The 72089-nt window shown below is 38.0% G+C and overlaps 1 protein-coding gene and 1 pseudogene across 4 annotated transcripts; both read left to right on the forward strand.

The window, feature by feature from the left end:
* The first annotated feature begins 1651 nt into the window (after nt 1-1651).
* LOC103121394 (F-box-like/WD repeat-containing protein TBL1XR1) lies at nt 1652-2649 on the forward strand (annotated as a pseudogene).
* A 5282-nt stretch (nt 2650-7931) lies between these two features.
* Nucleotides 7932-35697, forward strand: STEAP4 (STEAP4 metalloreductase). 4 transcript variants are annotated; one of them, XM_060196270.1, is made up of 6 exons: nt 7932-8120; nt 14651-14716; nt 25207-25671; nt 26553-27080; nt 29159-29323; nt 31396-33262. In XM_060196270.1, the coding sequence occupies exons 3-6, from the start codon at nt 25222-25224 to the stop codon at nt 31615-31617; spliced, it is 1365 nt and encodes a 454-aa protein (XP_060052253.1). In that variant the 5' UTR covers nt 7932-8120; nt 14651-14716; nt 25207-25221; the 3' UTR covers nt 31618-33262. The 4 variants fall into 4 exon arrangements, with proteins under 4 accessions (XP_060052253.1, XP_060052254.1, XP_060052255.1 ...); XM_060196272.1 differs by lacking the exon at nt 14651-14716 and adding an exon at nt 35679-35697 and having other exon boundaries at nt 7933-8120; nt 31396-31661; XM_007531918.3 differs by lacking the exon at nt 14651-14716 and having other exon boundaries at nt 7933-8120; nt 31396-31661; nt 32324-33262.
* The last annotated feature ends 36392 nt before the right edge of the window (nt 35698-72089 follow it).

Raw genomic sequence — 72089 nt, forward strand, 5'->3', positions numbered from 1 at the left:
GTTCAAATTGAGGTAAGAGGCCTTGGAAATAGACTTAACTAGGTGGAGGAGAGAACATCAACACTAGAAGACACATCCACCGCACTCTGTGAATTTAAAACTCTTGGAGAGGAAAGGTTTAAGAAAAATGAAGCACTTCTCAACAAAATAACAGACTCCATCACAAAGACAAACATCAGAGTGATTAGGATAACTGAGGAAGAAGAAAAGAGAGAGACAGAGTTCCAGTGGCACAATCAGTCAGTGCATGGTACTTCTTCTTCTAGCATTTGCCAGTGCATGGTACTTCTTCTTCTAGCGTTTGCCAGTGCATGGTACTTACACAGAAGAAAAGAGAGAGGAGTATAGAACATATTCAAAGAGATTTTAACAGAGAATTTTCCATACCTGAACAGTGTTCAAAATATAGAAATGCTATACAGAAGCTCTTCAATTTAATGTAGTCCCATTGAATTGTCTTTGTTTTAGTCTTCCTTGCAATTGGATTTGTATCATCAAAGATGTCCTTGAGGTTTAAGTGGAAAAGTGTTGATTGTTTCTGGTCTAACATCCAAGTCTTTGATCCAAAAATCTATAAATGCAAGAATGTAGGTAGGGGCCAGGCGGTGGTGCACCTGGTTAAGCGTACACATTACCTTGTGAAAGACCCAGGTTCAAGCCCCTCGTCTCCACCTTCAGGGCTGCAGGTATCTCCCTGTCTCTTTCCCTCTCTATCTTCCCCTTCCCTCTCAATCTCTTACTGTCTTTATCCTATCAATAAAGATAATAAAAAAGAAAAAAAAGAAATGCAAGAATGGGAATGCACACGTAAATTTCTGAATCCAAAATGACACACATTGAGACTCATTCTGTAAAACTATCCAAAACCAGGAACAAGAAAAAAGTACTGCACACTTCCAGGGAAAGGAAGAAAGTCATATACAAAAGCATAACTATCAGGCTTTCATCAAATTTCTCATCACAAACACTAGAGGCAAGAAAAGAGTAGAATGGCATATTTCAAGTATTAAAAGATAAGAATTGCCAGCCATGAATTCTGTATCCTGATAAATGATCCTTCAAGTATGAGAGGTAAGGATCCTTTCAAACATTCAGAAACTGAAGGGATTTGCCACTACCAACCCTCCCTTGCAAAAATTTCTGAGAGAAGTCCAACTTGAAGAGGAAAAAGAGCCCTGACTTTTCATGTGATGATCAGTACTAGAATAGAACCAAGAACACAGCAACTGGGAAAACTAAACACAGGACGGGGGAGATCAAAATACAGTAACACAGTCCATTGTTGGTGAGCCAAGGCCTACTTGAAAAAACACTCTTGTAGATATATCTATAAAAGAAGCATAAACAGGTGACTCTGTGTGCCCCTCCCTGTCCACAGGGGTAAGAGTCGCTGCACACCCTGGAGGGGTTATTTTGGGGGTGGTTGGAGGCAGTGGTGGTGGCAGCAAGGAGAGGAGTGTCCTTGTGTTTCCATTGCCAGTTGGGGGAGCCATGTTGGCCGCCTCCACATCCAGCATCAACAGTAGCAACATGTGATTGGCAGTCCTGGATATTGAGTTGCACATTCTCACATCAATGCACTGCCAGTGGGTTATATCCTGTGTTGTGACCTCATGGTTTAAGTGGGAATAAAGGATGAGTATAAGCAGTGATGAGGTCACTTGCTAGCACCTTGGGACAGCATAAAGGTCCAATCTTTGCTTTAAAATGGAACAAGAAAGGAAATTTCATCTTAAGTGCTGGAGTAGATAAGACTAAGATAAGCAGCAGTTTTCCTTTCACTCAGTACTAGCACTGGATGTTGACTGGCAAAGCAACAACACCTTTGCTTCTTGTATTACAGATATGTGCACTCATGTCTGTAAATTAGGACAAGACAGACCTATTAAAAGATTCCAGAAGGACATGAATGAAGTAAATGCTATCAAATGGGATCCTACTGGCAACTTTGAAAATATGGAGTATGAAACAAACAATTGTGTCCATGATTTGGAAGCACAGAATAAAAGAAATTTATACTATCAAGTGGAATCCAACAGGGCCAGAGACAAATAAATCCAAACTTCAACCTTATGTTAGCAAGTGCTCCTTTGATTCTGTTAGATTATGTTAGATTATAGGATGTAGACTGAGGGATTTGCATCCATACTTTGACAAAACACCAAGAGCCTGTGTACGGTGTGGCTTTCAGTCCTAATGGTCAATATAGTCAGCGACTGCCACCTCTCCAGATTCAAAGGAGGTCTCGAAACTTTACATCAGGCTCAACCTGATGCTGTTGACTGGTTACGGAAGAAGGGCAAATGCTAGAAGAAGAAGAATCTGGCAAGTGGTTCTTTTGACAAATTTGTACACATCTAGAACACACAGACAGGTGCTCTAGTTCACAGCTATAGTGGAACAGGTGGAATTTTTGAAGTTTGCTGGAATGCAGCAGGAGACAAAGTTGGAGCCAGTGCATCAGATGGTTCAGTTTGTTTATTAGACCTTCGGAAATAGCGTTACTAATTGGAAACCATGGATCAACTATGAATGTGTACATAGCCAAAATGACTGTCCCTGACCCACGTACTGCTCCAGTCCCACTTGACCCATGTCCAGTCCACTACAGCCAAACCTAAATAAAATATATACTCACAGTGTATATAAACAAAAATGCACCCTGAAGAAGACAGAATTTTCGTCACAGCTTGTAAACTCTGTTTACCAAGTCCTGGAATCTAATATGTCATGCCCCTAAAATAGTATTTAGAAGTTTTGGATATGAAGAACAGAAGGGAGGAAATATGCATTATCAAAACAGCCCATACATAAGCCAGTTTTTTGATACTAATGACAGCCTTGTTTCTCCCCTTTGAATCAGCAGACACGAATGGATTATTTTTCTCCCTTCGTATGTACAGCAAGAATGGACTTAAAAAAAAAAAACTTGCAGCAGTAGGTTGTTCTTGCTTTTAAACTTTGTATTTGGTTTAGTTTACTGAGGATGCATGGAGTAAGGGAGTGAATCAGTTTCTTGTTTATATTTTTCACCTTTTAAACAAAAAAATTCTTTAAAATATTTTAATGGGGGGCCGGGTGGTAGTGCAGCCAGTTAAGCACACATGGCACAAAGTGCAAGGTCCAGCATAGGACTCCCGGTTAGAGTCCCTATGTTAGATTCCCTCAGCTCCTCACCTGCAGGGAGGGGTCACTTCACATGTGGTGAAGCAGGTCTGCAGGTGTCTATCTTTCTCTCTGTCCCCCCCATCTCTCTCAATTCCTCTCTGTCCTATCCAACAGCAATGACAGCAATGACAACAATAATAATAACAACAATGATAAACAACAAGGGCAACAAAAGGGGAAAAACAGCCTCCAGGAGCAGTCAATTCATACTGTAGGCACTGGGACTCAGTGATAACCCTGGAGAAAAAAAACATATATATATATATATATATATATATATTCTTTTGAAGAGATAGTTGTTTGTTACATTTTATGGCTCCAGAGCATATATTCAGTTGGTGCATGTTGTAGAAGAAGGAATTGGAAGTTAAATGAGAATATATGACTTTGGTCATGTCAATCTGTAGGACACATCAGTAAAAGGGTATTATTCTCTTTTTTTAAGTTTTTTTTCCTTCTTTCTTTTTTCTTCCTCGTGATGTGGCTTCAATGCAATAGTTTTTTGAGGGGACATATTTCTGCCAATTAAAGACTAGAAGAGCACAAAAAATTTAATACCATAGAGAAGCATAAAAAATTTCTGATGTTTTGTACCCATAAATAAATTATGGTTAAAATGTGCACTATGTAAAAAGGAGCAAAGTAGTTTGGGGGGGTTTTGTTGTTTATATGCTGTTGTTGTTGTTGTTGTTGTTTGCTTTGTTTTTATGATATTAAAATGTTTCTGGATAAGGAAAAAAAAGAAGAACAAGCAAAATAATACAATAAAAAGTGGGCCCAAACCGTTTTCTAAAGAAGAGATATACATGACCCACAGACACATGAAGAAATGTTCCACTACATTTATTATTAGAGAAATGCAAATCAAAACTATGCTGAAATACCGTCTCACACCTGAGAGAAAGGCTTACATGAACAAACTAAGAAAGAACAGATGTTGGAAATGTTGTGGAGAAAAGGCAACTCTTTCACTGCTAGTATGAATGCAGACTGGTACAGGCCCTTTAGAAGACTGTATGGATAGTCCCTAAGCAACTAAAAATGCAATTACCTTATGACCCAGCAATACCACTATTAGGTATTTACCCAGTTGACACTTAAGCAGTAATTTGAAGGGATTTATGTACCTCTGTGTTCATAGCTCATTATTTACAATAGCCATAGAGTGGAAACAGCTTAGGTGCCCATCAACAGATGACTAGCTAAAGAAAGTATGAGATATATCATGGAATACTACTCTGCAATCAAAAAAGATGATATCTTGTCTTTTGAGACAAAAGGAATGGAATTAGAGGTGATTATTTTAGCATTACCCACCCTAAGATCCCTATCCTCATCTGCTCCATTCCTACTTTTTGGTTCCTGTTCATTAATCATATTGTCCTGTTTTATAACTTATTGCCTTTCATCTACCAAGTTGCAGATGATACTATGATCCCATCCTGACTTCTCTGGGCAGACCAATGCATCCTGGAACATCACCTCCACCCCCCCAGAATATTACCCCACTGGGGAAAGATAGAAACAGGCTACAGGTACAGATCAACCTGCCAATGCCCATGTCCATCAGAGAAGCAATTACAGAAGCCAGATCTCCTACCTTCTGCACCCCAAAAAGAATTTTGGTCCATAGTTTCAGAGAAATGATAGGGTGAATATTACCAGAGAACTCCAATCTCCAATTCCATCAAGACTCAGAGAGAAAAGAGGGAAAAGAAAGGACATTTGGAAGGAATAAAAGCTGTAGGTGTGAGTTAGAAAGGAAGAGAAGGGGAGCTGGGCAGTAGTGCAGCGGGTTAAGCACAGGTGGCACAAAGCACAAGAATCAGCATAAGGATCCCAGTTCAACCCCCCTGGATCCCCACCTGCAGAGGAGTCACTTCACAGGTGGTGAAGCAGGTCTGCAGGTGTGTGTCTTTCTCTCCCCTTCTCTGTCTTCCCCTCCTCTCTCTATTTCTCTCTGCCCTATACAACAGCAACAGCATCAATAATAACTACAACAATAAAACAAGAAGAGCAGCAAAAGGGAATAAATAAATATTTAAAAAAGAAAGAAAGAGAAGGCAGGACCATAAAAATGGGCAAAATATATACAAATACAGATAGATTGTTATTAAAATAATAATTAACCCATATCTGAAATTTTGGGAGAACTAGCGTGGCTCCCAATGGAGGGAATGGGAATATAGAACTCTGGTGATGAAAATGATGCAAAATTTTAACCCTGTTATCTTATAATTTTGTAAATCAATAAGTCACTAATAAAAGAAAAAAAGAGAGAAAGAAAGGCAGAAGGAAATAAATGGGGAAGTAATAACTGCTTCTTTGATTAGCTAAAGGGTAATTGACTAAGACTAGGACAAGTGATTTGCCTCTTTGTTTAGGAAAATGTCAAAATACTGAAACAGAATAAATTCTTCTCAGCCTCTAGGACCTTCCTGCTATCAGTTTAAAATAATCCTAATCCCTAAATAATGATAACAATTCTTTCACAGGTTCTTTCTTGAACATTCACTTCCTATTTCAAAGTAACCAAAGTTACACCTATTTGAAGAGACTCTCGACATACTGAGAAAAACTTACGTGACTTTTAGGGAAGATCAATGCACATAAACAACCAGGGATCCTATAAGTCACTCATTTGTTTATGGGGCAGCTTTATCCATGAAATAACATCCACAGGATTGCCTACAGGGAATGTACTGGCAAAATTATCTGGGGCTCTTTACAACTGTGTTTTCATAATAGCAGTTTGCTTAATTTTCCATTGGAAACTGGCAAACCAGCATTCTAGTTTTAAGTATCAGGTTCAATGTGCTAACAGTCAAGTCTTTAAAGTCAGATGATCAACTAGGAAGAAGTCTCAAAAAAAAACAACCTATATTAGTACTCATGAGCCCTATCAGAAATCTTTCTCTTACATGCCAGTCTTAAATCCAGGAAGACTATAAAATCATTGAATACTTAAATTCTCCCCTGAACAAAGAATACTATCAAATACTTGTGTTGTACCAGGGTCGGAGATATAAAGAAATCCACAAGGAACCAAAGGTAATGTAAAAGCAGAGAGCCTTTATTATATTCTAGCCGGCTAGGGCCGAGTTATCGAGGGGCTGACACCACAGCCCTCTGGTAATTGACTATGTACCCAAGTCAAATCAAAGTTTATATACATTTCAGACTACGTGAGAAGGTTCAGCTACACAAAATGCTTACATGACAGTTACCTATAGCCCGCAGGTGTCAGGAAGGGGAGGGGGTCTTTTTTGTCCTTGGGGTTATCTCTTTTCCTAACTCTAAGCTCCCAGACTATTTTCTCAGAGCCTGCCCTTGTATTTATCTCTGGCCTTGCAGACTCCCAGGTCTGTCTTGTAATTGCTTACTTAACCCTTGGGTTGCCCAAGTCTAGGTTCATTTGTCTGTTTATATACCATTTTACTTTTTCATTACTTTTTGTTCAGTTCCTACACTTGCCTTGCAAAATAAAATAATTGGCAGCATGCTTATTAATAAGTGAATATACTGAGTACCTATTCCATGCAAAACATTAAGCTAGGTATGGTGGGAAATTCCTGGCTGAAAAAGGTGTCAACTCTCAGAATCTGCAGTCCAAGAAAAAAGAAATATACACAATAATAACTCTCTTTAGAAGAAATGTCCTATGAGGACAGAAAATATGAATTACAATTGGTAGCCCAAAAAAGACTTCTTGGAAGACATAGGATCTGAGCTGACTCTACCAGAATTTTGGGGAAGAGTTGCAAGCCATGCCAGAGAATGGTCTCATGGCGCAAAATGCAAAGACCGGCTTAAGGATACAGGTTCAAGCTCTGGGCTCCTCACCTGCAGGGAAGTTGCCTCACAAGCATGAAGCAGGTCTGCAAGTGTCTGTCTTTCTCTCACCCTCTCTGTCTTCCCCTCCTCTCTCAATTTCTCTCTGTCCTATCCAACAACAAAGACAGCAATAACAACAACAATAATAACAGTCACCAAGTCCCAGTGATAACCCTGGAAGTAAATAAATAAATGAATGTTTTTTTAAAAAGTACTAACTTTTTAAAAAAAGAACATAACTCCCATGTGACTCACCATCTGTACTTCGGCTTCGTGCCATGGAATTTAAGACCGGATGACTGGATGAGAGTCAGATCGGGAGGAAACACTTAGCTATTTCCTAAACCACCATGAGTATAGTTCTTCCTATAAAGAAAGGGGTATTAATCCGCTTGTGTGTGTTGTTTGTGTGTATAATTGCATTGTATCCAATATTGTATAGAAATATATAAAATGATGGTCTCAGCATCATTCTTTTACATTTGACTTATTTCATCTTAACGATTAAGTCTACCTAAATTAAAATCTCCAAATTCAAGACTATTCAAACTATATGGGGCATAATAGCCCAAGGCTTCCTGACAGAAAGGATAACTACAAGAAAAAATGCTCAGAAGACTACACCAGGAGCTTTTATTTTTTTCCAGCTACTTAAAGAGCTTCTTCAACTCCCCACCCCCCTATACACACAAACACACAGAGCCCCACCCACCCACAGGTTCACAGGCCCTTTCAAAACTCCTCCATAATCCCTCCAATCCTGAATCCTCCTGGGATGGATCACAGATACCTAGGGACTCCTTTGGGGGGGGGAGGGGGTGGACCCTTAAAAAACCCTCAAGCCAGAAACCAACAGCATCTGCACAGGAAATTCTGGTTCTTTCAGCAGCGCAGGATTCCCAGCTTGAACTCTTCCTGGAATCATTTTCACCACTGCTCTTACGAAATCCAACTGGCCCTCCCTCCCCTCTCTGCCTACTTATACAATCGAAAGCCACGGGAGGCTGCACTGAGCTGGAGCACCGCCAAGCGTCGCTCTCCCAGCCGGGCCCCGCCAGAGCCCAAACTGCATCAAGCAAAACCTGACCTTAGCCGCCTTGGAAGCAGCTCTCTTGCAGGTGGGTGAGTTGCTAGTTTGAACCTTTCCCCATACATCTGGCCCCTTCCTTTATCTGCTTCAACCCTCTCCTAGAACCCTACTCTCCAAGCAATAGAACAAAAAGAAAGAAGAAGAAGAAGGAAAAAAAAAAAAGATATACACAAACTCCTGCCACGCCCCCACTTCTCACTCTGGGAAATGCCACATGAGTATATCCAGATCAGTTAGGTAGGTAATTCAGTGGGCCTCTAGCTTCCTGGAATTTTATCTTTTATAGCCTTCCCAGTGTGCAGAGAAGCTTCAGAAGGTAGCATTTTTTTGGATTCCTCTGAGTACTGCTTCTGGAAATGAGTAATCTTGCCTGGTGCTCATGAGCATGGATCCTAAGGAGTGGTTTATATGTAGGCTCATTCTCACATCTAAAGCTGCTTCAGGGCGTCAAGACTAAACTGAAATCTGTATTGAGGTCTGCAACCACTCCCATTCTTGATCTTGATATCCTTGTGCAGTTTAGATGCTGCTTTTCAGGGAGTTGTCTGAAATATAATTAGTGTGAAGAGTAAAGGTCTTGGTTCCTTGTTTGTCCACAGACAGCCAAAAGGTTGGATTTTGTTTTGTTTTGTCTCTCTTGATGGAATTTGCAGTTTCTTTAAAAAATGACTGGTGTAATGGAAAGTGTGATGAATAAGGGAAGAGGTTAGAAATTTTACTCCTAATTTAGACTAGAAACTTAAAAGCCTCTGCCTCAGTATCTACACATGTAAAAGGAAAGATCACTGGACCAAATGATCCATAAAATCCAACTCTAACAAGGGAAAAAGCCATGGCTTAGTTTCACAGGTTTGAAATATGAAAATCTCATTAATGCTAGAAATGTAACAACATAATTTTTGACGTAATCACATAATCAAGCAGGCTTAATTTTTGTAAGGAAACCACCCAGCTGTGACAAATCTCTTCCTACATGAGTATCTTAGATTCCTGCCTACCACATATATCATTCAGATAATACTCTCAGCCCTCAGAACCATTCTTCGGCCTTCCTATCTGAGAATGTCTTACTGCCTATAAATGGCAGTCTTATAAATGTCACTCACAAAAAAATAATTTTTTTCTGATACAGTCGGTGTAATTTTGTAAAATGGCACATTTATTTGAAGCAGTAACTTTTTAGAGATATGGTCTTTTGTAAGGCCCTGGATTTTTTTAAATGCTGTGATTTAACATGGTATGAAATCCTACCTGCATGGCAAACACTCTTAGCCCAGAAAACAAGATAAAACACTTCCTATTTATCAGGTGTCAAGGTTGTGAAGTAAATAGTACATGTATAGAGATTGGGTCATAGCACTTTCTCCATTTGGTAATGTTTAGGCTTCTGCTGAAGTTCACATAGCAACTTGAGGTTAAAAAAAAAATCCAACATGTACAAGGTCAAGTCCTAAACTTAAGAATTATTTCCATTTCAGACTTCTAACTTCCATAAGCTTGCTAAACATTATCAAAAATAACCAAATAAATGTCTGTAAATTTAAAGCTATGGGCCTTAAGCCTCTGTAACAATTTTAAGGAAAATAATTCAGTTGTCATAGGATTTCAGAACTGAGATGTCCTGAGCATGTCTACTGCATCCCCATCTCTGCCTGAGGACCACCCTGTTATCGCTCTATCATTGTTAATGTCATTTATTGACACCGAGGTTAGCTGTTTATTGATGCCAGCATGAAGAATCCACCACTCCTTGATGGCCACTTCTTCCTTTTTTTTTTCTTTCCATTTTGTTTGATAGGATAGAGAGAAATTTAGAGGTAAGAGGGAAATATTAACACCTGAAGAGCTGCTTCACCTCTCTGAAGCACCCTCTGCCCTAACAAGTGAGGTCTTGAATCTGGGTCCTTGTGCATGGTGTTTAACCAGGTGCACCATTGCCCAGCCCTTCATTGATGTCATTATTAAAGAAGTGTGAATTCTCCTTTTATTTTTTAATTAATTAATTAATTTTTCTTTTTTCTTTATTTTATTTCTAAAAAGGAAACACTGACAAAACCACAGGATAAGAGGGGTACAGCTCCACACAATTCCCACCAACAGAACTCCATATCCCATCCCCTCCCTTGATAGCTTTCCTGTTCTTTCACCTTCTGGGAGTATGGGCCCAGGGTCATTATGGGGTGCAGAAGGTGGAAGGTCTGGCTTCTGTAATTGCTTCCCCGATGAACATGAGCGTTGACGGGTCAATCCGTACTCCCAGCCTCTCTCTCTCTTTTCCTAGTGGGGTGGGGTTCTGGGGATGTGGAGCTCCAGGACATATTGGTGGGGTTGTCTGTCCAGGGAAGTCTGGTTGGCATCATGCTAGCACCTGGAACCTGGTGGCTGAAAAGGGAGTTACCATACAAAGCCAAACAAATTGTTGACTAATCATGAACCTAAAGGCTGGAATAGTGCAGATGAAGAGTTGGGAGGTCCTCCATGGTAGTAGGCATATTTTAGTTATATTCCAAAGGGTCTGTGGCTATACTAGTTTTTCTTTTTTTCTTTCCCCTGAGCCTGAAATCTGATATTCAGATGGATCCAAGTTATTGTCTGGGGAGAATTGTCCTTTTAAATTATACTAAGTAACTAATGTCACCCTCAGAAACACAGCCTGTGTTTTATATCTTCACCAACTAGTTCTCTTTATAAATCACTTGGATCATCTGACCACTGCTATATAGAAACCATTTCTTGGGCTTGGGGAGACAGTATAATGGTTATGCAAAAACCTTTCAAGCCTGAGGGTTTAAAGTCCCAGGTTCAATCCCCAGACTTACCATGTATCAGAACTGAGCAGTGTTTTGATCCTCTCTCTCTTTCTCAGTATCTTTCCATCTATATCTACTCTTTCTCATTAAAATAAAACATATATATATATTTTTTTCCTTGAGAGCTTGTTTGAAGGTTCTAGCAGGGGAGCGCAGCTACTCCTATACCCTCTACCAAAGACTGGTCCGCCTCTATTCAGGGAAGGTTGTCCTCTTCGACCAAGCAGGCAGCTTGGGAGGGACGCACATGGAGCAGTGTGGGAGGAAGGGGACACCTGTCTAGGCAGCCAGATCAACCAAATCAACCCTGGTGATCAGTAGTGTGACAGATGTTGCAGCCAGATCGCCCTCACATGCAAATATATACATACATACATATATATATATTTCCTTTGAAACTCTGGTAAAGCACAAAGTTTACCATATGCAAAGGCCCCTAGCAACCACATGGAAGCATGTTCATGAGGATGGGAGAGAATCATAAGCAGTGTAGCACTGTTGTGGTGTCTCTTCTTTATGTCTGCCTCTCACCCTCAATCTAAAACTTAAATAAATATAAAATAATCCACCAGGAGTGGTGGGACCATGCATTCACAGATCCATGAGGCTAACCCTGGACATAAAAAAGAAATGCCTTTTTAAAATCCTAAAAAGAGTGGTTGCCACTGGCAACACACACACACACACACACACACACACACACACACACACACACACACTTGTTCTTCAAACTTAAATAACTCACTAGGATACCTTACAGCTAGTTTCTTCTGGTTCTTCCTCTGAACAAAAATCATTTGTTAAGCATCTTCATCTATATCTCCATCCTAGCATCATTCCTGCTGTAAGAATCCACAATACATAGTGGATAATGAAATTTTCTGGTTAGGATTTTTTTTATTATAGTTAATCCTGAAATAATAAAATAATAATAATAAGATCTGCAAAGCAAGCTTTCTGAAGTCACTTGTTTGACTCTATCTTTTTATACATCCAAGTGGAACGGGTCATTAATTAATAGTGAAGACCTCCTGAGCAGTTCCATGTGATGTGGTAAATCTGCTCAAGATGCTTTTGAATGGCTTTTTGGTCATTTCCAAAAATTACTTGAATTAGCACTTGTTCTTTTAGTGGGAAGAAATGAATCCTGGAAGGACTAAAACAAAGCAAATAACTAAAGGATAATTAATGCTTAAAATAAAGTATGATAAGAAAACTTGGCCTATATACATAAACAATTTGTTCTTCCAAAATCATTAAGGAAAAGAGAACAAAGGATGTTTGCACTGTTTGAAGATAATCTTCCAGAAATAAATCACTGCGAAAAGAATGCAGTTCTATTAACAGATGCATTTTCTGTTTAATTAACTAGGCAGGACATTGACATACTAACCTTTGTTCTAGAGGTTATTCATCCATGTGTAGAAATACCTCACTATATTATACTTTGATAGTCACATACTTCAGAAAAGTTATTTTGAGTGTTATGTTTCTTTTGAATGTAGATTTTATGAACAGTCTGAATGCCAGGATAAAGTAAAGTTTACTATTCACTATCTTAAAAGAAAACAAAATGTGTGTAAGGTAATTTCCAAAGGTCAAGAACTATAGCTCTGTATAAAAAGAAAAGGAAGAGTTCTAGTGCTACCTTTAAGGGAATTGCTAGAACACAAACTCGGTGTTACTTTTGCTCAACTCCAGATAGTGAAGGGAAAAAATGGCATTAAGAACAGAGCATGGTCCTGAGCACTAATTTACTGGGTGGGGCATTCAGCCCAAGTTAGAGTCCTGTAACCACATGGGGACCAGGAAAAGGAGCTTTGGCACAGTGGTTTTAGTCTCTCTCTCCGTCTCCCTCTCCCTCTCCCTCTCCCTCTCCCTCTCCCTCTCCCTCTCCCTCTCCCTCTCCCTCTGTGTGTGTGTGTGTGTGTGTGTGTGTGTGTGTATGTGTGTGTGTGTGCGTGTCTTTCTTTATCTGCATTTGAATGAAAAAAGGTGGAGAAGTGAGATCACACATGTGAAACACCTAAGCTCTTCAGAGAGAAAGGAAGGGAAGGGAAGGGAAGGGAAGGGAAGGGAAGGGAAGGGAAGGGAAGGGAAGGGAAGGGAAGGGAAGGGAAGGGAAGGGAAGGGAAGGGAAGGGTAGGGAAGGGAAGGGAAAGGTAGGAAAGGGAAGGAAGAGAAAGGAAAGGAAGGGAAGGGAAAGGTAGGGAAGGGAAGGGAAGGGAAGGGAAGGGAAGGGAAGGGAAGGGAAGGGAAGGGAAGGGAAGGGAAGGGAAGGGAAGGGAAGGGAAGGGAAGGGAAAGGTAGGGAAGGGAAGGGAAGGGAAGGGAAGGGAAGGGAAGGGAAGGGAAGGGAAGGGGTGGGAAAGGTAGGGAAGGGAAAGGAAGGGAAGGGAAGGGAAGGGAAGGGAAGGGAAGGGAAGGGAAGGGAAGGGAAGGGAAGGGAAGGGAAGGGAAAGGTAGGGAAGGGAAGGGAAGGGAAGGGAAGGGAAGGGAAGGGAAGGGAAGGGAAGGGAAGGGAAAGGTAGGGAAGGGAAAGGTAGGGAAGGGAAAGGTAGGGAAGGGAAGGGAAGGGAAGGGTAGGAAAGGGAAAGGTAGGGAAGGGAAGGATGGGAAGGGAAAGGAAGGGAAGGGAAGGGAAGGGAAGGATGGGAAGGGAAAGGAAGGGAAGGGAAGGGAAGGGAAGGGAAGGGAAGGGAAGGGAAGGGAAGAGATGGGATGGGGAAGGTAGGGAAGGGAAGGGAAGGGAAGGGAAGGGAAGGGAAGGGAAGGGAAGGGAAGGGAAGGGAAGGGAAGGGAAGGGAAGGGAAGGGATGGGATGGGATGGGATGGGGAAGGTAGGGAAGGGAAGGGAAGGGAAGGGAAGGGAAGGGAAGGGAAGGGAAGGGAAGGGAAGGGAAGGGAAAGGTAGGGAAGGGAAGGGAAGGGAAGGGAAGGGAAGGGAAGGGAAGGGAAGGGAAGGGAAGGATGGGAAGGGAAAGGTAGGGAAGGGAAGGGAAGGGAAGGGAAGGGAAGGGAAGGGAAGGGAAGGGAAGGGAAGGGAAGGGAAAGGTAGGGAAGTGAAGTGAAGTGAAGGGAAGGGAAGGGAAGGGAAGGGAAGGGAAGGGAAGGGAAGGGAAGGGAAGGGAAGGGAAGGGAAGGGAAGGGAAAGTTAGGGAAGGGAAGGGAAGGGAAGGGAAGGGAAGGGAAGGGAAGGGAAGGGAAGGGAAGGGAAGGGAAGGGAAGGGAAGGAAAAGATAGGGAAGGGAAGGGAAGGGAAGGGAAGGGAAGGGAAGGGAAGGGAAGGGAAGGGAAGGGAAGGGAAGGGAAGGGAAGGGAAGGGAAGGGAAGGGAAGGGAAAGGAAAGGAAAGGTAGGGAAGGGAAGGGAAGGGAAGGGAAGGGAAGGGAAGGGAAGGGAAGGGAAGGGAAGGGAAGGGAAGGGAAGGGAAGGGAAGGGAAGGGAAAGGGAAGGGAAAGGGAGAGCATAGGAAGAAAGGGAAGATAAGGGGAAGGAAGAATTGTCCAGGAAAGTAGCTCAATGGTAAAAGATCTAGTTCTCCTGTATAAGTGATGCTTTGATATTTCTCAATAGATAAATCTTTCTTTAAAAAATATAGGAACAGAGGAAGTAGTTGTGCCCAGGTATTCAGTGGTGATGGCATCTGTATTTGAGAGTATGGATCTGTCACTGTGATCACATTAAATAGTGACAACGGAAGGGAGCAATTTTTCACAGACTGGTGAACTTTCTTGTTCTACTTCACAGGGAGATCAGTGTCCCTTCTCTGGACTTGGATGCACCCTGAGCATTCATCTGTTAGTTTGTCTCAAGGTAATTTTGTGGCAGTTTGACCATGCAGTCTCGTCTGCCCCAATAATGGAACCTCTTGAGGTCAAGAACAGTCTTAATTTCTCACGTCATCCCTCATGCACACTTCTTGACAGACTGTTTTAATGAATCTGTCAAAAACATAAAATCCTGTCAAGGCAGTGTAGATGAAACTGATTTTTACCTTTGATGGGGACAGTTATGGTCTCAGTATGAGTTTAGGTCGTCTTTATGCTGTAATTAGTTAAGAAAGTCAAAGTGTACTAGTTAAGATTTCAACTACTTGCCACTTGAAAAATGCTTTGTGCAGTATTTTTAAAGTAAATTGAATATTATTATAACCATTACTTAAAAGGAGAAAGAAATTACAGGGGCATTGGCATTTCTTCCCATTAACATTAATTTTAATAACCCTATTATGTTGCTATATGGGATAAATTTTATAATAAATTTGTAACTACAATACTTTGGAGTCTAATTCATTTGGAAGGATAATTAATTTTAAAGGGTGACAATGTGATTAAGGTATTTTACAGAGATCATGAAGGCTTGAATATTGAATTTTTAAAGATTTTAATTAGTCTGATTTAAGTAAAACATTTTAGCCCTTCATTAATACCTGAAGGCATAGCATAAGCTATGAAACTCTGTGAACATTTCCTAACTACTCTTACTTAAAGTCATTCTTACAAAAAAAGGAAAATAAATCTTGCTTTTAATCATTACTTCTCCAGTAAATAAATATTACAATGGTCTTTTGATCTTATCCAATTGGTCTGACATAAATGCTGTGAAGAAAGGGAGGAGGTTAAAGAGAAAACAATTACTAGGTTGGTAAGTGGTTTGGCACAATTAATAATGATGGTATACCAGTTAGCTATAGTTTTCCTAGACTGAGATCCCAAATTGTATTTTTATTTTTTTTCTCTCTAAGGGGGAGTGGGAGTAATCATGTTTGTAGCACTTTGCTCATTTCCATCATGTTAAAACTAAAATTGATGCTGATTTTACAGAATAAATTTATAAAACTACTGTGGAGAAGAAAATGTAAAAGAATCTCTCAGGATGCCTGAAAGAAAAGTTTAGGTTTTGTGGATTCCTCTTATTTTTTATTCTGAGAAGTTCACAGAAAATACAAATTAAAATAAATTCCATGACATAGAGATTCAAGCTTAGTTACACATACTACTAAGAGTCTTAGTCATGCTTTAGCTCACCCAATTTTACATATTTATACAAAGTAAAAATACAAAAAATAGAGAGAGAGAAAGTTTGGTAGTAACTATTAAAACAATTACAAAGACATGTCATCATCACTAAAAACAGTGCTGAATAGTAGAAGAATGCTAGTAATTGTCCACAGTAAACCTAGGCAAAGAAAGGCACATGACAGAGTTTTGTTTAGAGGGAGAAGAAAGACAGTGCCGGTACAGATGATTTCTCCCCGGCACTAAACTAGATTTTATAAAAAGCAAATACCTTTCCAAACTATTACACTAGACATTATTAGTTCTGAAACTTCATATACATTAGAATTTTGTGGAAAGGCTTCATAAAATACAGATGACCGGATTCTTAGAGAGTCTGGATTGATTTGTCTAGGGTAGAACGTGGACATCTTTAAAAACTCCTCCAAATGATTCTATGATAGAGCCAAGAGTGAGAACCACTGCCTACTAGCTTTCAGTTAATAACCTGTACTGTGGGTCAATTCCCTGGTCACACACTAAAATAAGTGGGAGTAGGAGGTGTGGGATGGCTGTGTAGCTATACACTTCTCTGGTAACATGTCTTAAATTTTTGAATCAAATATTGTGAGGTAGAACTCAAACATTTATATTTTCAAAGAATCAAACTAAAAAAAATAATACATCATGTCTAATGGACACTCAAAGCTAAGAAATGGTATTAGGAAAGGAGAAGGCATCTTTTTTTTGGGGGGGGGGAGAGGATGGTCTGGAGGGGAAGGACAGAGGGATGCAAAGGGTGTCTATTGCTAGATCACAGATATTATAGAAATATTTTACCTGCTTCTTTTCCTCCCTTAAATGGCCATCAGCTAGGTCTAGGATACCAGAATTCCTATTTTCATGAAAATCAAAGGCAAGAAGGAATATACAGTCCCCACAAGGGTAAGAGGCAAAGGATAGCAAACTTGAGAGTTAGTAGTAGACTGTAACTCTCAAGGAAACCATGAAGAATTGTCTTTCCATAAGCTATAAAGTAATAGTTTGATCATATCCAGCTACAAATCTACCATAGTATTCCTTAACAACTCTCACATAGTGCCATACAGTATCGAACCAGATTTTAAATTCTTCTAGCAGTATTCACTTACACACACACACACACACACACACACACACACACACACACACACACACACACGGGGGGGGGGAGGGAGAAGGAGAGGGAGAGAGAGAGGAGAGAAGTAGTAGTATTAAGGCACATAAATTTAGTGATCTAACTAGGTATCTTCTAGCAAGTTAGAATACAAACAGCACCTTTATACTTTATAAAATGTGACAGGATTTTTCATTTTAATTTCATGCCTGTAAACAAGGTTTTTTCTTATTAGTCTTGTTTTATTATTCTCTCTGAATTTCAACTTGGAAGTCCTAAATGACAACATATTTGTAATGAAGTGAAGCTCATCAATCAAGTGTTTCTTTTCATCATACAGCATAGGGGCATGAGGAAGTTTTGTAACTATGCCAGCCTTTTTGTGATTCGTGGCATTTGTTTTAATATATCCGAGGGACAACTGGAAAACAAAAACACTAAAAAAAAATTAAATCATTATACTAACATGAGTGCCTGTCTAATTTACTCACTGAGCTCTTTCTGTATTAGTGAAATTAAGGCTCCGTGGGGGGAAACAAGCATGTTCACACTAAAGTACATATTCTTTCACTGATAACTATATTATAGTGTTGCAAAATCAGCAGACCTGGATTTAGAAAGAACACTGAGGCCATAGAAGTGACTCAATGGTAGGCCAGGAAGCTCCACGTTCAATACCTAGCACTGCATATGTTAGCTTGAGATACTAATTTTCTAAATAAATAACTCTTTTAAAAAAAGAGGCAGCCAAAGCCAGGTGGTAGCAAAGCAGGTTACATGCAGGTGGCGCAAACCTCAAGGACCGGTGTAGGATCCCGGTTCAAGCCACCAGCCCCCCACCTGCAGGTGAGGTGCTTCACAGGTGGTGAAGCAGGTCTACAGGTGTTTATCTTTCTCTCCCTCTCTGTCTTGCCTACCTCTCTCCATTTCTCTCTGTCCTATCCAACAACGATGACATCCATAACAACAACAATAGTAACTACAACAGTAAAACAACAAAGGCAACAAAAGGGAATAAATAAATAAGAGGCAAGGAACAAGGCAGTAAAAATATGAAGAGCCCTAAAAATGTATCATGTCCATAATCAATGAATTTTTCTACTAATTATTTTTTGGATAGTTCAACATTTAGCCTTTTTGCAATATTGCATTTAATGGTATATTTCTTATTTTTCCTACCTAGAATTAGCTGTGTTAATAGCAATCATAGTCTACAGAAATCCGTCACTGAAAGCTTTGAATATAAATATAGAAACAACTGCAAGTTATGTACGGAACTGATTATCTTAATTGTTTTGTGAGAAAATGTTGTGCAATTCTTAGCAACCCAACTTACTGGTTATTTATTTTCATATTACAATTCAGTGATATAAAGGAACAAGCTTCATTTTTACTTGTTTTTAAGTAAGATTTTTAATACTTTATTTTTATTTTATTAGACAGAGACAGAGAAATTGAGAAGGAAAGTGGAAATGGTGTGGGAGAAAGAGAAGACACCTGCAGCACTACTTCACTACTTGTGAAGCTTCCCCCTTCAGATGGGGGCGAAGGGACAGGGGGTGGTGGATGAAAGGCAGCTTAAACATGAGTGCTTGTGCATGGCAATGTATCCAGCTCAGTCAGGTTTGCCACTTTCCAGCCTGAAAACAGAAAGTCTAACTTGTACGTTTAACCATGTCATAAGAAAAATAACTAAATGTAACCTTGCATTAATGTTCTGTGGTGATGAATACTTTCACATGAATTACTAAGTTTGTGCTACAACTAAAATGATTTGGTTAGTAGATTTTTGTGAACACTACTGAAGTACCAAGAAATCAGTGTAATTCGGATCTATATTTTCTACTTTAATTTTACTTTATGAGATAAATCATTTATTTTTAGTCTAAACTATTTGGTGAAATTGAAAAATACTTTTACCTACTTTCAGACTTAGTTCACTGCTGTATCTGTCAAGAAAAATGAAGATTATTTCATGACTCTGTTCCTAAGAATTTCATTATGTAGATTCACTGTTCACTGTCAAGGAAGATTAGTTCATTGGATTAAATCTCAGGGTTCATGACAACAAGATCTGAATTACTTTACCTTGACTGTTTACATTGTAAAGCCTTAGCAAACTTCTTACTAACCTCTAGTTCACAAATAATTCAGCATCAGGACGAGGATCTAAATTATTACTATCAGAAAAACAACCCTTATCTATTGAACAGTGTTTGTCCTTTCATCAACTGGTGAAGAGGCCTCCCTCCCTCTTTCTCTCCTCTCTGAAATAAAAATAATGGAAGAATCAGAAATGAAAAGAACTGTTCAGACATGCAGTGATTTTGTTAGACAGTATTATTTAGAACTGAGTAAGTCACCATTTTGGAGTGGGAAGGTAGGTCACTTTTTATAGCAAGGAAGCCAAGACTGTGGAGACCATGTTACAAATGAATGGTGGAAGCCACATACAGTGAATCAGCCAAGAGACCTTATGATTGATATGTACCTGATTTAACACTGCCTACTGATGCCAGGATCTATGACTCTATACAGTAATGTCCACCTTCATGTGAGTGAACCACAAGAATTGAGTCAGATTGTGCAAATATGAATTGGTCAATCCCATACTATGGGAGTAGGCTAAAGAAATAAAACATAAAAAGATGGAGGAGATATCCTTTCACCTGTCTTTGGTTCCTCATATTCCATCAGGAACATTCCGCCCACTTTCTTTGTGTGTGAGATTAGAGGGAGTACTGTTTATTCTTTTTGTTCTATATTTCCTCACTTCTCTAAAAGTACTTATGTTTTGGAGGAATGGGTGATAGGAATGAGAGAAAAAAGTAAGAATGTTTTGCCTTGTCTAGCTTAATGTTACTGGAAATATGAAATTTGAGATAATTAAAGCTCCTTTCCTGGAGATTACCTACCCACATTTTTTCTTTCTCTTTGCATGAATGACCTTTTAACTGCAGTTGTCTCTTGCTGAAGCACACTATGTTGGGGGTTGGGGGAGGGAGGAAACAAGCTAAATAACATATTGTCCCTCCCCATGCCTTTGAGATGTCTATATTTAGAAATATAAGGGGTAAAGATGGAAGAGAAAGCCTAGTGTAGTTGTTGAAAATACCAATTGTTGTAAATTTTAACTGTGCTTCTTATTGCTCACTCTTAATGAATTTGTTTCCCTGCTTTAATAAAATCAATCTTGCTCTCACTTTTAACCAATGTAGAGTCAGTTGACCAAACTGTGTTCCTGCTTTGCAGAATAATCTACAAAAAAGGTGAAATCAGTATTATTTTAATTTCTTCTTATTATTTGGTATTTCTGCTTAACAACTTCTTTATTTACTTATTGGATAATGCCTTTCTGGGAGATGTTTCCATAGGAGTTAAGCCCAGTCCTGGAATTTCAAAATCAGAAATACCTGTTGTGTTTTTTGCTGAATGTTTGTAAAGAGCTTCAGGAAGGAAAAGAAAACATTGTATGATGTGTCAGCTATTTTCTAAAGATTTACTTCCTTATTTTTATTATAGAGACAGAGAAAAAGAAACTAGAGTACTACTCAATTCTAGAGTATGGTGGAAAACTCTGCTCTAGTCTGCTGTGCTACCACTGTGCTACCCCAGCCCTTGTCATGCTTTAACTATTTTAATTCATTTTTACCTTAATACTTCCTGTTTGTCACTTTTCTTGTGTTTTTTTTTTCAGTCTTTTTCTCCTATACCTAAGTAAGAGATATAGTAAATCAAGTTTTTGAGCTGGAAATCATACTACCTCCATAAATCCATGTTTAAACAGATGAGCTATTTTGAGTTACAAATAATTTGAAAGGAGAGCAACTTCCTTCTTTAAATGGTATTTACTGTAAAATACATTCTCAACTTGATCTCTCCTGTGGTTTACAGTATTCATACATTCCATTTTATGAGCTACTATTATTAGAATATTTTCCAAGAGTTTAGAATTAAATTATCCTGATCTGGGGGGATTCATGTATTTCTTCATCATTCCAGCTATGGTGACATTAGGTCTTATTATTTTTTTTCTATTTTAAAAAATCAAAATATTGTACCTTGGAGTTATATCACTGTTTTAGAGCATATAATTTGCAAAGAGGGTCCAAATTCAACCCATTGTACCACTGTAAGCCAGAACTGAGCAATTCTGTGGTCTCTCTGTCTCTCTCTCTCTCACACACACAATAAATAAGCCAATCAAAATAGTATATTATCAACAATTATTTTACCAGCAGAACCTGTGATATAGCTTCTATGCAAATAGTTTATCATGGGAGTAATTCCAGAGAACAGGAATGAGAGGCAGGAGATATAAGCCAGAGAACATGACAAGGCAAGGCAAAATCTACTCATTAAGTCTGCCACTACTACTAATGAGGGATTAGTAGTAGTCCATAGGAACTTTGTGAGGAGTTTTATAAAATGTGTCAGAATTATCCGGAAGATAAAATGGGAAGCACTTATCTTTAGAGTTCTGTCCTCCATTGTCTTATGTTATCCCCATGGATCCTGTATGTCTAAAAGCTAGGCAGGCACACTTCTCAGAGAAACTCAGGACAAGAATCAAGAATTACAAGATGAGGGGCTGGGTGGCTCACCTGGTTGAGTGCACATGTTACAGTGCACAAGGACCCAGGTTCAAGCCCTTGATCCCCACCTGCAAGGGGGGGAGCTTTACAAGTGCTGAAGCAGTGCTACAAGTGTCTATCTATCTCCTTCCCTGTTTATCTCCCCCACCCCTCTCTTCTGACTGTCTCTAACCAATAAGTAAATAAAGATAATACAAGAAATTTTAAGAAAAAAAGAATTACAGTGGTGTGGGAGGTGGTGCACTAGATAAAGCATTGGATTCTCAAACATGAGGTCCTGAGTTCCATCCCCAGCAGCACATGTACCAGAATGATATCTAGTTCTTTCTTTCTCCTCCTATACCTTTCAATAATAAATAAATGAAATATTTTTTAAATTAAAAAAATAATTACAAGATGTGGGACTTAACAGTGAGCCTCTGTTTAGCAGTAAAAGCTAAACACAATTTAGTTACTACCCAGGTATAAGAAATAGAACCAGGAGGGTATAAAGTAGTACTCAACTTAAAACCATCACTTTTATTATCACTAGAACTTCTATAACTTGATAGGGAGTAACTAACTGCTCAGTGGAATAACTATATTTCTTTCTATTAATTCAACCAGTGATGATTTAATAGCTTCTTTCTAATTCTTTATCTTCAATTTACACAAGGAATCCTCTGAGTGTTTATGAATGAAAATAAATTTTAATGGCCAGGGTAATAACCCAAGTATGTTGTATTAGATTGATAAATTGCATTTAAGAGTAAAATATTAAAATCAGAATTACAAATGAGAGAAGTTCACATTTTAAAATCATATTTTAAAGGTCTTTCATATAGGATTTTATTTATAAGAATTAAATGTGAAAATCAAAATTTTATTAGTTAGAAAATGCCATTTCCCAAAATTTGCACAATTACCATATAGTTACATGATATGTAATAAGATGAGTTTTAACTTGTTTTTTTTTCCATTTAGTTAAGATGAATAATCTTTTACTATATTAAAAAGTACTTTATAATTCTTTGAAAAAATCTGTCAACTCATATCCTTTGATCAATTTTTTTAATTTTTCTGGTATATTGATTACTGTTTGACTTTGCATGTGTTATTTTTTATGTAATCATGTCAATACTTCAACTTTTTAATGGTTTAAGAGATTTAAGAGCCTTTTCTCCTATAAGGCAATAATAGCTTTCTCCTTGGTGTCTTCTAGTCCTAGTATAATTCACTTAAATTATTTTAGAGCTACTTAGTATATCTAAAGTTTACCTCTAGAAAGAATATAATCTACAAGTAAACTTTTTTTCTTCTATTTTACTATTCAGTTGGCCCAATTCTCTTTGACTTGAACTGTCAAGTTTAGCATATGTGTTAGTTTTGTTCTATATTGGTTTTTACTATATTCCATTGGGCTTTTTCTATTCCTGTGACAGTGCATTTAATCTCATTCTAGTTTCATATTATTGCTAGTATTTAATAAAAACAAATCCCTTCTTCATAGCTGCTCTTTTCAGGAATAACAGGTAAATTAGAAAAAGCTGACATCTTTGTTAAGTTGCATTACCATCCAGGAACATATCCATGCTTATAAATCTTCTTGTTTCTGGCATTAAAAAATGCCTTTATATGAACCTAGTACATATCTTAAGTTTATTCCCAAATATACTCTCTACTTTAATGCAGCTTTATGTGGAGGCCTTTCCTCTATTAAAACTTCAGACTGAATTTTTTAAAGACTTCTTTTTTAATTTTCTTTATCTATTTGATAGAGATAGCCAGAAATCTAGAGGGAATGGGCTGATAAAGAGGGAGAGACAGAGAATCACCTGCAACACTGCTTCACCACTCACAAAGCTTTCCCCCTGCATGTGGGGACCAGGGGCTCAAACCTGGGTCCTTGCTTATGTAACATGTGCACTCAACCTGGTGTGCTACCACCTGACCCCCTCAGGCTGAATTTGTTTAACATATGAAGAACATTGATATCAGATGTTGAATTATTCTTATATCTATGGGTCATTCTTAGTTGACTTTCTTGAGATTTCCTTGACTGCAGTTTGATCATCTTTAATCCCCCTTAAATTTTGTTATTTAGTCTTGCTTTTTTTTCTCTGCTTTTTTGAAATATTTGTCACTGAAGCTCCACTAATCCAAGCTGACTTTTTCAGAGAGGAAGAGGAAGTGAGTAACAGAGGGAAAGATACCAAAAGTTTCCCTATTACAATAGGGACCAGCCATGAACTTGGGTCATGTGCATGACAAAGCAAAGCCACTATCTATGTACTCTAACAGGCCTACATTATGAATTTCTATACATCTAATCTCTTTCTGTAATCTACCTGTGTTAGCTAGAATTTCCAAATAATAACCAGTGATAAATGTATCTAGTTCCTGGCTATGCTGAGAACCCTTCTAGTAATTTCTTATTGAAGAAAGACCCTAGATTTCAGGTTGAGAGAGATAATTTGTGTGTTAAGTGGACAACTATCTGCTCTTGTTTATTATGAATCAAGAATAATTCTCAAAATCTAAGATACATTTAAAGTCCATAAATGTGAGCATACGTTTCTCTTAATATCTTATAATATGGTAAGTTATATTAATAAGTTTTCTAATATTATGTTTATAGAGTTAAATTTTACAATCCTAGGATAATACAAGTATGTACTTTTGACAAGTATGTACTTTTTTTTTTACTTTAAACATATTGTAGTATTCTATTTGCTATTTTTTTAATATTTTATATTTTGCATTACTAAACATAAATGAACTTATCTCTGCATTCCTCTTTGGTACATTACTTATTGTAATTTGCTCTTGAGAACTTGAGGGACAATCTTTTTATTATTATTATTTATTTTCTCTTTTGTTTCCCTTGTTGTTGTTGTTGTCCTTACGCCGGTCCTTGCAATTTGCGCCACGTGCGCTTAACCTGCAGTGCTACCGCCCGACACCTGAGACAATAATTTTTTATGAATGCAATATCATTGCACTATAAATTAAGTTTAAAATATCCTCTAATAATATCTTGGCTTTTCACTTTATATTCTTTTATAATGCAAGTTTTTCACCAGTAATTTTGTTGAATAAGACACATATGAGAACATAAGTAACATTTATTCATCTGTGTATTTATTGTTGCCCATCAGAAGTTTTTGCCTGCACAATTTCACCTGTCCCTCCGGTATCTTTTTATCCCTTTCATTTTCAGACATAAACAGTGAGCAAGAGGCAGGGGTGAGGGGGGTGGGGGGGCAGAAGGAAAGAAAGAAAGAGAGAGGAGAGAAATCACAGCACCACTCCACCATCCAAGAAGTTCCCTGTGGTACATGTGGAACCTAAGTTTGAACTCAGGTCCCTAGTTGTAGTAAAGTGTGTGCTCTTAACAGGTAAGCTATCTCCTGATCCTGTGTATGACAACTTTTATTCCTTCCAATTTTTCTGGGAAACAGAAAGATTAGAACAACATCAGTCAATTACACTGTTTCCCAAATGCAATTCTAATTAATTCTCGCATTAATTAGATGATTCTAAATGATTCATCTGGGTTCTTGTGCTATCTTTCAGAAGGAAATTTCAGTTATGGAGAAAATGGATGCATTTCCTCTTACAGTGAAATCATCAGAAAAGCAAGAGACCTTGTGTATTTTTGGAACTGGAGATTTTGGAAGATCACTGGGAATCAAAATGCTCCAGTGTGGTTATTCTATTATTTTTGGAAGTCGAAAACCCCAGATGTCCAATCTGCTACCCAAAGGTGCAGAGGTCTTGAACTATTCAGAAGCAGCCCAGAAGTCTGATGTTATAATCTTAGCAATCCACAGGGAGCATTATGCTTTTCTCACAGAACTAACTGAGGTTCTCAGTGAGAAAATATTGGTCGATGTCAGCAACAACCTCAAAATCAATCAGTATCCAGAATCCAACGCAGAGTATCTTGCTCAGTTGGTTCCTGGAGCCCACGTGGTTAAAGGATTGAATACAGTCTCAGCCTGGGCTCTCCAGTCAGGAGCCCTGGATGCAAGTCGGCAGGTAAACTCAAACAATCTGCACTCAGGTTTAAAAAGTACATATTTTCATGTACACACTCTCAATGATTTCACGATAAAATACCCACTAAATATTTAATTCTGTTAGTGTATGCCATGAGACATGTGTGGACTTAATTAGGCAGTCATCAGTTGTGCTTTGTTTTCTAGTCTGTACCCTCAACTTTCATTTGATGTAACTAAATGCTGTTAGTCTCTGGAGGCCTTTTGTCAGTCCTAGGAACTAAAACAGTATATAAATATTGAAAAAAAAATTGATTAATTAAGGGTCCATCCAGGTGGTGGTGCGCCTCATTAAGTGAACACATTCTAGTGTACAAGATCTCAGGTTCAAGCCCCTGGTCCCCAACTGTAGTGGGGAAGCTTCACACGAGTGGTGAAGCAAGGATGCAGGTGTCTGTCTGTCTCTCTCCATATCCCCCCTTCTCTCTCAATTTATCTCTGTCTCTATCAAGTAAAGTAAAATAAAAAATAAATTTAAAAAAAACCAGCAATAAAAAATATTTCCCCTTTCCCATTATCTTATATAAAACTGGTTCCATCTATCCACTGAAATTAGAAACAATCAATAAAGTGGTGTAACACCCATGAATGCAGAGGAAGATCAAACTATCTGCACTGTCTTCTATTTATCTATGAAGTCTTCTATCAATGTGATGTGCCCAAAATCTTGCTCAAGTTAAATCACTGGCACCTACCTATATCATACATGTGTGAGTGTGAAACACCATCTTATTAAATAATTAATAAAAAATTAAAATTATTTAAAAAAATACTTCACTCTTACTGTTTTACTTGGTGCAGATGTAGACTTTCAAAATACCTGTTAAATAAAAAACACAAAATGAATTATTTTTATTATAGGTGTTTATCTGTGGAAATCACAGCAAAGCCAAGCAGAGAGTGATGGATATTGTTCGCACACTTGGACTTAGTCCATTGGATCAAGGATCACTCATGGCAGCGAATGAAATTGAAAACTACCCATTGCAACTATTTCCAATGTGGAAGCTCCCCTTCTGTTTGTCTACTGTTCTGTTTACCATCTTCTTTTTCTACTGTGTCATAAGAGAAGTAGTCTACACTTACGTTTATAAAAAAGAAGATGCCTCATTTCGAATGGCTATCTCCATTCCAAATCGTGTCTTTCCACTAATCGCTCTTACTCTACTTGCTTTAGTTTATCTCCCTGGTGTGCTTGCAGCTATCCTGCAGTTGTACCGAGGTACAAAATACCATCGATTCCCAGACTGGCTTGACCACTGGATGCTTTGCAGAAAACAAATTGGCTTAGTAGCACTGGGATTTGCCTTCCTTCATGTCTTCTATACACTTGTGATTCCTATTCGTTATTCTGTACAGTGGAAGTGGAGAAACATTACTGCTACTCAGGTAAATATGTACTCATTTATATATGTATAATATAGAAAATATATATATTTTCTTGTGTTCCTTGTGGCTCTTGAGCCCTGCCTATTCATGTATTCCTTAAGTCACTATTTCATATAGTAAATATGGAAAATTTTTCTTCAAAACATTTCTTTCTTAAATTAATTGGAATGTAAAGCTGTCTTTTCTAATGAGTACAATTGAGATCTCATATATCTATTCAAGTTAGATTCCTAGGTTGAGTTGGATTATGATGATTAACAGGAATCACTAGTATACTGACAAACTGATGGATTTGGGGGCTTAGGACACCTTATGTTAGCAACTTGAATTGCTTTGAGTGGCATTCATAAAACAATGTATTTTCAACATGCTGTTCTTAGGCATGCTACTTTTTGGAAGTCAGGACCAATCATCTTATAAGTAAGGGGGCTGCTCAACATATGACAGCATATGTAACAGCAATGGTCTCATAAATTATTATTTCCTCCAATAAAATTATTTTTACAATATGAATATATTCATAAAAGCTATGTGAATAAATTCATAAAAGAGTGCTTACCATTCCATTGCTTTTGGTTTTGTCCTAGATAACCCAAAATATAATTCTAGGTGAATGTCAAATATTATACTTTTTTTTTCACCACTACAGCTTCACCAATATGGATCACTTTGGGATTTTTTTTTCCCACCAGAGCACTGATCAGCTCTAGTTTATGGTGGTGTTGAGGATGGCACATGGGAGTTCAGAATCAGGTATGCAAGTCACTTGCATAACTATTACACTATCAGCCCAAAGTGGGCCAATTTTTTTCAGATAGAAAGAAACAGAGGAGTCAGGCAGTAGCATAGCGGGTTAGGCTCAGGTGGCACAAAGTACAAAGACCCGAGTAAGGATCCCGGTTTGAGCCCCAGGCTCCCCACCTGCAGGGGAATCTCTTCATAAGCAGTGAAGCAGGTCTGCAGGTGTCTATCTTTCTCTCCCCCTCTCAGTCTTCCCCTCCTCTCTCCATTTCTTTCTGTCCTATCCAACAACATCAATAACTACAACAATAAAACAACAAGGGCAACAAGAGGGAATAAATAAATATTTTTAAAAAGGAAAGAGAGAAAGAAAGAAAGAAAGAAAAAAGAAAAGAAAAGAAAAGAAAAGAAAAGAAAAGAAAAGAAAAGAAAAGAAAAGAAAAGAGAGAAAGAAAGGGAAAGAGAAGGGGAAAGCTCCCCCCCCCCAGTGCAATGTAGTCTGGGATTTGAACTTAGGTTGTAAGCAAAGCAAAAATAGGCAGTTTCTCGGGTGAGCTCTCTTACTGACTCTCAAATACTATTTTTTTCATAGTCAAAAAATTCTGAGAGTCAATTCATAGAGACAACAGTTCTAAAGGAAATACTACCTATTAGTTTTGGGGGAAATGGTTTGGATCAATCTTACTACAGTCTCAAATGTAGCTGTCAACTTATTACTGGTGCCTCTGTAGGTTTCTCTTCATTATTTCAGTACTGGAAGTTGGAAAGTTCTTGAGTAAAGAGTCATAATAAAACCCTTATTTCTCTCAGTTATGGTGCAGTATACTTGATAGTGTATTACAGTATAAGAAACATGCACAATCCCAAACCTTCTGTGTGTGAATAATCAGCATATAAAAAAGAAAAAGAGAATCCTGATATAATCATTTAAGAATATCAAGTTTTGGGAGTCCGGCTGTAGTGCAGCGGGTTAAGCGCAGGTGGCGCAAAGCACAAGGACCGGCATAAGGATCCCGGTTCGAACCCCGGCTCCCCACCTGCAGGGGAGTCGCTTCACAGGCGGTGAAGCAGGTCTGCAGGTGTCTGTCTTTCTCTCCCCCTCTCTGTCTTCCCCTCCTCTCTCCGTTTCTCTCTGTCCTATCCAACAACGACGACAACAACAATAATAACTACAACAATAAAACAACAAGGGCAACAAAAGGGAATAAATAAATAAATAATACTTCTTTAAAATGTCTTACAACGGCAAGTGAGCAAGGAAGAGATGTTTTCTTTTTAAAAGTCTGGATATTTTATGAAAATGAAAGTAAGTTTCAATTGCTGATGATTTTCCTTAGGTATCACTCAGAAAAGATAATCCACTTAATACCACCTCTGCCTGGCTTAGTGATTCATATTTGGCTTTGGGGATCCTTGGATTTTTCCTGTTTGTACTCTTGGGGATCACTTCCTTGCCATCAGTCAGCAACATGGTCAATTGGAGAGAGTTCCGATTTGTCCAGGTAAGAACTTCAAGATTTAATCCGCTTTAAATTGCAAGATGAGTATGACATCCCAAATATTCTCATTTTCCTCTTATATATAAGTTTTCATTCTGCTCCTTCACTCCCACAGCAATATCATAGAAATTTAGCAAATAAAACAAACTAAAATTAGGAAATATTTTAAGGTCAAGTAAAAAAAAAAAAAGCGGGAGTCAGGCGGTAGCGCAGCGGGTTAAGCACACGTGATGCAAAGCACAAGGATCAGTCTAAGGATCCAGTTCAAGCCCCCAGCTCCCCACCTGCAGGGGAGTCACTTCACAAGCGGTGAAGCAGATCTGCAGGTGTCTTTCTCGCCCCCTCTGTCTTCCCCTCCTCTCTCCATTTCTCTCTGTCCTATCCAACAACGATGACATCAATATCAACAACAAAAAGAACTACAACAATAAAACAAGGGAAACAAAAGGGAATAAATAAATATTTTTAAAAAAACATATTTCACAGTGATTTGATTTCTTAGTGGTGCATCTCATTCCAACATTCCTGACTGCTACCAGAGCTGTAAGTAAGACTAACAGAGTAAAAAGTATAAACAATGATTAAACCCTTTATATGAAGACATACTGGATGCAAGGTGAAGAAAATTCAATGATAATATGTCTACTATTGAAAATCAAACTACATATATGGATATATTGTTAAATAAAAACACATAATAAATAAAACTTAAGGGATATGAGATGGCTTTCCCCGTAGCGAGGACATTTTACCATGCCCAAGGACATTCTTTTGAGCCTCCAGCCCTACAAGTGAGTGTCATGTACAGGGAGAAGTGTCACAAGCAGTGTATTTTTCCTCTCTCTCCTATCTGTTCTATGATTTAAAAGGGGGGAGGGGAATCCACTGCTAATCGTGAAAGTGTGCAGGCACAAAGCTATATAGCAAAAAATACGTTTAAAGTTTTCAAAGCAAGATATGCTAGACTATCATTCTGATTCACTGCTGATGTGTAAAGGGGAAATTAAATTTTATTCCACATATCAACTGCCAGAAACCTCATTAAGAGCAGTTATTCACTAACTGTTCTTACACACCAGTGGTTCTCAGACAGAGTATGGTACCAGGACCAGAGTGTTTAGCATCACCTGGAATTTGTTACTGATGTGTCTAAGCCCCATGCTGAATTAGTAATTCAGAAACTCAGAGGCAGTGGACCAGAAATATAGCAAGGGTTTTTAGAAGCTTTCCAGATGATTCTAATATCTGTTTATTCTGAACCAGTATAGTGGAATAGACCATTAGTAACTGAAACTGGATAGAGCTATTTGAACCTCAGAAGTCTTGCAGTTTCTCTGAGACCAAATACTGTCAACATTTTCTCATGTTAACACCTTTGTTCAAGGCATAGAGACAGAAATAAATGTTAAGCTTTTTAGGTAAAAATAGCAAATAAAGAAAAGTAGCATTTGCTGATTGTTCTTTATTGTGATAAAAATGAGCTAACATCTGCTTTTAGTCTGAAACAAATGCTAATGTGCTGCTTCTGGAGGACATACTGTTTTGTTTTATTTTGTTTTGTTTTTGTGACCTCCAGAAAAGGTAATCAAGGAATGTTTCCATTGGGGAAGAAGAAATATATTTTTTTCCAATGCAGTCAAGGAGCTGAGGAGATAGCATAAGACTTATATCTGAGGCACCAAAGCTCCCAGATTTAATCCCCAGTGTCACCATAAGTAAGAGCTAAGCAGTGCTTTGGTAAAACATAAATAAATAAACAAATAAATACTATTGTAGCCAAGTTTCTTGTGATAAGCTTTCTTATCCAACCAGGTTAAGATGAAACCATCTTGTAGTGCAAGCATAATTTTTAAATAAAATTATTATCATCCTGAAGGGGGTACGGAGAGGACTAATGTTTTCTTCTGTACAAAGCAGATTACTATAAATATTAAAGGTTATCAAGGTTTGTGTGGCTATTGATAAATAGCCTTCATTGACTTAGAATGCTTCACTTTAAAATGCTTAAAATGTATATAGTGATAATGTATTTTATTTTATTTTTGTTTTATTCTGTTCTGTTTTGTTTTTCACAGTCCAAGTTGGGCTATTTAGCACTGATCTTGTGTACAGCCCATACCCTGGTATTCGGTGGGAAGAAAATCTTCAACCCTAAGAGTCTTAGATGGTATCTTCCTCCGACCTACGTGATTGCGCTTATCATTCCTTGCACGGTACTGGTGATCAAGTTCATCTTGATGCTGCCATGTATAAACAAAACCCTCACAAGAATCCGCCAAGGATGGGAAAGAGACTAAAAATTCTCAAATCCATCTTTGAGTGAGAAAAACAAGTGTTTAAGGTAATTCTCAATTTACCCAGATTTGCACATATAGAGGGGAAAATGATGGATATAGCTAAAGCATTCTTCCACAGTGGTGTGAAGTTTGTGAACAAAGAACAAAATGTTGCCTTTACTTTGAGAAATTAACTGATTGGAAATGACACCAATTTGACTCATGCTAACAATGACTCAGTACAAGTTCCCGCCTGTTCTTTTCCAGAGGTTAACCAAGCTGAGGTCAAGATTAGCTTTGTGGTTTCACACTAAGAAATTTCTTTGCTGTGGACAACATGTATGTCCTAATGTCTTACAAAATCCAAAGGAAATGCCTGCAACTTCCTTCAGATACTGAAAGAGAAAACACTGAGATGATGGCCAGCTGATAATGGCTTTATTCAGTATGTGTGAGGAGGATCTAGCTAAATAAAGAGAATGTGTTTTTTTTTATTGTTTGATTTCTTTGGAAGTGAAGGTGATCTTAAGTACACCCATAGTGAATACTATAGTTAAATTTGCTCCTTTATCTTGTTTTTTACCAATATAACTATTTGTTGGGAATTATTTTATACCAAATAAAAATAGCACAGTTGATTTGAGGTAACCATATGTTGGATTGTCTAGGTGATTAGACATCAAATGTGATAGACTGGGTGATTGTCATCTGATCTTTCTTTCACCAGGAATAAGCAGTATAGGAAAGATAGAGTAAAGGTGGAGGAATATCCACTTGTATTTTCTCAATATACAATAATCCAGGAAGACCTGATGGAAGCACCTGCACAAAATGTTCCGTATTTGTTACCCACATTGGAGCCCAGTCCTCAACACATTGGAGGAAACCTTGATGCTATAGTGTCTTTCTCTGTCTCGTACTGTCAAAAAAAGCCCCAGAGCAGTGAATTCCCAGCACCATCAAAAGCAATAACAATAAAAAAAGTTCCAGTAAGCCAGAATTTCTGTATAGCAAGCTAAAGAAATTTTGTAGAGTTGTTTCTGGTACTATTTAGATACTGTGGTGTGATGCTTAAATTGTATATTGCAGACATAATCATCTGTGTGATAAGTTACTAGTTTAACAAGGTATCTTCCATAAATCATGATTTACTTTAATTTTAAACAGTTAAATAAATAAAGTTAAATGGATAATTAAACTATAAGTTTAATGCATACATGAGAACCAGTTATGGAAAGTCTTAGGGCAGAGACTGGGAGCGTTAATTTTTATAGAAAGTTGGTTCTTCTCAGCGCCTTGCTGGAATACAGGAATGCAAGATATCTTGGTTCTCACTTGTATTTTATGCTGACAGTGCCATTTTAAAGACAACCTTTAAGAGGGGCCACGGACGCTGACGCGCCCAGTTATGCGTGGTGAAGCAGGTCAGCAAGAACAGATAGAACTAGGTGCTGGGGTGAATTATATTCCTTCAACAATTCCTGTTCTACATAAAATGAAATTTAAGAATATTAGACTAGATTTCTTCACTTGCTGATATGATACTTTTATTCCAAGAAAAAAACATGCTAAGCTTTTAGATTAGTTTATTTTTGTATATTCCCCCCATGTTAAGGGTTTACTGCTTTAAAAAATATATTCATTAAATGATTTTTTTTAAATCCTTTCTAATTTTTGTATTATTCTTGTTTTGGTTCATCAGCATTCCAAACAAAATGATATAGAGGATTTCAATCACATTATTCAAGTATTTGAAACAAATTTAAAAAATAATAGTAACAAACTCCTTTCATCAATAAAAGAAGGAAGAAAGCACATGTGTTTAAAAGAACATTTATGGCAAGAGAAAAATACATAAAATAACATTAATAAGCTTATAGTTTCAAATATATATATTATTGCACTCAAACAAGTGACACATTCCAAACTCCTATGTGTTTTAGTTTTAACCTAAGAGAGGAGAAAGTAGCAATTTACTACCCCACGTTAGACTTCCAACAACAGTAGAGAAATGGGCTTTCTTTCTGCCAAGCCATGTTAATACATGCTCCAGGACTGGCCTAATGATTTACCTGTAGACTAGTTTCAGGTCAGATTTTGACTTATTGGTGTATGATCAGATTGTTAAACAGTCTATGACCAGATATTAAACATCTCTTGTCCATGACAGTCCTTGGGGCCAGGACCTAGCTTATGTTATATTGTACTTCATCACACATGAGTCCTAGGTTCAAGCCACACAGCACCATGTGAGAGTTGAGCAAATGATGGAGCAATGCTGTAGTGTCTCTAGTTTCTGTGTCTCTCCCTCATTCTCTCTTTCCCTATCCCACTTTGTCTCTTTCAGAAACTAAAGAACAGAAACTTGACATGGAAAGCTTATTCATTCATATTTTGCCTAGTAAGATGCAGAGCTAGAACTTGAACCCAGGCAGTCTGGCTATTGCCTCCAGGGTCTTTTTCTTCGTTCATTCAGTATCATGGACCATACCTGATGACTGAACCACTGGCAAATATTTGTTGCACATTAAAAAAAATTAATACTTTAAACGTCTCTGATTGATTGGTCCAAGACATTCTACATTTCATAATTGTTCATTTCACTACACCCTGTAAGGTTATACTGACATGTGGTCTACGGTTTCAGCACTGAGATCAATAGCAGTTTAATCTTCCCACTCTAATCTTGTTACAAGATGTACTGATTTCCAAATGAAGCTTTGTCTATGTGGAAGTAGATAAAATTCTTATAGGAGAATTGAGAGGGCTGGCCCAAAAGAATAGAGCTTTTCTTAAAGAGCTAAAGAGAATTGTTTTCTTTCTCTGTGTTGTTTCTTTAGTTCTTTGTATACTGAGTGAACTTACTTATTCTTGAGATTCAATGACTCATTACAGAGAACCTTAATGAGAAGAAAAAAAAAAATCTGTCCTGTTAACATAGTTGCCAGTTTCTCAGCTTTGTAAATAGAAGTGGTGTTGGGTTGGAATTCACAACATATCAGAAACTCAAAATTTGATGATCTAGAATTAAATATTCCATATTTTTAGAATCAACAACTTCTTTATTTTTATCTTTTTTGTTTTATTCTTTTGTTTTTAAAGTGGTACCAGTTAATGTAGAACTCACTCATGTGTTATGTTAGGACAACATTTTTCTTTTTCTTTTTTTTAGGATGAGAGAAAGACAAGTTCCATTATCTCTGGAGTTTAATGCTCCTGTGAAGTGCTGGAGACAAAACCCAGAGCCTCATTCAAAGCAGGACTCTATGCTGAGCCATTTCCCTAGCCAAAAAGTCAACAACTTTTTAGGGAACACCACATTGTATAAGTTTCTTTTTATTAATCATTTTTGCATGTAAAAAAATCAAATTCCATTTAGTTAGTCTAACAGAATCTGCTAAAACAGAAATCTTTTGCTACAAGAGATTCTCATAATCTCAGTATCTGGTCAGTCAGTCCAACCAACTTAATTCCTCTTATGGAAAAAGTGTTGACTATCACCAACAGGAAATCTCTTCCATTCCTAATCACTCTGGTTAATTATAAAATGCTATTACGTAATCAATAATGTCCTTATTTTTTACCCACTGTTCTTAGTGCCATTTTAAAAAAAGTACCTCTCCAACCAGTTCTTACTACATTTCTAATTGTTCACAGATCAGTGTGTGTGTGTGTGTGTGTGTATGTGTGTGCATGTATGTGTGTGCATAACACAAAATCAAATTACTTTTTTTAAAAAACATCAAACTTTTCAGTTCAGTTTTCTGAGCCTAGCATAATGCAAAGCATATTTTGAGTAACACTCAAAGACAGGCTTAAGACAATTAGCTTGAGTTCTTCAAGAAACTAATCAGAGTCAAGAATTTTCATTCAAATGGTTTGTTGTTGAAATGAAATTATTTGGTACTAGGAATAAAATAGGAATGATATGCAGGTTTTCAAGGTACTTGCCCCTCAAGTGGAAAGAAATAGTCAGTAGGCACCCAATTCCTGTGTGTATATGTGTGGTGGGGTATTGTTTAAGCTTCGTATATGCACAATTCTACCTCTCCAGGCCAATGTTATTTTGTTTTTGTTTTCAGAGACACACTTAGAGAGATGAAGAAGAGGCACAGCACAGAGCTTCCTTCATTGTAGTAGCTCTATCATGTAGTATAAATGCTCCAGCTTAGACTTCCCACATGACAAAGCAGGTGGCCCACCAGGTGAAATAAGTAAATAAATAATAAAATTAAATAAATAAATAAAAATGAATAAGCAGAGTTCATGAGGAGTTGTGGTGTGTGTATGGGGGGAGGCCTTCAACATACAAAAAGACAATCTACCTCATTTATGAAAGGATGCATGGAAACTGAACCTGCATGGAGATGCCATTGCTCATAGATCAAATAGGCAGGTAAGTTTGCACTCATACTCTTCGAGTGAGCTGTGGGAAGATGCACTCTCAAACTTTGCTCTCGGGTATGCAAACTGTAGACAATGCTTTGGAGAAAAAGTAGGCCTTATCTTTCAAAGTTTTTTAAAAAAGGAGTGATTCCTTCCTCCCCCCCCCCCAGGAGCTCTACTCTTAAAAACTGTATCCTCTATATATGCCTGCAAGCATTGAAAATGAAAAAATAGGTATTTTTATTCATTTTTCTTGTTTTTCATGCAAAACACGCTGCAAAACATAATATGGACAACAACTCATGCATTCATATTTGGAACTGGTGAACCATGATGCTTTTGAAAACATGGCTCCAGGAAGTCCGGCAGTAGTGCAGCGGCTTAAGTGCACGTGGCACAAAGTGCAAGGACTAGTGTGAGGATCCGGGTTTGAGACCCCAGCTTCCCACCTGTAGAGGAGTTGACTCACTTCACAGGCGGTGAAGCAGGTCTGCAGGTGTCTATCTTTCTCTCCCCCCTCTCTCTTTCACTCCTCTCTCCATTTCTCTGTCCTATCCAACAACAACTACATCAATAACAATAATAATAACAACAATAAAAACAAGGGCAACAAAAAGGAAATAAATATTTAAAGAAGAAAAGGAAAACACAGCCCCAAAGAGACGAGACAGGGCTGCCTGATATGGCCCTAGGGGAACAAGGTGATCTGAAATTGATAAACTGGTTTAGACAAAAGATAACTCAAGACTGTAGGAATCTTTACTTTTTCTTTTTCTTTTTTTTTTTTTTCAAGAAACAGCTAATGTGTTTACACTAAATTTGAAAAAAAAAAAAAAAAAAGGACAACACATCCCACCTCATTCCACATACCTTTTACTTTAAATCACTGAGAAACTACAAGGTTTGTTTGTTAAGAAATAGACAAGACAAAAGTTTCCCCCTTCTTTTTGCATAATTATCTCCTGAAACAAAGTTACACAGAGGTATCTTGGAGCAGTGCTTTTACCTCTGAACTACATGAGACTTTTGATTTAAATACATTTTATTTGCTTTATTTTAATGACAGAGAGGGAGGGAAGTAGGGAGGAAGGGAAGAGAGGGAGAGAAAGAGAGAGAGATAATAGAGCATGGCTCATCTCTGGCTGATGGTGGTGTAGAAAATTGAAGTTGGTGGAATGTCAACCCTCCTGCTTCATTACTCTGGTGAGACTTTTCCTATCTCATAGAACTCCTTAATTCCATTTCAGGTGGTACACTTCCTAACAAGGCCTCCAAACTTAGATATAGACCAGGGCCCATGAGATAGGGCTTACGTACACATGTATCCATAAGTTAGGGGGAAATATACACCTTAAAGCAATAGTGCACAGTAGTTTGCAGTGAGCCAATAAATGAAGCAAGCAAATAGACCTCAAAAAGACACCATAAAATACCTAATCAAATAGTTTCTACTTAGACCTAGATACCCTCCTCACCTATTTCCTATTTCATGTCCTTCAATCACTCCAAAGATAACCTTGTCAGACTACAAAAGTTGAATAAGGGTAAGAGACTGTTGGGAGTCCGGCGGTAGCGCAGCAGGTTAAGTGCACGTGGCACAAAGTGCAAGGACTGGAGCAAGGATCCCGGTTCGAGCCCCCGGATCCCCATCTGTAGGGGAGTCGCTTCACAGGTGGTGAAGCAGGTCTACAGGTGTCTGTCTTTCTCTCCCCCTGTCTGTCTTCCCCTCCTGTCTCCATTTCTCTCTGTCCTATCCAACAATGATGACATCAACAATAATAATAATAACTACAACAACAATAAAAAACAACAAGGGCAACAAAAAGGAAAATAAATAAATAAATAAATAAATAAGAGACTGTCATACATTAATGATAACTCTTTGGTCACTACAGGCTACGCCATCATCTGGGGCCTTAGTCAGGGAGTATTGGGATTTCCACACAGACATGATGGGCCTAGACCTCTAGTAGATCCCTCTTTCCACAGTCACTGGTCGTTTCCATCAGGAACAACATAATAGACCCCTTTGTGGGCGCCTATAGGACCTTGCCCTCAATGTGGATCAATAATGGTAGGGAATGTTCCATTTTCCAAAGGGAGACTGGGCAAAGTACTCTACCACTCAAGGAAGATGGATCCTGAAATTAGTACAACTTGGAATGTTCCTAGCCATGGTCACACAATTCGAGCTCAGACTTAAAGGGATTCAGATGTTACATAGGCTCTTGTGCTAAATATGAGCCCCAGATCAAATCGATGGGGTTTACGGTCAACAATATTTACATACTTTTTTTTATATTTGGGAGCTACTCTCTACCCTGATCCAGCTTTTTCTAATCTAATCCTTTTTCCAACTATGACACCATCCCCCCAGACAATACCTTAGCTGTCAGACTCAGACATTAACTAGTAAAGCCACAAGCCGCTTGGAATATACCAAAATATACCTAATAGCTTTTTCCAAAACAGAGACCCCCAAATCTTCATCTGCAATATTCTTGTCTTTAGGTTCACGATTAGTCAACAATTTGTTTTGCTTTCTATCTTAACTCTTTTTCAGCCACCAGTTTCCAGTTGCTAACATGATGCCAAACTGACTTCCCTGCACAGAGCACCCCACCATGTGTCTTGGAGCCCCGGCTCCCCAGAGCTCTTCCCCCGCTAGGGAGAGAGACAGGCTGCTGGGAATGTGATCCACCTGCCAAAGCTGCTGCATCTCCAATCATTATTATGTGTCCCTGTTGATTAAGTTTTGCTTTTTTAAGGGGTGGTTGGATGTGTAGTCACATAATATTAGGATAACTTCAAATAATATACTAAATTTCTTTTTCTACTTTTTTTGTTATTTAGTATGTAATAAAATGTAAGATTACAATGTATAGTTCCACATCACACACCACCAAAGTTCTGTATCCCCTCCCTCCCACCCCACGGTGATAACCACCATAGTTCTCACAAGTCTTAGAAACAGTTTGCTTGCTTCTGGTATTTGCCTGTTTGTTGATTTTTGTCAAGTTCATGTAAATCAGATCTCTAGATTCCACATGAGTGAAACCATCTGGTAGTTCTCTTTAATCTCTTTATTTATTACAGTAAGCCTAATAACCTCCACTTCCATCTACTTTGTCCCACAGAACACAACATTATCTTCTTTATTTCAGCACAGTATTCCATGAATTATATATTCCATAACTTCATTAGTCAGTCATCTGTTGATGGGTATTTAGGCTGCTTCCATTTTTTTTAATTTTGTGAATAATGCAGCTGTGAAAAGACTTAGATAAATGCCTAAGTATGTTATTGCTGAATCATAAAGTAACTGCATTTTTACTTTTTAAGGACTGTCCATATAGTCTTCATAAGGGGCTGCTCCGGTTTTCATCCCCATCATCAATAGTGTATTAGAGGTCCTTGTTCTCCACAACCTCTCCAAAACCTGTTATTTCCAAGTTTGTTGATGGAAGCCATTTTCTCTGGTGTTAGAAGGAATCTCAGTGTAATTTTAATTTGCATTTCTCTAATCATAAGAGAAGTGGAGTATTTCTTAATATATCTGAAATCACGTGTATCTCTTCTTTAGAAAACGGTTTAATTCTTTGGCCCACTTTTTTTTTCTGAAATTTCTATTTCTTTTTTTTTATTTATTTTTTATTTTTTATTTAAGAAAGGATAAATTAACAAAAAACCATAGGGTAAGAGGGGTACAACTCCACACAGTTCCCACCACCCAATCTCCATATCCCATCCCCTCCCCTGATAGCTTTCCCATTCTCTAGCCCTCTGGGAGCATGGACCAAGGGTCGTTGTGGGTTGCAGAAGGTGGAAGGTCTGGCTCATAATTGCTTTCCCGTTGAACATGGACATTGACTGGTCGGTCCATACTCCCAGTCTGCCTCTCTCTTTCCCTAGTAGGGTGGGTCTCTGGGGAAGTGGAGCTCCAGGACACATTGGTGGGGTCTTCAGTCCAGGGAAGCCTGGCAGGCATCCTGATGGCATCTGGAACCTGATGACTGAAAAGAGAGTTAACATACAAAGCCAAACAAATTGTTGAGCAATCATGGACCCAAAGCTTGGAATAGTGGAGAGGAAGTGTTGAGGGGGGTACTCACTGCAAACTCTAGTGTACTTCTGCTTTCAGGTATATATTTTGCACTAGTTTATGGATACGTGTGAACATATGCTCTCTCTCACAGAACCTGGTCTATATCTAGCTTTTGGGACTTTGTTAGAAAGTGAACCACCTGGGATGGAATTAGAGAATACTATGAAAGGAAAGGTCTCACCCAAGTAATGAAGCTGAAGGGTTGTCATTCCACACGTGAAGTCTCTGGACACAGTCTGAGCTGAAGCATGTTGAGGTGACAATCATTGCGTTGATTAGGTTGCGATCGGCAGATGCAATATTATTTGATATGGATTGGGAGAGGCATGTGGGAAAGTGGGCCCTACCCTAAGGCTCCAGGACTGGGGGAAGTAGAGGCTCTATAGTGGAGATGTGAGGTTCCTGCTGTCTTAGGGTTCAAAAAGAAAATGGATAATTAATGTTATCATCACATTATTTGGTAATTGGGTTAACTTTGAAAAGTCCTTTTGTTATGGTTTGCTGTATAGTACCCAGTATCTTGTATATAGCTGTGCCACTGATTGCTTCTGATCTACTTGGTCTAGGCTTTTGAGAGAGTGCATATCAAATACACACCCTATATATATTAAAAAGACTCAGTCTGTGTTTTAAAAACTTCAAGACATACAATTAATTTTCCCCCTCATATTAATTAACTAGTGATTTATATGACTACACTTTACTAGGAGTGTACATAACACCATTCCAAGCACCAAAAAACTGTGTCCCATCCCACCCACCCACACCCCACTGGTCCAAGAAGCTGCATGTCCACCCTGCCCCTCACCACAGGGTTTTCACTATGGTGCCCTACTTTCAATTTAGTCAGATTCTGCTTAGTTTCCCCTTCAGTTCTTCTTTCTCAACTTCTGTTGATGAGTGGGATCATCCCATACTCATCTTTATCTTTCTGACTTAGCTCACTTAACATAATTCCTTCTAGCTCTGTCCAAGATGGGTTAGAGAAGGTGGGTTCATTGTTCTTAATAGCTTCATAGTATTCCATTGTGTATATATACCACAGCTTTCTCAGCCACTCATCTGTTGTTGGGCACCTGGGTTGCTTCCAGGTTTTAGCTATTATAAATTGTGCTGCTATGAACATAGGAGTGCACACCTCTTTTTGGTTGGGTGTATGGAGTCCTTGGGGTATAACCCCAGGAGAGTAATTACTGGATCATATGGAAGGGCCATGTCTAGCCTTCTGAGAGTTTTCCAGACTGCTCTCCACAGAGGCTGGACCAATTTACATTCCCATCAGCATTGCATGTCCACACAGTGTCTCCAGCATTTCTTGCTGCTGTCCTTTTTGATGTATGCCATTCTTACAGGAGTGAGGTGGTATCTTAGTGTTGTCTTAATTTGCATTTCTCTGACAATCAGTGAACTGGAGCAGTTTTTCACATGTTTGTTAGCCTTTTGGGTCTCCTCTGAGGTGAATGTTTTGTTCATATCTTCTGCCCATTTTTGGATGGGGTCATTTGCTTTTTTGATGCTAAGTTTGCTGAGCTCTTTATATATTTTGGTGATTAGTTTCTTGTCTGATGTATGGCATGTGAAGATCTCCCATTCTGTGAGGGGTCTCTTTGTGTGATAGTTTCTTTGGCTATGCAGAAGCTTTTCAATTGATGTAGCACCATTGGTTTGTTTCTGCTTCAGTCTTCCTTGCAATTGGGTTTGATTCATCAAAGATGTCCTTGAAGTGTAGGTGGGAAACTGTTTTACCAATGTTTTCCTCTAAATATTTGATTGTTTCTGGTCTAACATCCAGGTTTTTGATCCATTTGGAGTTGATTTTTGTTTCTGGTGAGATAAAGTGGTTCAATTTCATTCTTCTGCATGTTACAACCCAGGTTCCCCAGAACCATTTATTGAAGAGAGCCTCCTTCTTCCATTTAATCATTTGGGCTCCCTTATCAAAGATTAGAAGTCCATAGGTGTGAGGATTTATTTCTGGGCTTTCAATTCTGTTCCACTGGTTTGTGTGCCTATTTTTTTTCTAATACCAGGCTGTTTTGATGATGATGGCTTTATAGTATAGTTTGAGATCTGGATTGTTATGCCTCCATTTCTGTTTCTTTTCCTCAAGATGTTTTTGGAAATTCTAGGTGTTTACAGGTTCCAGATAAATGATTGTAGTGTTTGTTCTATTCTCTTAAAGAAGCTTGGTGGAACTTTGATGGGTATTGCATTAAATTTGTATATGGCTCTGGGGAGAATATTTATTTTGATGATATTTATTCTTCCAATCCATGAGCATGGGATGTCTTTCCATTTCTTGGTATCAGTTTCTATTTCCTTGAGTAGTGACTTATAGTTTTCACTATACAAGTCTTTCACTTCTTTGGTCAAATTTGTTCCTAGGTATTTTATTGATTTTGCTGAAAAAGTAAATGGGAGTGATTTCTGGATGTCTTCTTCTTCAGATTTAGTGTTTGCATAAAGAAATGCCACTGATTTTTATACAATGATTTTGTAGCCTGACACCTTCATATATTGCCTAATATTTTCCAGTAGTTTTCTGCTGGATTCTTTTGGTTTTTCCATGTATACTATCATCTGCATATAGTGAGAGCTTGACTTCTTCCCTTCCAATCTCTATTCCTTTGATTTCTTTCTCTTGCCTGATTGCTATGGCAAGAACTTCCAATACTATGTTGAAGAGTAATGGTGACAGTGGACAGCCCTGTCTAGTCCCCGATCTGAGGGGGAATGCTTTCAGCTTCTGTCCATTGAGTATGATGTTGGCTGTAGGTTTACTATATATGGATTCCACTATCTTGAGGAATTTCCCATCTATTCCCATTTTTTGTAGAGTTTTGAGCATGAATGGGTGTTGGATTTTGTCAAAGGCTTTCTCTGCATTTATTGAGATAATCATGTGGCTTTTGGCTTTGCTTTTATTGATGTGGTGAATGACATTGATTGACTTACAGATGGTGAACCGGCCTTTTATTCCTGGGATGAATCCCATTTGGTCGTGATGAACAATCTTTTTGATATGCTGCTGTATCTGGTTGGCCAACATCTTGTTTAATATTTTGGCAGCTATGTTCATCAGAGATATTGGTCTGTAGTTTTCCTTTTTTGTTCTGTCCCTATCTGCTTTTGGTATCAGGGTGATGTTGGCTTCATAGAAGGTAGAAGGGAGTATTCCTGTTTCTTCAATCTTATGGAAAAGCTTAATAAGTATGGGTACTAACTGTTTCCTGAAAGTTTTGTAGAATTCATTTGTGAAGCCATCTGGTCCAGGACTTTTGTTGTTGGGGAGATTCTTAATAACGGTTTCAATTTCTTTGCTTGTGATTGATGCATTTAGGTTTTGTAGTTCTTCTTGGTTCAGTTTTGGAAGGGAATATGTTTCTTAGGAATTGTTCCATTTCTTCCAGATTCTCTAGTGGTGGCGCGCCCACTTCATAATTGGGTTATTTTTGCTTCTTTTGTAGATATGTACCTATTCTGTGTAGATATTTGGTAACAATCACTTGTTTGGACTGTGATGTCCAAGTATCTTGTCCCATTTACTGGGCTGCCAGGTTATCCTTATATAATTTGCTTTGATCTGTAGACGCTTTTAAATTTCATGTAATCCTATTTATTTACTCTTGTTTTAATTTCCTATGCCCATGGGGATGAGTTTCCAAATATATCTTCTATATGAAGGTCCTGAAAAGTTTCACTAACATTTCTTTTATAAAGTTTAGAGTTTCTGGTCTAATATACAGATTTTTAATCTATTTTGAATTGACTTTAGAATTAAAGAATAAGAAAGCTATCAGTGGACGGGATGGTATATGGAGGTCTGGTCATGGGAATTGTGAGAACCTGTATCCCTCTTATCCTATGGTTTTGTCAATGTCTCCTTTTTATAAATAAAAAATTTTTTAAAAAATATGTTATTGGGTGGTGACCTAGTTTCACTTGTCTACATGTAGCTGTCCAATTTGCCCAGAACCAACTATTGAAGAGATCTTTTTTTACCCCCACTGAGTGGTTTTGATTCCTTCGTTATAAATTGCATTTATTGCATATATATGGGCTCCTTTCTGAACTTTCAGTTCTACCCCAGTGATCCAAGTGTCCATTTTTACTCCATGCTGTTTGGATTACTATTGTTTTGTATAATAAACTGAATTTGGGGAATATGATACCTGTATATTTTTCCTCTTTCTTAGAAGTGCTTAGGCAATTTGTGGCAATTGACTCCATACAATTTTTTGGACAAGTTGTTCAATTTACTTGAAAAATGCCATTGGAATTTTGATAAGGATTGAAATTGTAGATTGCTTTTGGTAGAATGGTCATTTTTTATCATTTATTTATAAAATGGAGACATTAACCAAACCATAGTATAAGAGGGGTACAACTCCACACAATTCCCACCACCAGATCTCCATATCCATCCCCTCCCCTAATAGCTTTCCTATTCTTTATACCAAGGTCATTGTGGGGTGCAGAAGGTTGAAGGTCTGACTTCTGTAATTGCTTCTCCTCTGAACATGGGCATTGACATGTTGATCCATACTCCCAGCCTGCCTTTCTCTTTCCATAGTAGGGTGGGGCTCTGGGGAAGTGGAGCTCCAGGGAACATTGGTGGGGTTGTCTGTCCAGGGAAGTCTGGTAGCATCCTGCTAGCATCTGGAACCTGGTGGCTGAAAAAAAGAGCCACAAATAAAGCCAAACAAATTATTGAACAATCATGGACCTAAAGGCTGGAATAATGCACATGAAGAGTTCGGGGGTTATCCATTTTATAGATAGCTAGTAGGCATATTTTAGTTATATTCCAAAGGGACTGTGGCTATACAAGCTGTTTTTTTTTTTCCATGAGCCTGAAATCTGATATGCAGGTGGATCCAAGTTATTGTCTGGAGAGATGGTGTCATTGTTGGAAAAGGGACAGAAAGCTGGATCAGGGAAGAGAGTAGCTCCCTAATATGGGAAAGGGGTATAAATATTGTTGACTGTAAACCCCATCGATTTTATTTGGTCTGGGGCCCATATTCAGCTTTGGAGCCTATGTGACCTCTGCATCCCTGTAGATCTCAGCTCACATTCTGTGGTCATGAGTAGGAACATTCCAAGCTGCCCCAATATCAGATCCCATCTTCCTCAGGTATAGCATAGAGTATGTTGTCCATCCTTCCTTTGGAGAATGGAACATTCTCTACTGTTGTTGATCCAAGTTAAGGGCAAGGTTCTATGGGGGGCCCACAAAGGGGTCTATTTTGTTGTTCCTGATAGAGATGACCAGTAACAATGCAGAGAGGGATTTATTTGAGGTCTAGGCCCATCATGTCTGTGTGGGAATCTCAGGACTCCCTAACTAGGGCCCAAGATGATGGGGTGGCCTGATAATGACTAAAGAGTCATCCTTAAAGTATGCCAGTCTCTTGCCCTTATTCAGCTTTTGCAGTCCTTGCTTTGCGAAGGTTAGCTTTGGAGTGAGACAACTAATAAGAAGTAGGTGAGGAGTGTATCTAAGTCTAATTAGATACTATTTCTTTAGGAACTTTATACTGACTCACTGCAGACTACTTTGTACTTTTGCTTTCAGGTATATATTTTGCCCTAATTTATGGATACATGTGAACATACAGTCTATCTTATGGGACATGGTCTATATCTAGCATTTGGGACTTTGTTAGGAAGTGAACCACCAGGAATGGAATTAGAGAATACCATGAAAGGAAAGGTCTCACCAGGAGTAATGAAGCTTAAGGGTTGAGATTCCACACCTGAAGTCTCTGGACACAGTCTGAAGTGAAGCATGCAGGGTGGTACTTGTTGCGTTAATTAGTTTGGGATCAGGAGATGCAATATTATTTGGTATGAACTGAGAGAAGCATGCAGGAAAGTGAGCCCTACCATAGAGGTTCCAGGACTGGGGGAAATATAGGCTCTATAGTGTAAATGTGAGGTTCCTGCTGTCTTAGAGTTCAAGAAGACAATAGATAGTTATTGTTATCACATAATTTGGTAAGTGGGTGTACTTTGACAAATCCCTTTGCTAGGATATGCTGTATCATACCCAACATCACCATAAATTATGTCCTTTGACATTATTTGTATATAGCTGTGCCACCTGTTGCTTCTGTTCTCCCTGGTCTAGGCTTTTGAGAGATTTAACATATCAAAGACTCAGCCTATGTATTAAAAAGACTCAGTCTGTGCTTTAAAAAGTTTGAGACATACAGTCAATTTTCCCCCCTCTCATATTAATTATAGTGATTTACATGACTACAAATTAATAGGTGTGTATATAAACACCATTACCACCACAAAAGACTGTCTCTCATCCCACCCACCCCCTACTGCCCTGGGAAGCCAAATATCCACCCTCACCCTTACTGCAGGGTTTTTACTTTGGTGCCCTACTCTAGATTTAGTCGAATCCTTCTTTTAGTTTCACTTTCTGTTCTTTTTTTCTCAACTTCTGTTGATGAGTGGGATCATCCCATACTCATCTTTATCTTTCTGACTTAGCTCACTTAACATAATTCCTTCTCGCTCTGTCCAAGATGGGTCAGAGAAGGTGGGTTCATTGTTCTTAATAGTTGCATAGTATTCCATTGTGTATATATACCACAGCTTTCTCAGCCACTCATCTGTTGTTGGGCACCTGGGTTGCTTCCAGGTTTTGCTATTATGAATTGTGCTGCTATAAACATAGGTGTACAAATATCTTTTTGGTTGACTGTTATAGAGTCCTTGGGGTATATCCCCAAGAGAGGAATTACCAGGTCATATGGAATGTCCATATCTAGCCTTGTGAGAGTTCTCCAGACTGCTCTCCATAGAGGTTGGACCAATTTACATTCCCACCAGCAATACAAAAGGGTTCCTCTGTCCCCACAGCCTCTCCAGCATTTCTTACTGCTGTCCTTTTTGATGTATGCTGTTCTCACATGGGTGAGGTGGTATCTCAGTGTTTTCTTTACTGGCATTTCTCTGACAATCAGCGACCTGGAACAATTTTTCATGTGTTTGTTACCCTTTTGCATCTCTTCTGTAGTGAATGTTCTGTTCAAATCCTCTGCCTATTTTTGGATGGGGTCATTTGCTTTTCTATTGCTAAGTTTACTGAGCTATTTGTATATTTTGGTGATTAGTCTCTTGTCTGATGTATGGCACGTGAAGATCTTCACCCATTCTGTGAGGGGTCTCCTTGTTTGTGTAATAGTTTCTTCAGATGTACAGAAGCTTTTCAATTTGATGTAGTCCCATTGGTTTGTTTCTGCTTCAGTCTTCCTTGCAATTGGGTTTGATTCATCAAAGATGTCCTTGAGGTTTAGGTGGGAAAGTGTTCCATCAGTGTGTTCCTCTAAGTATTTGATAGTTCCTGGTCTAACATCCATGTCCTTGATCCATTTGCAGTTGATTTTTGTTTCTAGTGAGATAAGGTGGTTCAATTTCATTCTTCTGCATGTTTTGACCCACTTTTCCCAGCACCATTTATTGAAGGGAGCCTCCTTCCTCCATTTAATACTTTGGGCCTCTGTATCAAAGTTTAGATGTCCATAGGTGTGGGGGTTTGGCTCTGGGATTTCAATTCTGTTCCACTGGTCTGTGTACCTATTTATGTTCCAGTACCAGGCTGTTTTGATGATGATGGCCTTATAATATAGTTTGAGATCTGGGAGTGTGATGCCTCCATTTCTATTTTTATAGTTTTGGCGATTCTGGGTGTTTTCTTTTCTTTTCTTTTTTACTTTTTTTTTTAATTTTTTTAATTTTTTTTTAAATTTTTTATTTAAGAAAGGATTAGTGAACAAAAACATAAGGTAGAAGGGGTACAACTCCACACAATTCCCACCACCCAATCCCCATAATCCCCTCCCTCCCATGGTAGCTTTCCCATTCTCTAGCCCTCTGGGAGCATGGACCCAGGGTCGTTGAGGGTTGCAGAAAGTAGAAGGTCTGGCTTCTGTAATTGCTTCCCCGCTGAACATGGGCGTTGACTGGTCGGTCCATACTCCCAGTCTGCCTCTCTCTTTCCCTAGTAAGGTGTGTCTCTGGGGAAGCTGAGCTCCAGGACACATTGGTGGGGTCTTCAATCCAGGGAAGCCTAGCCAGCATCCAGGTGGCATCTGGAACCTGGTGATTGAAAAGAGAGTTAACTATGAGGCCAAACAATTTGTTGAGCAATCATGGATCCCAAGCTTGGAATAGTGGAGAGGAAGTGTTAGGGAGGTACTCACTGCAAACTCTAGTGTACTTCTGCTTTCAGGTATATATTTTGCAGTAGTTTATGGATACGTGTGCACATAAGCTCTCTCTCACAGAAACGGGTGTATATCTAGATTATGGGACTTTGTTAGAAAGTGAACTACCTGAGATGAAATTAGAGTGTACTATAAAAGGAAAGGTCTCACCCGAGTAATGAAGTTGAAGGGTTGTCATTCCACACGTGAAGTCTCTGGATACAGTCTGAGGTGAAGCATATTGAGGTGGCAATCGTTGCTTTGGTTAGGTTGTGATCGGCGGATGCAATATTATTTGGTTTGGATTGGGAGATGCATACAGGAAAGTGGGCCCTATCCAAGGGTTCCAGGACTGGGGGAAGTAGGGGCTCTATAGTAAAGATGTGAGGTTCCTGCTGTCTTAGGGTTCAAAAAGACAATCGATAGTTAATATTATCATCACTTTATTTGTTAATTGGGTTAACTCTGGGTGTTTTCTGATTCCAGATAAATGATTGCAGTTTATGTTCTATTCTCTTAAAGAAGCTTGATGGAACTTTGATGCATATATCATTAAATTTGTATATGTCTCAGGGGAGAATATTCATTTTGATGATATTTATTCTTCCAAGGTATTTTATTGATTTTACTGCAACAGTGAATGGGAGTAATTTCTGGATATCTTATTCAGATTTAGTGATTGCATTAAGAAATGCCACTGATTTTTATACAATGATTTTGTAGCCTTACACCTTCATATATTGCCTAATCACTTCCAGTAGTTTTCTGCTGGAGGTTTTTCTATGTGTACTATCATATCATCTGCAAATAGTGAGAGCTTGACTTCTTCCCTTCCAATCTCTGTTCCTTTGATTTCATTCTCTTGCCTGATTGCTATGGCAAGAACTTCCAATACTACATTGAAGAGTAATGATGATAATGGACAGCCCTGTCTAGTCCTCGATCTGAATGGGAATGCTTTCAGCTTCTGTCCATTGAGTATGATGTTGGCTGTAGGTTTGCTATATATGTATTCCACTATCTTGAGGAATTCCCCATCTATTCCCATTTTTGTAGAGTTTTGAGCATGAATGGGTGTTGGATTTTGTCAAAGGCTTTCTCTGCATCTATTGAGATTATCATCTGGTGTTTGATTTTGCTTTTATTGATGTGGTGAATGACACTGATTGACTTATGTATGTTAAACAAACCTTGCATTCCTGGGATAAATCCCACTTGGTTGTGATGAACAATCTTTTTGATATACTGCTGTATCCTGTTGGCCAGGATCTTATTTAATATTTTGGCATCTATGTTCATCAGATATATTGGTCTATAGTTTTCTTTTTTTGTTGTATCTCTAACTGCTTTTGGTATCAGGGTGATGTTGGCTTCTTAGAAGGTGGAAGGGAGTGTTCCTGTTTCTTTGATCTTGTGGAAGAGCTTTAGAAGTATAGGTATTAGCTGTTTCCTGAAAGTTTTGTAAAATTCATTTGTGAAGCCATCTTGTCCAGGACTCTTCTTAATAACTGTTTTGATTTCTTTATCTGTGATTGTTGCATTTTGGTTTTGTTGTTCTTGGTTCATTTTTGGAAGCATATGTTTCCAGGAATTCTTCCATTTCTACCAAATTCTCTAGCTTGGTGTCATATAGTTCTTCAGAGAAGTATCCCATGATTTTCTGGATTTCTGTGGTGTCAGTTGTGATATTTCCTCTATCAGTTACAATTCTATTTATTTGGGTCTTCTCCCTTTTTATTGTAATGAGTATGACTAGGGGTTTGTTAATCTTGTTCAATTTTTCAAAGAACCAACATTTGGTTACATTCATCTTTTGTATGGTTCTCTTAATTTTGTTGTTGTTTATTTCTGCTAGAATTTTAGTGATTTATATCCTTCTGATTGCTCTAGGGTACCATTTTTGCTCTCCCTCTAAGTCCTTTAGGCTTGCAATAAGATCGTTAATTTGAGCTTTTCCTTGGTCTCTAATATGTGATTGTATGGCTATGAATTTCCCTCTTAATACTGCTATAGCTGTGTCCCAAATATTTAGATAACTTGTGTCTTCATTTTCATTTTTTTTCCAGGAATATTTGAATTTCTTACTTAAGTGTCTCTGTGACCCAGTGGTTCTTAAGCAATATGTTGTTGAGTCTCCAAATTTTTTGACTTTTAGTAATTTTCTGTTTGTTGTTGAATGTTAGCTTCACTCCACTGTAGTCTGAGAAGATACTTGGGATGCTTTCAATGCTATTGTGTTTGTTGTTAATGTCTTTGTGGCCTAACATGTGGTCTATCCTTGAGGATGTGCTGTGTGGATTTGAAAAGATTGTGTATTCCAGTTTTTTGGAATGAAGGACTCTGAGAATGTCTAGGAGGTCTTGTCTGTCCATCTCATCATTTAATTCTCTTGTTTCACTGTTGATTCTCTGTCTAAATGTGAGAGTGGGGTGTTGAAATCTCCCACTATTATTTTATTACTATTGATGTATTTTTGTAGTTCTTTCAATAAATGTTTGATGTATTTAGATGGTCCCTCATTGGGTGCATAGATATTAATAATTGTTAAATCTTCTTGTTTGATTGAAACTCTAGTCATTATGTAATGGCTTTGGCTATCTTTTATTACTTTATTTAATTTAAAATCTATGATGTCAGAGATAAGAATGGCTATTGCTTCCCTTTTTTGGTGACCTATTAGCCTGTAGGATAGTTTTCCATCCTTTCACTTTAAGTCTGTGTTTGTCTTATTGGGTCAGATGGGATTCTTGCAAGCAGCATATGGTTGGATTGTGTTTTCTGATCCATCTTCCCACTCTGTGCCTTTTAATGGGTGAATTTAATCCATTAACATTTATTGATATTATGAATTTGATGTATTGTAGTGCCATTATTCAACAATTCTTTATTTGCTGTGATATATGGCAAGTATTATAGTAATTTTCTTGTTTAGAAGAGTTCTTTTAGTACCTATTTCAGGACAGGCTTGGTGATGGTTGCCTCTTTTAACTGTTGTCTGTCTGAGAAGTTTTTGGATGACTCCATCTAGTTTGAATGAAAGTCTACCAGGATGTATTATCCTTGGTTGAAACCCTTTTTCATTCAGGGCTCAATAGATATCTTGCCATTCTCTTCTGGCTTTTAGAGTTTGAGTGGAGTTTCCCCCTATGTGTCTTTTTGGTTTTCTCTTGCAGCCTTTAGGATCCTTTCTTTATCCTTCCTCTTTTCATTGCAACTATGATGTGTCTTGGTGTCTTCAGGTCTGGGTTGATTCTGTTTGGGACTGCCTCAGCCTCTTGAATCTTAATGTCCTTTCTGTTGCTAAGGTCTGAGAAGTTTTCTTCTATTATTTCCTCTAGAATATTTACTTCCCCTTCCTCTTTCTTCCTCTGGTAGGCCAATTATACGAATGTTACTTCTTTTGAGGTCATTCCATATGTCTCTGTTGTTTTTTTCAGTGTCACACAATCTCTTTTTGAGCTCTTTTACATCTGTCTTAGTTTTCTCTACCTCATCCTCTGTCTGGCTAATTTTGTTTTCTGCTTCTGTTAGTCTGCTTTCCCTTCCCTCAGCTTCTTTCTTCAGTTCAGTTATAGTATTAGCTTATTCTGCTAGTTGGCCTTTTAGCTGAACCATTTCAGCTTTCATTTCTCTAATTGCCTTGAAGTAGCTAGTTTTTTCCTTGAGAATCTCACCTGTTGTTTCCCAAATTCTGGAAGCCCTTTCCTCCATAGCTGTCTTCATTTCTGTGATTATTAGGTTTATTATTGCTTGTATGCTTTTCTTATCTATGGTTACTTCTGACTGATTTTGAGTTTCTTCTGGGCTCCTGTCCTGATTCATTGTGGTAGAAGTTTTATTTGCTCTTGATTTAACTGTTTTTTTTTATTGATGTGGTTTTTATTTTTCTGTTCTGTTGTTATTCAGTTGTTGTGTTTTGAGTATAAGCCATGCTATACTAAAAACCTTTATGACATATTTAGTCACCAACTTCAGAAACTACAATAGTAACTGAGGCAAAGATTGATGCAGTTCAACCAATCCCAGTTAGCCATACAACACCTCCAGTCAAAGAAAAAATAGCAACCAAACAAAAGAAAAAGAAAGATACAGGAAAAAAAGGGAAAGCAAGAATCAACAATTATGCAAATCTATTGTGAACTATAAATTCTAGGGATAGAAAGGGGAGAAAGGGAAGCACACACACACATAGAGTCCACTCTGAGTCAGATTTCTTCCCCAAAATAATTCACAAGTGAGTATCAGTGAGTTCAGAAAACAAAAGAAGGAGGAAGGAAGAAAATAATAAAAAAAAAGAAAGAAAGAAAGAGAGGAAGAAAGAAAGAAGAAAAAGGAAGAGCAGTAAAAGGAAGTTTTTTTTTTTTAATTAGCTAGAAGGAGGGACTAAGGAGAGTGGAGAGAAGAGGTAGAGAGAAACAAGTTCCTCTCATAATGGATAGGACACCCAGTCACCTAGCAATGGAAAAAACAACAATGGTTAATTTTGGTCAGCCTGAAGAAGGTGGATGGAAAAGAGACACGTGTATATAATAATAGTAGTAATAAAAGAAAATAGAGTAGACAACTCCTAACAGTCAGTCTGCATCTTGGACTGCTCAGTTGCCTGCAGGCAGCCTGAGCAAAGACAGCCAATTGTAGGAAGTATCCAGGAAAAAAAAACAAAAAAACCTCCAGGTAGTCTTTCCCAGGCAGGGATGAGGCTCTGAATGGTCAGGTATTTTGTCACTCAAATAGAGCTCCAGCCACTTTAAAAAGGAGAGAAGTTAAAGGAAGAGGCTTGGAATGGCACCCCTGGTGAGCCAGAAATCCTGGTTAAAAAAAAAATAGCTCAGTGGGGATTCTGCTATAAGCAGCTGTCCAGCCCCTGGGGGTTTGTTCTGGGGTGAAGAAGGGTGAGCTCAGAAATAATCAAAGGATTTTACTTTGTACCCCTGGCCTTCATTTGTCAGCCCAAGAGAGAGTTATGGGACTGTATTTAGGTGTCACTCTGACCAGCCTGTGTTCAACCTCCAATAGGCAGCCCAGTATCCTACCCTATCAAGAGAATTCTGGGTTTCAAGCTGCTTCCTCTTGGAGCTCTCAGTAGCTGTGGCTCCAAAGTCACCTTCTTGGCTCCACCCCCAGAATGGCCATTTTTATAATGTTTATTCTTCCAGTCCGTGAACAAAGAATATTCTTCCACTTCTGTCTTTCCTTCTGTTTCTCTTAAGAATGTCCTACAGTTTTCATTATAAATGTCTTTCTTTCATCTTCTTTGTGAGATACACCCCTTAAAGTATTTTATCTCTTTGGGTTTTATTGTAAATGAGATTGAGTTCTTTAGTTCCCTTTCCTCTTACACATTTTGTGAATGCAGAAATGTTACAGATTTATGTGTATTAGCTTTGTACCCTGCTATTTTTTTATTATTTTTCCTCCAGGTTTATTGCTGGGGCTCAGTGCCCACACTATGAATCCACTGCTCCTAGAGGCCATTTTTTCCCATTTTGTTGCCCTTGTTGTTGTTATTATTGTTATTATTGCCATTAATGTTTTTGTTGTATAAGATAGAAATTGAGAGAGGGGGGGAAGACAGAGAGGGGAAGAGAAAGATAAACACCTACAGACCTGCTTCACCACTTGTGAAACGACACCCCCTGCAGGTGGGGAACCAGGGGGTTACAACCAGGATCCTTACACTGGTCCTTGTGCTTTGTGCCACATGCGCTTAATCCAAGCTACCGCCAGACCCCCTTTGCCCTGCTATTTTACTGAACTTATTATTTCCAGGAGTGTGTTGATGAACCTTTGAGGTTATCTATGTGTATAATATTATATCATCAACAAATAGTAATGGTTTGGTTTCTTCTTTTCTATTCTGTATGCCTTAGAAATATTTATTTATTATTTGATTGTAATTGAGAAGGGAGAGAGAGAGAGAGAGAGAGAGAGAGAGAGAGATCAAGAAACCTGCATCTCTGCTTCACCACTAGTGAAGCTTTCCCCCTGCAGGTGGGGACCAGAGGCCTGAACCTGGGTCTTTGCATACTGTTGATATGTACATTTAACCAGATGTGCCACCACCTGGCCCCCACCTTTGATATTTCTTTTTCATCTGATTGTAGTGGTGAGGACCTTGAGAACTATGTTGAGTAATAGTGGAGACAGTGAACATCTTTGTCTGATTTCCAGTTTTAGGGGGAAAGCTTTCAGCTTTTCTCCATTGAGAATGATGTCAGCTATGGGTTTGTTTTAAAATGTTTTTATTATGTTGAGGGATGATCCTTTTATCCCCAGTTTCTGGTGGGTCTTTATCATAAATGGGTGTTGGATCTTATCAAATGACTTTTTGACATCAATTGGTATGCATTTTTTGTTTATTTTTGTTAACATGATGAATTTCATTAGTTGACTTATGAATGTTGAACCATCTCTATTTCCCAGGGATGAACCACATTAGGTTTTGGTAACTTGCTCTTTTGATATGTTGTTGAATTTGATTTGCCTAGATCTTGTCGAAGATCATCAGGGTCTATAGTTTTCTTTTCTGATAGAGTTTTCTCCTGATTTTGGGGTCAAAGTATATCATCTCATAGAACAAGTTTGGTATTGTTTTCCCATCTTCAGTTTTCTGAAGTAATTTGAAGAGAATCAGTGCTAGTCTTTCTTTGAAAGACTTAATAGAATTCATTAGTAAAGCCCTATGGGCCTGGAATTTTATTTTTGAGAAGATTTTTTGATAACTGATTCAATTATTTTGATTAAATTTGTTTATTATCTTTATTTATTGGGTAGAGATAGCCAGAAATTGAGGAGGGATAGGGAAGAAAGGGGGGGGGGGAGACACCTACAGCCTTGATTCACCATTTTTGACATTTTCCCCCTGCAGGTGGGGTCCAGGGGCTTGAACCCAGTGTACACTTAACCAGGTGCACTGGAGAATTCCTTTCTCCTTAGTGTTCAAAGAAAAAGCTAGGTTTATGTCCTCCAAAATTCCCTATCTTCCTTTGACGGTATGATCTGTTTTCTAAGTACCAAAATGGCTCCTACTGCCACTGAACACTGATTCTTAAGTTTTGAGATCTTTTCCCTCACTTCTTATCAGGCTTGCCTGTACTCACTTGTGGCTAAGTGAATTACTTAAGAAGTAAGTATGTACTCAATAAATGTTCACTTTTAGGGGGAAAAAAAGTAACAGTAGTAGGGGAGAGGAAGTTTTTATCCTGAGTCACTGGGCTGGTTTATCATCTTTGATGTCAATATTAGGTTGCCCTGCTATTGTTCCAGCCTCTGTGGGGTAACAGAAACTTATTAAATCACAGTTGTAAATCTGTGAGTTTTTAAGTGATAGATTTATTTTGGATTTTACCAGTTGTTGTTGCTGGGATCCTTAAGCAGATCCTTGGGCTTATTCTGGACCTGGAAGTGGTGTGCCTAAGATGCCCATCTCCCAATTTGTTGTCCCTGAGTATTGCTTTTGAATTCTGGGACTTTCTCCCTCACCCCTCTTCTTCCAGGGGCCATAAATTTGTACTCACCTGTAGCTTGATGAGTTTCTGAAGAAATCCTGGTTGCTTTTTTTTTTTTCTTTTTTTGAGTTTTCAGGTGATTTTGTTGCTTTTCTTACTTGACCGGAGAGAGTGAATTGAGTCTGCATAACCATGCCTTCATAACCATGCCTCTGGAAGTCCTCAATTTCTTTTCATGCCCATTTCAGTCTCCCCAGAATCTCTCCTATTAACCTCAGCTATAACCACTTCCTCAGCCAATGCCTTCAACCCTACACTGACTGACATTGATATTTTTAAACTTCAGCACAAAGCAAAAACAAATAATAAACTCTCTGTACTATCTTTACAATAATTCTGTAAACATAAAAACTGTTCAAAAAATTCTATATTTAAGTAAAACAAACAATTCAAACTATCCTTATTTAATAATATTAATCTAACCTAGTAGCATGAAAATTGTTTTACATATTAATTGAATCTCTTAATATTTGTACTATCCACATGCTTCCTAAATATAATTTTCATGAAAAAAATTTCCAAGTCCTTATTTTAGTTTTTGATTATAAATATAAAAACATATTTTATCCCCAACTCCCAGATTCAACTATAACGTATCTTAGATGAGATGAGCCCTAGAGATAATCTAATTTAATAAACTCATTTCAAAGATATGGAGACTGAAGTCAAGGAGGGTGAAGCAATTTCTGTAAGGTCATACAGTTATATTGTTAAAAAATGAAATTAGATTGCAGAAAACTTGTTTGCCAAACTATGATTTTGTCTTGTCCTTTGGAAGCAAGTTACTAAGCAGGGAAAAAAAACTGATTATAGACCAAAATAGAAATTCTCAAAAAAACAGAATGATCAGAAGTTATTAATTTTGGATTTTTTGATCTGTGATAAGCATTATTTGTTTGTTTAAAGCAATTCCAAAAGTTCAATTTAGGGAGCAGTGTACTGCTGAGCTACTTCCCCAGCACAATCCTTTATTTTTATCTTTTTGTGAGAGAGTAATAGAGAAGAAAAGAGCTTTAAAAGTACTACTCAACTGTCCATGGAGTTCTGACCGATTTTGTTCTTCTGTTGTGGCCTTAGGGATCAAATCCAGGTCGAGTCATATCCTTGGCCTTTCCCATTTTAAAAAATGATAAGGAAGAATAAAGGAATCGAGTATTACCAATGATGTATCTATATTGCCTACAAGTTTTGAATGATTTTATCTCCTTTCATTTTCTAATGAAAATATTTTAATTTTAGTAGATAATTTTGGAATATCCAACAACAAAATGTTGTGTATTATTTAATTCCTATTGCATTATGTCACTGTATGAAGACTTTTCATGTTACTATAACATGAAAGAGAAATGGCTTTGTAAAACTGTTTAAACATATCAAACAGGCACCTGTGAAAACCATGGAGATGGCCTGCCAAAAAATGCTTCAACAGGATGTGGTATAAAGAAATGTAGCTGATTAGCACCTCCAGCTGTTAAACCTTAGAATGCATTACAGTAAGGAGAAGCCACTACCAGTCCTTTTCAGGTGCTCAATCCCTGATGGTGCTGGGCTGCTGTTGATTAATATCAGACAGACTAGAACTACATCATCACTGTCCCATTCAAGATTATTCTAACAGGCATGAAACTTTTGCTTGGGTATGCTCCTTTAAGCCATAAAAGTTTTATTTTTTTTAATTTTTCTAATATTTATTTATTTATTTTCCCTTTTGTCGCCCTTGTTTTTTTATTGTTGTTGTAGTTGTTGATGTCGTTGTAGTTAGATAGAACAGAGAGAAATGGAGAGAGGAGGGGAAGACAGGGGGAGAGAAAGATACACCTGCAGACCTGCTTCACCACCTGTGAAGCAACTCCCCTGCAGGAGGGATCCGGGGGCTGGAACTGGGATCCTTAAGCAGATCCTTGGGCTTCGCGCCACGTGCGCTTAACCCACTGTGTTACCACCAGACTCCCAAAGCCATAAGGTTTTTATAACCTCACTGCAATATGAATCTCTGACCACCAAATATTTCCCTTATTTCCTTCCATACAAGAGTAAAATCTGCAGTGTAGCATGAAGATAGTCTTCCTACTATTCCTCAAGGCATTCCTTCCAACATTACTCATCCTATAATGATGGTGGCTTTTAGAAGGACTTAACTAACAAAGTAACATGGGCAAAAAAAAAAAAAAAAAACCTGTAAAATAAATTTATATAGTAGTGGTCATAACATTTGAAGTGTCTTGGATCCAATAAGCTTTTCAATACTTAGTTTCACTAATTTCTGTATATTAAGATAAAGTAGCAGAAATAAGTAAAAATGAACATAACAGAATGTGTGAGGAAGGCAATAACTGGAGTAAGTATCCTCTTCCAAATTCCAAACCCTTGCCTATAAAGGAGTAGACAATACATATTTCTGAAGTTCTAATAATATTAAGTATCCTTAAAAACACACAAGACAGAGTAGTATATGGTGGAGAAGAAAGTACACTATTAATACATTCATTAAGTTGTTATTTTTGCAAAAAGAAAGATTAATGAAAATGGGCTTGGGAGACAGTGTAATGGCTATGGAAAAAGACTTTCATACCTGAGGCTCTGAGGTCCCAGATAAAAATCCTCAGAATTATAAACAAAAGCTGAGCATTCCTCTGGTCTCTCTCTCTCTCTCTCTCTCTCTCTCTCTCTCTCTCTCTTTAAAATATTTTTAAAAGAAAATCAATAATGAAAGAAGAAGCACACAATTTGATGGGGTTTTTTGGTATTTTTTTGCCTCCAGGATTATCACTGGGGCTCAGTGCCTGCATTATGAATCCACTAATCCTGGAGGCTATTTTTTCCCTTTTGTTATCCTTGTTCTTTATCATTGTTGTTGTTCTTGTTTTTGTTATTGCTGTCATTGTTGTTAGATAGGACAGACAGAAATCGAGAGAGGATGGGAAGCCTGCAGGTGGGGAGGTGGGGGGGGGGGGACTGGAACCAGAACCCTTACACCAATCCTTGTGTTTCCTGCCAAGTGCACTTAACCACTGCACCACCGCCCAGCCCCCTTGATAGTAGTTAAATATGGAGTATTTCCACCCCAGCATTTCCATCCCCAAGACTGAAAAATGTATACACAAAAACTTGCATGTGAATATTCTTAGCAGCACCAATTGTGTAACAAAAAAGGATTAAAATTACAAATGGGATCTATGCATACAAAGGAATACTATTTGTCTCTAAAAGGGAAAAAATATATAATACAAGCTACAACATAGATGAAACTTGAAATACTTTGCTAAGTAAAGGAAGCCAAACACACAAAAAATCCATATTGTAAAATTATATTTATATAAAATATTTAGTAAGCAACTCAATAGGCATAGAAAGTAGATTAATAACTGCCAAACACTGGGATGAAGGGGAAGTGAAGAGTGACCAGAAAATCTATTAAGATAACAAAAATGTTCTGAAATTGGATAGTGACAATGATTTCCTAGCTTTGTCATACACTAAACATTACTCAGTTGGCAGCCTGTGAGGTTTAGAGCTAGAACATTGGATTTAAAAGCATGAGGTCCCAAGTACCACCCCTGGCATTACATGTGCCAACAGGATGCTCTGCGTCTTTCACTCTATTCTCTTTGCTGTTAATAAATAAATAAGTAAACCTTTTTAAAAATCTACTTAATTTTACTCTTTAAAGGGTTGATTTTGTAGCCTATGGTTTATATGACATTCTAAGTACATAATCAGAAAAATAATAAAAACTGTGACAATTTTTCTTAAATATCTGTTTACTTAACTAAGTAAGATGTTCTGATACTAGCAGTGTATATTTTGGCAGTATCTACCAATTAACAAGTATTTGAAAGATACATTCTATGGAGAATACCAGGAAATAAAACAAATCACCTTATAGCTTTGCAAATTTACAACTAACAAATTGTACAGCTGGGCTGGATGGTGGAGCACCTGGTTAAGCACACAAACTAAAATACGCATGGATCGGGATTTGAGCCCCTGGTCCCCACCTGCGGAGGTAAAGTTTTGCCAGTGGTGAAGCAGTGCTGCAGGTGTCTCTCTTTCTCTCTCCCTCTCTATTACCCCTTCTTTCTCAATTTCTGGCTGTCTCTATTCAACAGCTATATAAAGATAATAAAAACTTTTAATTGTACAGCTCACATTAGTACCAACAAGTTTAATGTAGCTAAGATTTTCTGAGCATTTTATATAAACAATGAATGAAAATAAAAATTTATGAAACTTTTAAATTACTATCTTACTCACAACTGACATCAGTTTGAAATTACTGATGAAGGTGATTGAATTAAGATGAGGGTAAGTTAAGCAAGTCAATTCTTTGGGTGATGAAAGGCCTTTGATCAAATCCCTGAAGAACTGAGAGCAGCATATGATTTTGTGATCTGAGGAGTTAAGAAACCAGTGGGGAAATGCAATGCAAATGGCATAATTAGAATAATGTGAATATGGACAGGATAACATCATTATTCACAATTAATAGGAAATTAGTTTTGTTATATGTGATAATGACATTATGGTTGTGTAGGAAAATGTTCTTACTCTTTAGAGATGGATTAATGACATATATAAAATACCGTAGTGTTTACTAATTCATTTCCATAAAACAAAAATACAATTTTTAAAAAATGCATCAGAGGGGACTGGGAAGTGGCACAGCAGGTTAAGCACACATGGCACGAAGTGCAAGGACAGGCATAAGGGTCCCGGTTCAAGCCCCCGGCTCCCCACCTGCAGAGGGGTCACTTCACAGGCAGTGAAGCAGATCTGCAGGTGTTTATCTTTCTCTCGCCTTCTGTGTCTTCCCCTTCTCTCTTGATTTCTCTCTGTCCTATCCAACAACAAAAATAGCAAAAAAGAAAAGAAAAGAAAAAGCATCAGAAATTTTTGACTATGTCACATGCTTGCTTGCCTGCAAGCATGTGACATAGTCAAACATAGTCACTTGCTTTGGAACTTTCACTCTCAAAATCAGAGGGATCTTTGTTTTTATCACTCCACATGATGTGAGTCCATCTTCTGAGACCACAAATGGTATACTGGAATTATAGTTGAGCTGCAAATAAAATATCTTTATCCACACAAAAAAGAACATGTTATATAATTGTGCTTTTCTCTTATATGAAACATTAGTTTATAATTAAATTATATGGCATACTTTAAAATGTATTTTTATATGCAGCTTCAAATTATGCACCATGAATAAGGCTACATATATATACACATATATTCAACTATTTGTTGAATTTATGCATTTTACTTTTACTGTTTTGAGTTTTCTTACTCTTGAACATTGTATGTCTTCCTTTTTATTTGTGTTTTATTTTTGGTTTTTTATAGTATAAAAGTTTTCTCTGTGTTTTATTTATTTAGCTCATGTATTTGCTTGGATTCTCTATACACAACATATACCTGAACTTAGTTTTTGTTTTTCTACATATGACTTACTTCATTAAACATAATACCCTTTAATGTCATCCATGTTGCTGCAAATAGCAGTGTTTAATCTTTTTTATTAGCTGATTATCATATCATTGGGTGTATTTTTTTCTTTCTCCACTCACATTTTCTTTATCCACTCATCTGTTGAGAGAAAGGTTGTTTCCAGCCTTTGGCTATTACAAGTAGTGCTGCAATAAACATGGAATTGAAGATATTTCTTCATACTGGATATTTTTATTTGTTAGACAAATACCCAGAAGTTAGAGAACCAAATCACTTTAATGTCATCCATGGAAATAGCAGTATTTAATCATTTTGAATAGCCAAGTAGTATATCATTGTATATCAAACAAATAATTTACCTGTTATGTTGTTTTGTGTTATTTTATTTTTGAAATATGTTATAATACACTGTTATTTCAATAAATAAAGAAAAAATACTTCTACATATTCTTTTAAAAAAATTTCCCTTATTGGGGGCATGAATGGCTTACAGTCAATAGTAAATACAGTATTTTGTACATGTGTAACATTTCTCAGTTTTCCACTTAACAATTCAACCCCCTCTAGGTCCTCCTCTGCCATCATGTTCCAGGACCTGAACCTTCCCCTCACCCCAGAGTCTTTTCTTTTGGTACAACACACCACTCCTATATATTCTTATTATACTTCAGTAGTTGAATTTATTTGTGGAAGTGATATTTTGTTGTTTTATTAATATTGGTACTTTTATTTAGATATGCTTTCATGGCTTTTAATAGTGTTTTATAATTTCTTCTGGGGACAGGAAAAAGCATAATAGTTATGCAAAAGGCTTTCATGCATGAGGCTCTCAAATCCCAGGTTCAATGCTCAGCAACACAATAAACCAGAATTGGGCTACGCTCTGCTAAATAATAGTGGTAACAATCACTACTACTACTACTACTTGTTGTTATTGTTGTTATGTACAAAACAGCCTTAAATATGTGTTTGGAAACTCAACTTCAACAGCATGGGAGACAAAAAAAAAAAAAACTTTTGCACAGATCTGTAAGAATGAATATTAACCAAAGACAAGAAACAACATGTGTTAAAGAGAATGTGGAGAGATGGAAAGCCCTCTTGTATACTGCTAGAGGAATAAAATGGAGGTTTCTTAAAGAAACTAAAAATTGTAGCTCATGGCATAGTGAGAGAGTGAATAAAGCACTGAACACTCAAGCATGAGGACCCAAGTTCAATCCCTGCTGCATGTACCAGAGTGATGCTCTGGTTCTCTCCCTCATATAAATAAGTAAATAGATAAATCTTTTTTATTTTAAAGTATTTTATTTAGTTTTTTATTTTATTTTTGAGAGAGATGTAGAGAGAGAAAGACACACAGAGAAACGCCAGAACACTCAGTTCTGGCTTATGGTGGTATGGGGGACTGAACCAGGGACTTTGGAGCCTCAGGCATGAGAGTCTCTTTTGCATAACCATTATGCTATCTACACTACCCAAATAAATCTTTTTGTAAAAATAATAAATTTCTGGGAGTTGGGCGGTAGCACAGCGGGTTAAGCACAGGTGGCGCAAAGCACAAGGACCAATGTAAGGATCCCAGTTCTAGCCCCTGGCTCCCCATCTGGAGGGGAGTCGCCTTCACAGGCAGTGAAGCAGGTCTGTAGGTGTCTTTCTCTCTCCCTTTCTGTCTTCCCCTCCTCTCTCCATTTCTCTCTGTCCTATCCAACAATGACAACATCAACCACAACTACAATAATAACTACAACAATAAAACAGTAAGGGCAACAAAAGGAAATAAATAAATAAATATTTAAAAATAATAATAATAATAATAATAATAATAAATTTCTATTGACTGAGTTATCCAACTTCTGGGTATTCTTCTGACAAATAAAAATACTCAGTATGAAGAAATACTGTCAGCCCTATGTGTATCACAGCATTTATTATAATAGCTAAGGTCTGGAAACAACATAAATGCTAACAGATAACAACAGATAAGCAGATAAAGAAAATATGATGTATATATACAATGATATACTACTCAGTTATTTAAAAAGATTAAACACTGCTATTTGCAGCAACATAGATGATGTTAAAGGGTATTGTGTTTAATGAAAACTCATATTTAGAAAAACAAACACTATTTAAGTTTAGCCATGTACGGTATATTGAGACATCAAGGAAATACATGAACTAAACAAAACAAAGAGATTGTTATACTTTCCAGCCATGACATCATTTTCCCAGACAATAACTTAGATCCACCTGAATATCAGATTTCAGGCTCAGGGAAAAAAAAAAAAACTAGTATAGCCACAGACCCTTTGGAATATAACTAAAATATGCCTACTAGCTATCTACAAAACAGATCCCCCCCCCCCAACTTTTCATCTGCACTATTCCAGCCTTTAGGTTCATGATTGGTCAACAATTTGTTTGGCTTTGTATGTTAAATCTCTTTTTAGCCAGCAGGTTCCAGATGCTAACATGATGGCAACCAGACCTCCCTGGACAGACAACCCCACCAATGTGTCCTGAAGCCCTGCTTCCCCAGAACCCTGTCCTACTAGGGAAAGAGAGAGGCAGGCTGGGATTATGGATTGACCTGCCAACGCCCATGTTCAGCGGGGAAGCAATTACAGAAGCCAAACCTTCCACCTTCTGCATCCCACAATGACCTTGGGTCCATACTCCCAGAAAGTTAAAGAATAGGAAAGCTAGCAGGGGAGGGAATGGGATACAGAGTTCTGGTGATGGGAATTGTGTTGATTTGTACCCCTCTTATCCTATGGTTTTGTCAATGTTTCCTTTTTATAAATAATAAAAAAAAAATTTAAAGAGCAATTAATGGTTACCAGAATGAATCTTTATATACTTTTAAGAAAGAAAACAGATTCTAGTCATGCCTTTGTCACAAGTAACAAGTGTTTTTTGTGTGACAACAAATCTTTCTGGAAATTTATTTTTTTACTAATACATTTTACTAATAAAATGGGGGGGGGGGGTCAATGAGGGCTTCAGACTGACTTTAGGCACACTGTGTTCAAAGTATTACTTGGAAGACGGTGCTAAATGAAAAAGATATAGGGATCTGCATTCTTGGTTCCTCTTATGGTTCCTTGGTGATGCCAGGATCAAATAGCAGAGTCTGATGTGGATTCTCCCAGAAGCCATTCTCAGTTCTAGCACTGGATGATTTTGTTATTACAGATTATCCAATTTAGGTGAGTAGAGGCCAAAGAAAACTCAAGCCCATATGTGAAGAGAGAAAGTAGGAAGACTAGGGCAATTAGAACAGATCAAATGGGGCCAGGCAGTGGCCCACCTAGTTGAGCAAACACATTACCATGTACAAGGACCCAAGTTCAAGCCCCTAGTCAACACCTATATGGGAGAAGCTTCACAAGCAGTAAAGCAAGGCTGTAGGTGTCTCTATTTCTCTGTGTCTCTTTCTCTCACCTCTCCTCTCCATTTCTTTCTGTCCTGTCAAATAAAAAGAAAAGGAGACAGGGGGAAAAAAAGGAAGAAAGAATGGAAGGGAGGGAAGAAGGAAGGAAGGAAGGAAGGAAAGAGAGAGGGGAAGAAAGAAAGAAAGAAAGAAAGAAAGAAAGAAAGAAAGAAAGAAAGGAAAAAAGGAGTCAGGCGGTAGTGCAGTGGGTTAAGTGCACGTGGCCCAAAGCACAAGGACCAGCTTAAGAATCCCAGTTCGAGCCCTGGCTCCCCACCTACAGGGCAGTATCTTCACAGGTGGTGAAGCAGGTCTGTAGGTGTCTGTCTCTCCCACTCTCTGTCTTCCCCTTCTCTCTCCATTTCTCTCTGTCCTAACAACGGCCACATCAACAACAACAACAATAATAACTACAACAACAATGAAAAACAACAAGAGCAAAAAAACAGAAAATAAATAAATATGAAAGAAAGAAAGAAAGAAAGGAAGGGAAGGAGGGAGGAGAAAAAGGATGGTAAGACAGAGAGGGAGAGAGTAAGATACCAACAGACCTGCTTCACCACTTGTGAATCAACCCCGCTGCAGGTGGGGATGAGGGTTCAAATCCAGGTCCTTGAGCCGAACCTTGTTCATAGTACTATGTGCGCTTAACCCAGTGTGCCACCGCCCAGCTGCTGTGCTGTAATATATTTTTTTAAGTAGCAAGAATAATTCAATTATTCTTAATTTTAAACAAAAATATTTTCCAAAGTATATAAAATAAATATCTTACCTTACTTATTTTCTCCCCTTTTAGAGATCTTTTGATAGGTTAAAACAATTGCTTTCTACATATATTTTCATATTATTAAAAATATTTTTCTATATATTCACCTTGTAATCTATTATTATAATACTTATGTCAACAATAATTGATATTAAACATATTTTAAATTACAGGAACACTCTAAATTGGTCAAATTAAATCATAGCTACTAAGCTGAATTTAATTTGTTAGCAATTTATATAATAGAGTAGTGCAATTATATGGTACATATAATATAAATTAACTATAATTCAATATTAATGGAAAAAAACCAGAGCTAGTACCAATGGATTCAAAATAAAAAATGAAATTATTTTTTATTTAAATAATTTGTATTTATAAGATGGAAATATTGACAAGACAATAGGATAAGAAGGGTACATTTCCACACAATTCCCACCATCAGAACTCAGTATCCCACCCCCACCACCTTGATAGTTTTCCTATTCTTTATCACTCTGGGAGTATGGACACAGGATCATTGTGGGATACAGAAGGTGGAAGGTCTGGCTTCTGTAATTGCTTCCCCACTGAATATAGGCATCAGCAGGTTGATCCATACTCCCAGCCTGCCTCTCTCTTTCCCTAGTGGAGTAGGGCTCTGGGAAGGTAGGGCTCCAGGACATGTTGGTGGGGTCATCAGCCCAGGGAAGTCCAGTTGGCATCAAGGTAGCTTCTGGAACCTGGTTGTTGAAAAAAGAATTAAGATATAAAGCAGAATAAATTGTTGACTAATCATGAACCTCAAGGCAAGAGTACTACAGATGTGGAGGAGCCAAGATGTCTACTCAGACACAATGCATGGCCTGAGCTCTGCAAGGAGGCTGCTTCAAAACTGGGAAGTTCAGGTGAGGCCACCAGGTTCCAGATGCTATTAAGATGTTAACCGGACTTCCCTGGAGAGATGACACCACCAATGTGTCTTGGAGCTCTGCTTCCTCAGAGCCCTGCCCCACTAGGGAAAGAGAGAGATGGGTTGGGAGTATGGAGTGACCTGCCAACTCCCATGTTCAGTGGGGAAGCAATTACAGAAGCCAGACCTTCCACCTTCTGCATCCCATAATGATCCTGGGTCCATACTCCCACGAGGTTAGAGAATAGGAAAGCTATCAGGGAAGGGATAGGATATGGAGCTCTGGTGGTGGGAATTGCACCCCTATGGTCTTGTCAGTGTTTCCAGTTTGTAAATTAATTAAAAATGAATAAATAAAATCTTTAAAAAATATATTACAGATGAAGATTTGGGGTCTCTGTTTTGGAAAAGCTAGTCCCTACTATTTTAGGTATATACCAGGGGCCCATGACTTGACTACTGAAATTATTAATCCTAAATTTCAGAAATGCAAGGCCTATTTCTAAAATAAATGTGATGTTCTTCTGCCACCTTCTGGATACTGACAGTATAGAGGTGATTCAAGTTTTTTTGTCAAATACTGTTCTTCTTCTAGCATACTGTATTAGGTATACACAAACACTGAAAGCAAGATAATGGCTCACTACTGGCTCACTACTCTCTAACACAGTTACAGACCCTAGATATAGGCTAGGGCCTAGGGGACTGGATACATGTATACACATATCTATAAGTTAGGGACAACTGTAAACCTCTAAGTAAAAGTGCTTAAAGTCCTCTGTGATTAGACTTATGCCTAATAAGCTCTGCAAGCAAGTAGAAAAGCCTAAAGAAGGCACTATAAATAGTCTAACCAAATATTTACTACTTAGTCCTAGACACCCTCTTCTCATACTATCTAATTCACTCCCTCAACCACTCTATACACTCAACTAACTATACAAAGAAACTTTGACCCCCACTAAAATCCTAGGTGTGTTTCCTCCTTAACTTCCAGCCAGATCCCATAAACCCATATGGTTAGAATAAATGACACTCAAGGCTTTAACAACTGGAGAAAAATCTAAGCTCATCAAATATAGAAAGGACTACAAAAGCTAAGGACATGAAACTGGATCACTTAATGGTGGCCTTTTTGGTCAATATCAGGTCACCCCATTGACTGGGACCCTAGTCAGGGGATCCTTGGGTTCCACATAGATATGATGGGTCTAGACTTCTAAAGATCCCTCTCTCCACCATCACTAGTCACTTCCACCAGGAACGTCATCATAAGACCTCTTATGGGCCTCTCTCCAGGACCTTGCCCTCAGTATAAAATAGCAATCATAGGGACTACCCCATTCTGCAAAGGGAGGCTAAGTCAGCCACTAGCTTCTTTATACTGTGGTTCGTCCCTAGCTCTCCATCTCCCTGGCCACTGGTGTGGGAGACGAGGGGCGGCCCCTGGGGGTCCAGGGAAAGGAACCTGCAGACAGGGGCGAATGCGCAGAGACAGACTCAAACCTCCGGGAGTGCGTCAGAGAGCAAACTCGTTTTATTGTCGCAAGCAAGGGTACTTATATATTTATGTTGGGGGGGATGGGTGTTGTAGACCAATCACATTTAGTTTTAGCAATCATATGGATATGGTAAGTAATTTAGTTTTAGCAACCATAAGGATATGTTAAGTAATGGTCTCAGTGGCGGGTAACACGGGGTATGAGGAACAAGGAACAAAGATGTTTGTCAGAAAACTGAAGCCAACAGCTGTTAGTGATCAGGGTATTCTAGTCCTAGTTAATCTCTAGGGACCTTTTTTATGGTCCTAACCCATTCAGTTTCTCGTTGGCTGAGGTGGGGCACACCTACCATCCTCACGTAGAAGGTACCCGGGGTTCACCCTTCTCAAGGCCTCAGGGTTCCTTAGGGGTCTTTCCCATATTATACCATAAGATCCCTGTTTTCATCTGTTCTATCCCTACCTTTTATTTCCTGTTTATTAAACATTTTTGTCCTGATATGCATTTTATTGCCTTTCAGTCCTGACCAAGTTGCAGAAGCTACTATGATACCATCATGACTTCCCTAGGCAGATGAGGACACCAATGTGTCCTGGAAACTCACCTCTCCAGAGCCCTAGCCCACAAGGGAGAGAGAGAAACAGGCTGGGGATATGGATTGACCAGCTAATGCCCATATCCAGGGGAGAAGCAATTACAGAAGTCCTACCTTCTGTACCCAATAAAGAATTTGGGCCCTACTCTCAGCAGAGGAGAAATGTTAGAGAAAGATGATTAGAGGGCTCTGAACTCTAACTCCATCAAGACCCAGAGAGAAAAGAGGAAAAAATGAAGGACATCCAGAAGTAGTAATAGGTATAGGTGTGACTTAGAAAGGAAAAGAAGGCAGGACCATGGAAAAAAACAGGCAGATAGAAAGATAGATTGTTATAGAAATAATTGTCAACCCATATCTGTAACCTTGGGAGAATTACTGCAGTTTCTGATGGAGGCAATGGGGACACAGAACTCCGGTGGTAAGAACAGTGTGGCATTATATCCCTGTTATCTCATAATTTTTGTAAATCAGTATTAAGTCACTAATAAAAACAAATTCATGAAAAAAGATAATAGGTATTTTTGAGAACTTTAAAAAAGATGTCTTAGTTAAACTTCAAAGAATTAAAAATGAAAATTGATCTGGGCATGGTGTCTTAGAAGATAAAGAGATCATTTGCATGGATGGTGAGATTCATCTCCTAGGCAGCATAGGTACTGATCTGTCACTGTCTCTCTGGTTGGGTAAATGCATAACTCTTTTTTTTTTTAATTATTTGTTCTGGGAAAAGACAAAAATGATTAGGGAAGATGGGGGAGACAGAAATGGAAAGAGAGAGACACACCTGTAGCATTGCTTGACTACTCATGAAACTTTCCTGTAGCAGATAAGGACAGGGGCTTGAACCTGGATTCCTACACATTGTAATATGTGTGCTCTGCCAGATGTGTCATCATCCAACCCTAAATGCATTACTATTTATGAAATAGGGAAACCATTCAGTTCAGTTTACTGTTATTTTCAGTTTCTCAAGTTTGATAACCTCCTCTTTGACTTCATAGGACAATAATATGCAAAGGCATCTTCTGCCTTCTACTTTGACCAACTTTAAGAGAAACATTTATTTCAGAAGTAATCTTCATTCTGCTTTCTGGGACCCCTCCTATGAAATTAACTTTTTTTCAAAGACATAGAAAGAGTAAGGATGGCAGAATTTTGCTCCTCTATATATTGTTACCAATGTCAACCAGCCTTTAAAAAATAAATCAGATAGTGTCAAATCTTTTTCCAAGTTCTGTAATAGTCTATATAAGATGGGGAAAATCTTATTTGATCAAATAAGATTAAATTAAACAATTTTTTTTCATTTTACAGGTTGGTAGAATTTACCATAGAGTGGTAGCAGAATTTTGCAATAACCATTTTGTTTATTTTATAGTAATTCATTTATTCATATTTTTAACTTGTCCTTGGGCTTACTTTCTCAAATTTTATTTATTTATTTATTCATTTATTCATTTATTTATTTATTTATTTATAACCAGAGCACTGCTCAGCTCTGGTTTATGGTGGTGTGGGGGCTTGAACATAGGACTTTGCAGCCTCAGGCATGATAGTCTCTTTGCATAACCATTATGCTATCTACTCCCACCCTCAAATTTATTTTTTAATTATCTGTATTTTCTAGTTTATCAGAGTTACTGGTTACCTAACATGCTTCTCAGTATAAGTACACTAATGCTATTAACAACTGGAATGTTGGAGCTCCAGTGGCGCAATCGGTTAGCGTGCGGTACTTATACAGCAACTAGAATGCAGATTACTCAGATTTAAGGACTTATCCAGAAATAGTCTTTACTTCAGAGAACCCTATATTGGGGTAGGGGAAACAACCATAAGTTTTGTCTTAGTGAGTCCTTCCCTTCCCTGTATTAGACCTTACTTGTAGACAGAGCTACAACCCTGTTGGAACCTAATTCCCAAGTTTCCATATCTGGTTCCATAAATATGGATATAAGTACAGCTTTTATATATGCTGTAAGATACAAAGTTCAGCAAATGTGGTTTTGCATACAGATGAATATTTTGATGGCAGCAGCTACAGGCTGGGTACTCTAATGTGGGTTGAGACATTCCATGGTCAGGCCCAAACAGCTTGTGTACTGTGGAGTTAAATTTAAATGACTTTATAACAACCTCTGTCTTTTCCATGGGCTCTTTTACCCTATCTACATTGTAGAAGGCAGTTTGAACACTGTGTTTTTGAACTTAACAAATTCCTTTGTGTCCTAATAAATAAAGTGGTAGCAACCATACTTCTGCTCCTCAGCTAATGTCCCAGGAGCCAGCCCTGCCTTCAGAGGGAGAGAGTGGCTCTACCTTAACCAAGAGGAAATGCAAATTTATAGGACAAAGAACACTGGCAAAGGAGGATGAAAACTTAAGAACTATGCAATTTACCATAAGTCTTACCATGTTAAAATGTACTTTTTTCTATCTCTCTCCCTCCCATTATCTCCCTTGCATATTGATTTGTCTTTATATAATAATTCAATAAGCAAAATGGTTTTTTAAATATTTATTTATTTATTCCCTTTTGTTGCCCCTGTTTTATTGTTACAGTTTTTATTGATGTCATTGTTGTTGGATAGGACAGAAAGAAATGGAGAGAGGAGGGGAAGCCAGAGAGGGGGAGAGAAAGATAGACACCTGCAGACCTGCTTCACCACTTGTGAAGCGACTCCCCTGCAGGTGGGGAGCTGGGGCTCGAACCGGATCCTTAGGCCAGTCTTCGCGCTTCGCACCACGTGCACTTAACCGCTGCACTACCGCCCGACTCCCAAAATATATATATTTTTTAACATCCTCTAAGTTGTATTATTGTTGTTTTGTTCCTGTTACTGTGTTCTCAGTAAACTGTGCCAAAGACTTTCCTACACTACTAGATTTCTTAAAGAACTCATTTTTTTTGTTTTGTTAATAGAATGAAATCATTTCTGTTTGTTTCTATCATTCTTCATGTGTGTGTAATTTATTTTATGTTTTTTCCCTGGCTCCTTTTTTCAAGCATCCTTATCCTTTCTATTCTAAATGTAGGCATCTAAGGACATGAATTCCTCATTGAACACTACTTTGGGTGTGTAATAATGTACTATTTCATTATTCTAGCCCCAAGTTTAAAAGAAGAGTTTCTCCTCAGGAAGATTTTATCAAGTGAAGAATGCAGAGCTACTCCCTCCCTTTCTGGTAAACTTTCTAGCTGGCCTTTCCTTTCTTATTCACAAAGTCCTTAGTGTTAACTGAAGCTATTTAAAGAAGACTTCTAGGACAAGGTAAGTTGCTCAGAATTTCTGGGTCTCTCCCACAAGTACAAATTATGTAATAAATTTTTGGTAATAAAATTTTCTCTTCACTTTTTCTCATCAGTTTGTCTCATGGCTGTTTGACTGTCACACCTCACATAATATGCAAATATATTAGGGAAGCACAAGTAGCATGTGCACTCAGCCAAGTGCACCACCACCCACGCCCAGTCAGAGAAGCACAAGTTAAACCATTAATTAAACATCACTTCCAAACAGTAGACAAAAATGAAACAGGACAATAATACTTCTATCTTGGGTGTAGAAGAAGAGGGTATTTTTATAATATGACTAAAAATATGAACCATTATGCCTTTTCTAG

Source organism: Erinaceus europaeus, chromosome 8, assembly GCF_950295315.1.
Source record: "Erinaceus europaeus chromosome 8, mEriEur2.1, whole genome shotgun sequence".
NCBI lineage: Eukaryota > Metazoa > Chordata > Mammalia > Eulipotyphla > Erinaceidae > Erinaceus > Erinaceus europaeus.

What these genes read in the sequence shown, in the direction of transcription:
- STEAP4 (XM_060196271.1), top strand. Translation starts at nt 25,222, where the DNA reads ATGGAGAAAATGGATGCATTTCCTCTTACAGTGAAATCATCAGAAAAG. An exon ending in GAAACATTACTGCTACTCAG is followed by an intron (nt 27,081 to 29,158) that starts GTAAATATGTAC and finishes GATTTTCCTTAG; the next exon opens with GTATCACTCAGAAAAGATAA. An exon ending in GAGAGTTCCGATTTGTCCAG is followed by an intron (nt 29,324 to 31,395) that starts GTAAGAACTTCA and finishes TGTTTTTCACAG; the next exon opens with TCCAAGTTGGGCTATTTAGC.